At 34.0% G+C, this 65,722-nt stretch overlaps 1 long non-coding RNA gene across 2 annotated transcripts; it reads right to left on the bottom strand.

Moving 5' to 3' along the window:
- Positions 1-5,858: 5,858 nt before the first annotated feature.
- Positions 5,859-58,440, bottom strand: LOC143249808 (uncharacterized). Of its 2 annotated transcripts, none has more exons than XR_013027971.1 (3): positions 58,286-58,440; positions 7,416-7,551; positions 5,859-6,759 (listed from the first exon to the last, which is right to left on the bottom strand). It is a non-coding gene; the product is annotated as an uncharacterized LOC143249808 (long non-coding RNA). The 2 variants fall into 2 exon arrangements; XR_013027960.1 differs by lacking the exon at positions 58,286-58,440 and adding an exon at positions 54,744-56,053.
- Between the last annotated feature and the right edge of the window lie 7,282 nt (positions 58,441-65,722).

Raw genomic sequence — 65,722 nt, 5'->3', positions numbered from 1 at the left:
ACAACCAGACGGTAACGTTGTTACAAAGTTATATTGAAATCATAAGCAAAATTCAGTAAGTAAACAAAACAGAAAACGATCAACTCTGAAGCAGAAATACAGATATTGTGTTTTCTGGGTGGAAAGAACATGAAAAATGTGCAAACACAGCCCAGTACATACAATGTGATACACGAGAAAATAGCATATATATAATTTACCAGACCATCTTATTAAAATATTCAAATCAAGTTTTCACAATATTAGAAGTTTTTATTGATCACTTAATATATATAGATCTTATATGTTTTCAGATATTTTTTACTCTTTATCAAAAAAGAGAAAGAAAAGAAAAGAAATAATACTTTAAATTTTATTGGCACACTTTCTTTCACCTTGATGATGCCGCCGCAAGACACTGCTGTCTATTATATAAGAATTAAAACTAAATAGTTAATAAAATCAAAACATCATTTTGTGTTTTGTGCATTTAAAGATCGCTCGCACGCTTGTACAGCGGTATGTCTACCGATTTACAATGTTAAAATTAGGAGTTCGATTACCCTCAGTGGGCTCGGCAGATAGCTTAATGTGGCTGTGCTATAAGAAAACACACACGCATTTAAGTAATTCTATTAAGAACACGAGTAGTAAGGCATTAACTGTTTTCTCTTAACTGTTCTTTGAATGCTTACAATACAGTAACTAACTTAATCGCGGACGAAAAATCACAAATCATACCAATGTAATTAACAATATTTAATTACTTTTCGTTTACAATACAGAGAATATTATTGCTCTATAATGTAAGTTTACGACTTAAAGTATCAAAATCTAGAGTTCGATATCAGATAGCATACAGTATAACTTTGCGCTAAAACAAAAAACAAAGGCTACAAAATTCTTGATGACGAGAAACCCACTTGAAATAATAAGGTATCTCAGAACATCTGTTATGGGTATTAACACTGTTAATGATAAGGAGAAAACAACGTTTCAACCTTCTTCAGGTTAAGAAAGAGGTTATTCTCTCCTTATCAATAACAGTGTGAATGCCCATAACAGCAGTTCTGAGATTCAAACGCAATGAAAATTATTTAAATTCGTGTGGCGCCCTCTTTTGGTGTTTCTGGAGCTATTCTATATTACAAACGGATTGTGAAATGGTCACTTGTCTGTATAACAGTTTAAAATCTGAGGTGAAGTAGGCATCAATTTTTCGATTTAACATTTTTGTTTTTGCTTTGATGGTTTTAAGTCCTGTTTTTCATATGTATGCATGTGAATGAACGGTTCTTTTATTAGTGATTAGGCTCAGTATGGTCAGGTGGGTTAAGGTTTGACTCGTAATCTGAGGGTCGCGGGTTCGAATCCCCGTCGCACCAAATATGATCGCCCTTTCAGCCGTGGGGAGTTATAATGTGACGGTCAATCCAACTATTTGTTGGTAAAAGAGTAGCCCAAGAACTGTCGGTGGGTGGTGATGACTAGCTGCCTTCCCTCTAGCCTTACACTGCTAAACTAAGGACGGCTAGCGCAGATAGCTCTCGTGTAGCTTTGCGCGATATCCAAAAAACAATTAGTGATTAATTCCATATAGTTTTGAATGCACTGCAAAATAGAAAATATTAAGGAAAGATGTGAGAAGCAAAGTTATACACTGCTGGCCAAAATCTTAATGCCAATGAATATAAAGAAAAAATATGCATTTTGAGTTGTTAGACTCAACCACTTATTTGAGTAGAACTTAGAAAGATGAAAATAAGAAAAGGGAAAATAAAAATAAACAACTTTTTTAGCATTTAATAGGGAAAATGTGAATACTATGAAATTAGCCTAAATACTAGCTATTCAAAAGTTTAAGACCATATTGAAACGAAGCGTTAATCGGTAAACACGTAACGAAATTTAGTCATTTGTATTCAAGCATTAGCGTTGTCAACATCTCCCACTGACATCTCCTGTGTTACATTGGGTAGAAACATGGCAAAAGCTAAAAAGTTGACAGAGTTTGAACGTGGCAGAATTGCTGAGCTGCAAAAGCAAGGTCTCTCTCAACGTGCTATCACTGGTGAGATTGGGCGTAGTAAAACTGCTTTTGCAAATTTCTTAAAAGACCCTGAGGTATACGGAACGAGAATTTCAAGTGGTCGTTCCAAGAAAATTTCGCCAGCGTTGAGCAGGATGATTCGACGGGTTGTCCGGCAAGACACCAGCAGATCGTCGAACCAGATTAAGCCCATTATGGATGCAGAATGCAGCTCAAGAACAATAAGACGGCATCTACGAGAGAAATACTTTAAAAACCGTAAACGTTTTCAAAGGCCACGCCTCCTTTCACATCACTAAACATTCGGTTAAACTTTGCTGAGAAGCACCAAACATGGAACGTAGAAAATTGGATGAAGGTTTTGATGTGAACAAATTTAACTTGGATGGTCCAGATGACTTCCAACGTTACTGGCACGGATATCCCACCGTAGACATTTTCTACACGACACAGTGGAGGATGTTCCATCATGATCTGGGGTGCTTTCTTCATCCACGGAACAATGAAGCTTCGAGTTATACAGGGACGTCAAACAGAAGCTGGCTACACTGGCATGTTGGAGAGAGCATTCTTATTGACTGAAGGCTCTCGCTTGTATGGAAATGACTGGATCATTCAGCAGGACAACGCTGCAATCCACAATGCCCGCAGGACAAAGGACTTTTTCATGGCAAATAACGTGATTTTTTGGACCATCCAACGTGTTCGCTCATTGAAAATGTTTGGGGGTGGATAGCAAGGAAAGTCTGTTGAAATGGACGTCAATTCCAAACAGTGCATGATCTTCGTGGAGCCATCTTCACCACTTGGAATAACATTCCAGCCAGCCTTCTGCAAACTCTTATATCGACCATGCCAAAGCAAATGTTTGCAGTTATTCGCAATGACGGCCGTGCAGCTTACTACTGAGACCTTTTGTTGGGCATTTCCTACCCTGTCTAGGACTTCTTTTTAGTATGGTCTTAAACTTTTGACCAGCTAGTATTTAGGCTAATTTCATAGTGTTCACATTTTCCCTATTAAATGCTAAATTTTTTTTTTCTCTTTTCTTATTTTCATCTTTCAAAGCTCAACTCAAATAAATGGTTGAGTTTAACAACTCAAAATGCATATTTTTTCTTTATGTTCATTGGCCTTAAAATTTTGGCCAGAAGTGTATGTACATGTATTATTCCATAATGTCTTAAATATTATAAGATTTCAAAAAAACTTATCTCAACTGTTAAATTTTCAAAAAGATGCACATATTATATTTTTTCATTTTTTTCTCAAGCATATTGAGCTTCCATATTAAGAGTGAAAGATAAAACTGACGTTTTTTGGCAGCACAATGAGATACGGTAACATATTCATTATTACTTACAATCGACTTTTTTTCGGTAACACGTTTACCATTATCAGGGCTAATACCTACTGTGAGAGTTTAGAATTCACTTTCCACCCTTTGTTTTCTGACCTTAGTTTTGAAAATAACATCTGTTAACGGTTAGTAGCTGAATATATTGTAAGCTAACAGTGTATACATTAGCCCTGATTAGGTAACTGTTATTGAAACTAGTTGATTGTAAGTAACGATAAATATTTTACCTTAAATTGTGCCAAAAAAACCACCTATTTTGTGTTTTTTTACTCTTAATGTATTTTCATCCTAAACAGTTTGTTTCTTTGTTTGTCATGAAGGGCATAGCTACACAATGGGCTGGGTTTCTGTTCTGTGCCCTACGCATATATCGAAAACCGATATTTTAGCGTTATAAGCCCAAAGAATTATCGCTGAACAACCCAGGGCTATAACTTAATCAGATATTAAGGTTCAGTTGTTCAATAGTAAGAGATATTCACCACTGTTTGTTTGTTTCATTAAATCCAGTTCTTGATTCAGACGTTTCTAGAAATGTGTAATGTTATTTACTCGGAAAGAAGTTTGGTTTAACATACTGGTACTTAAAAATTTAAGAGAAAGAATTTGAGCTACATATATATGTATGTGTGTGTTTGTGTGTGTGTATGCACATACAAAACGAGTAAGGCTATAGAGTTATATCATAAGTTTGTTAAAGTTACTGAATTTACGAGTATCTTATTCACTTAATGAGTAATTAGTACCTGATTGAGTCAGTCAGTTCGTTCGTTCAGTGTTGTGGATATTGACTTTGTGTTTCGAAGAAGAAACAGGCAAAATTTAGCAGGTAAGTAAAATTTCTTTGAGCCATAGTTTATTTATAAAGTTAAACTTATCGGTTCGCGTTGGTTTTACTAAATGAATGAATTAAAGTTGAAGAAATCAGTTTTTGTTATCGTTAAGCCAACTGGACCTTTGCTTACTATTTTCATGAAATAATCCAAAGAAACCTACCTGACAATAAAAATCATTAAATCACTCTTTAATTTCAAATATTTCAGCGTGTAACTTTACTAAATATCTATTTGCACTGGTCGTCCCTATTTTGACTTGGGCCCCCCAGTGGCACAGTGGTATGTCTGCGGACTTACACACTAAAAACCGGGTTTCGATACCCGTGGTGGGCAGAGCACAGATAGCCCATTGAGTAACTTTGTGCTTAATTCTAAACAAACAAACAAAAAATTTTGACTTGGTGTGAAGAGGGGGAAGGTACTTACTGGTACTTATTTTTTTCATTTAAAAATATTAAAACAGTAAAGAAAATATTGACTGTGTTGTTATCATTTGCGAAAACTAATTTAATGTGAAGGGAAGATGCAACAGAAACTATACACAGTTAGGGGTGCGCCCCATTTAATATTTTACAAAACAGCGAGTCAGAATGTTGCTAATCAACAGTGCTTGAGCTGCTCCCACCATCATTCTTATAAGGCACCCACAGAGCCAAAGCTCGATTTTACGGCAGAAGGACGTGAACTTTAGACTCTTCTATTGACATTCCAAGCATTACTGATGGTCAAACCTCACATTAACAGTTGACTTAGTCGTGTAGTTGGCGTCGGGTGTTTTCTCTTCAGAATATCAGTTTAAAATTATGGTTGCGTAGCACCGACAACCCTTGTGTAAGTTTTTACGAACTTGAAAACAAACACTTAATTAATCACAAAGAACGTTCGATGCTCGTTCACATTTCATTTCATTCAACACTGTTTTATTTGAACTTGTGTAATTTGTAATATGAAAACATATATATATATCTTAGATATTTCTTTGCCCAAGGTACCTGAAAGCTCTAATCTGATTGATGAAAGCTGTGTCGGTTGGTTTAGTTTGTTTTGAATTTCGCGCATAGCTACTAGAGGGCTATCTGCGCTAGCCATCCCTAATTTAGTAGCGTAAGACTAAAGAGAAGACAGCTAGCCATCACCACCCATCGCCAACTCTTGGGCTACTCTTTTACCAACGAATAATGGGCCTGACAGTCACATTTTAACGTCCCCACGGCTGAAAGGGCGAGCATGTTTGGTGTGATGGGGATTCAAACCCCTACGAGTCGAGTACTTTAACCAACTGGCCGTGCCGGGCTATATGTTTGTTAAAGCACCAGCACTCATGTAGTTATTTTTTGGGTTTTATTCATAAATGTTAACAATAATATTTTGTATTAAAATATTAAACTACCTCTTGGTATTCAGGTAGATTTATAAGTAAATATAGATACAATAAAACTTGGTTAGTTATGTTTTTTGTATATTTCATATGGTATGGAGCCCAGCAGATTGTTAGGGCGCTCAACTTGCAGTCTAAAGGTTCGAATTCCTGTCAAATCAAACATGCTCATCCTTTCAGCCGTGGGAGCGTTATAATATGATGGTCAGGCCCATTATTTGTTGGTAAAAGAGTAGTCTAAGAGTTGGTGGTGGATTGTGATGAATGGCTGCCTTACGCTGCTATATTAGGAATGGTTAGCGCATATAGCCCTAGTGTAGCTTTGCGCGAAATTCAAACCAAACCAAACCATATAGTATGTGAATAAGATAAAAACATTATATCGTTATAACAATGTCAGTCTCTGCATCGAAAGTACATTAATACCGAAATGAAAAAGTTATTAACGTAAAAATCATACTTTATAAAAGGCTCCCAGTGGCATGCCTACTGACTCTTAGTTCTAGAAGTCGAGTTTCGATACGGGCAGACGGCAGATAGCCCTTTGTGTAGCTTTGAGCTCAATACCAAAACACACTTTGTTAACGGTTCAGCCTATTGCTTCACGCCACTTCACACATAATAGAAGTAATAATGTATACCTAATTGGTATGCTGAATAATCTAATTAAATAAGTGTTTTATAACCTGTTGTTTCTATTGTTTTAATCACTATAATCGTAAAAACTTTACTGTTATGTCGATATTTATAAATTACAAGTAGTCAAGTTGATTTCTTATAAAACCTGTGTATATTTTTGTAAATAATTTATAATTTAAACAAGTCAAAATTAACAGTTGGTGTCCTTTTCACTATTCGATTCGACTGTGAAGTAATACTTAATTAGCGGAAAGGCTAAGAACGCAGAACAGTTGAGATAGAATAGACTGCTTTACTCTTTGATTGTGTCTATTTGCCTATGGAAACAAGTGTTGTTCTTGTAGTTACGTTTGTTAAACTGATCAAGAGTGGGCCACATTTCACTGGTCTAATAATAACTATAAAGTGCCTTGGACAGTTACAGTTATGAAGTGTTCTGGATAGCAACAACTATGAAGTATTCTGGACAATAACAGCTATGAAGTTTTCTGGATAATGGCACAACTGTGAGAGCTCCCTACAAAGAAGAAAAACAAAGCAAAAGAATGATTTTGAAGTCGTAATGGGCAGTGGCATCAGATAAGTCGAAAAATTAATGGTATATTAATACGTCTTATATCAGTTTATATATATAATTTATTCTATATAAAAATATTATCTTGATAAGGTAAAAAGTTGAAAATACCAAACTTTTACTTAACATGAGCGTAACGTGTAAACTACTGTATTAAGCCAGCTTTAAATCTGCTTGTGTTAATTATTGCATGAATCTATAAGTAAAAAGATGAACTAACTAAATAAAATGCTTTATTTATTTTGCATTTGGAGTTTAAATCGATGAATAGATTTACATAACTTTTTGTGATTTTCAAGGTTTTTCTGTGTATAATATTTACAGTTTGTTATACTTTAAGAAAATTAATTTGGAACAGAAAAATATCTATTGTATACCATATGTTATATTTTCCCTTAGAAAACATGGTCATAAGAATAACTTATTTATAAATGGATAACTATGAATTTTCTCTCTGCTTTGTTTTAAATAAATCAATGTTGAACGTTAACGTTTTGATTCTAGTCGTTATGATAAATAAGTATAACATATGGTCTCAGAAAAGTGACTACTATCGCTGCTTATTGCTACTATTATAGTCTCTAATGGATGTGACTTACAGATTATTTCCTTTGGTCCACGTCTACTTCAGTAAGTTCCAAAGATTGAGTTTGTGGAAAAGCAATTACAGATGAAACTCCTACCCATGAAGATGTCGCACACGCATGGACAAAGACAATACATGCAGAGAGTTATCTGTAAGTACAGTATCAAGATATGTGCTTTTGCATAACTGGATAGAAGTAAATGCTGTATCTATATGTATAAGGTTTTATTTAAACTTATGATGTACGAACATTGCATCTATAAACAAACAAACTAATTGTATACAGCGATAACCACATGTATATAAGATAATTAGAAAAAAGTACTTACTTTACCGGTTGCGCCGCGTCATGTCCGTCATTTCTTGTCTCCTTCGTTGTTGTTTTATTTTTGTTTTTGAGTTCTTAAATGAAACAAGTGCCAAAAAGAAAAGACAAAATTTCAATTTCACTTTAAAGTACGTAGTTCTTGTTTACAGATTTGGGGTGTTTGTTGAATGTTTCTGTAGGTGTGTTTGTGTATTTATGATTGTTTAAACTGTAAGATACAGTAACACGGACGATGCCTTTACAGTATGTATAAGCGGCATTTTTTTCCTCAGTTGATGTATGGTAAAACAGTTATGTATTAAACGTTAATAAAAATTAGACTAGTATTAATTTACAGCTAATTATGCCAATTATTTTGTGATAATTAGTACTAAGCTTTGTTTGCATTGTTCAGTCATTAATACTTTTCAACGTGCTTATAGCAATGATGAACTGGTTGTATCTAAAACTGATGTAAATTATTTTTTACAGAAGCGTAGCTGATTTCTTCTCATTTTGAGCATAAGAACATATTTAAAGATGATGTACTTACTTTACAGTTATTGTAAGTGATATTTTTATATCCGCACATTATTATTGTCTTGTTTAAATTGGGAACACAAGTCAAACAGTTTATTGATATATCTTTGTTTACACTGTTAGCAAAGTACTATACAAATATATTTTTTGAAAAGAGTCTTTATAGTGTATTATTTGTTGTCAATAGTGTGTTCTGTACAGTTAGGACTAGGTAGGGAGGGCTCAGTGACTAGCGTGTCGGGCTGCGGATAGGAAGTCTAAGAGTCCAGTTGCGATATGCTGTTAATGCTCCACATTTTCAGTTGAGGATGAAAGCTATAAGTGTGACAGTTAATCCCAATAATCGGATTACAGTATTTGCATATGCAGTGTATGATGGTGACTAGTTTTCTTTCTATGTCTAAACCTTCGTGTCTCTTTACAATCGTTAACTGGTTTTAGAAATGGACCCACAAATAATCAGTAGTTGGTATTTATGCTCATTTCATTATGAATATATTATATATTAAATGCATTTAACATTGATATAGATTTTGTGTTTTTATTTACCTTACTAAATCCTACTAATCAGCTAGGACTCATTTCCTGAAATATCTTTGGAAGAGGATTAAACGAATTGCTCTAAATGCCTTTAACAGTAATCCGAAGACGGAATGAGTGCCAAAACATCCCAACCTTTTTACTTTCACACTTCCGAAATTAATCATTTCAAATTGTGTTCTCCAGCCGTGAGATTACGCGTTTTCTGAACTCCTAGCGAGGAACGTCTGGAATGCACACTGAGCACGCTAGTTTTCTGTATATAATTTAAGCGACGTTTTTGAAGGTTAGCTAGCTTGAAAGATTGAGATTTTTTTTTGAATGTCGACATAAATTGATACTAACCTGACTAGGTAAGTTATATGGAACGCAAATTCCTTCATACAAGTGGTGCACTCGTATATATTGTAGGGTAAACCTCAGTCATTTCAGCGGTGATGTTCTGTGGACCACAGGCTATTTATTGGTGTTTTGGAGAGCAAGACGTTAGTTGAAGCTGTATATTGATACCACTTCAACTCATGCAGAGAGAAAGAATGTTCCCATTATAGCGTTAGATATAATACAACCTAGCGGTTTAGAACAAATATTGACTGCAGATATAATAGGTCATGTATATTTAGTGTAAATCTCAGAAGTCTTAACTTTTAGATTTCAGGAGGAATTACATAACATACTAAAAGTGTAAAATACAATAATAGAACACCCAAAACAGAAAACAGATATTACCAAACACATCTAAAGTATAGAAAACAGAGCTTGTACAACACCCTAAGAATGTAGAAACCAGAGATTATAGAACACGATGAAGATGTAAAAAGAACAGATGTTACAGAATACACTTTAAGTACAGAAAACACAGGCTATAGAACATACCCAAAGGAGAGCACACACAGGTTATAGACCACACTTCACGTACAGAAAACAGATTTTATAGATCATAACTAAAGCATAACAAACACCCAAGGTATAGGACACCAAAGGCTTTATAACACACCTGAAGTATTGAAAACAAAAACGGTACAACATACTCAAAGTACAGGAAACAACGGATAGAGCAAACCAAAAGTATACAAAACAGAAATCGTATAACACAGACAAAGGAAAGTGCAGATTATGTAAACTGTATCTAAAACATAAAATAGAGACTCATGTACATACTGAAAGCATAGATGACAGATATAGTGTATATAGAAAGTAGAATAATATAGACACGTAAAAGTACCAAGATAAGGAATAGCACACACCAAGGTAAAAAGAAATAAAGTCTTATAGCATAGTAAGTTATATAAAATGTAATACTTACTACACATGCAGAGGAAAAAAAAGTTACCCATGGAAGTGGGTGGGGTGAGAAGAGATTAAAGTGTATGCCATAACTAAACATGATAATTCATAGCGTATGATAAGTAGGAAATGTAACATTTATAGACTTAAAATGAGGCATTTTCTAAACAATACGTGACAAAACGCAGAAATGTTATGTATGGTAGTTTAAAAGTTAGTAACTGTTGTTAACCTGTCTCCATAAAGCGTTGCAACTCCTTAGTTCCTCCGCCTATGGTGTTACGGGCACTTTAAAAAACAAACATCGAACACATAGATCTTTTGTACAACACTATTTAGAAACTTTCAGTAACACAACGCTTAAGCTAAGACGAACATGACAGGTAATCCAACACAACTAGAGTCTCGGAAAACTTTATGTTCTAAGATACAAGCAACATGTTAGTTGTGATAATATATCAAAGTAGATACGAGATATAAAGAAAGCGGGTTAACATCCTGAAATTTTAGTGTTTAAAAATACGTTTGAACGTGTTTTTGCTTAGAGTATTTCCCAGGTCACAACCTAACCGTATATTAACTCAATGTTTATTGTGAATAGATAATGTACAGATATTTTTTTTGTATAAAGACTAGCAAATTAGTATTTAGGGTAAAAATATTACAACCATGGAAATGTTATTGTAGCATAATTCACGTATTTCAACAACAACAAAAAATCAAATTTTATACAGACAGAGTTTGCACTCGGTACATTGAATTTTTTTCTTCCTTCACGCAAAGTTAGAATAGCCTGAAAATAAATACCTCCCCCTCATGTATATTTAAACAGTACACTTTAAATCAGGATCTCCCTAACTTTATCAGTAATATGTTTACCAGAGCATTCCACAACATGGCTAATAAAGCTTCCTCACCTGATGAACCTATAAATACTGAGTACATCAACAGTATTCAGTAGCACGTGTAGTGGGTACAGCCCATTTGACACTTCTCTTCGGCTCCAAGTACAGGAAAGGTAGTTCACGTAGGAAAGGTTTGTTTGTTTTGAGTATCGCAAAGTTACTCGAGGGCTATCTGCGCTAGCCGTCCCTAATTTAGCAGTGTAAGACTAGAGGGAAGGCAGCTAGTCATCACCACTCACCGCCAACTCTTGGGCTACTATTTTACCAACGAATAGTGGGATTGACCGTCACATTATAACGCCCCCACGGCTGAAATGGCGAGCATGTTTGGTGCGACCAGGATTCGAACCCGCGACCCTCGGATTGCAAGTCGAACGCCTTGACACGCTTGGCCATGCCGGGCCCACGTAGAAAAGGTCTTTCTTGTTGTAACAACCATTAATAGGGTTTCTAAGAACTTCCGTATTTCCGACTTTTAATATGCTCCACATTATTTATTTTGTGCATTTGGTGCAACGACTAGCACTGGTTTAACACAAGGTCTTCATGTATACTCACAGTATTTATTTGCACTTCCTCACTTGAAAGATCACAGACTTTAAACAAATTGTAGAAAATAAATTAATCGAAAAAGATATAAGATAATGAACTTGTAGAAGAACAATCAATACATGAAGAAGAAAGTAAAGAAAATAAAGAACAATTGTTAATAATAAAATAGATCAGCCAGCAGGTAATATTAGCATTTAATACTACTAGTGCATTTACATTACTTCTGTGCTGCCATCTATCGTTCTTCGACAAGAAGCTGATGTTATTTTATACGCATTGTGACTGCTCTGCTACATTCAGTCTTAACAGTAAAATAAATTTGACAGAAATATTACAACTGTGAAAGCGTGGAGAGAGTAATGTAGCAGAGGTCTTTTCTTGAGTACTCGTGGCTGAGCAGAGTGAAAGGTCTAGGTCTTTATAGCTTATTAAAGATCTACAAGGTACACTTTCTCGCCCTTGAGACACTTAGTGAAAGCAGGAGCCATCATTAAGTCATGGTTCTGAGCATAGAAAAAACACCAAACTGTGCTATTAACACTCGAACGGTTCGTTACCGCTTGCTAGGGGTTGAATAAAAAGCAAAGAAAAAACCAAAAGGAAAGGAATTTTTCAAGCCTTGTCTCTGTCACTAAAAGCATTCATTGTTCTTCATGATTTATTAGCAAGTGCCAGTCAAACTTTAGCTTGAAGACACCTCAAACAACAGCAGCAATTTCGGTGGCACTTTAATGATCGTTTTGTAATGAAGAGCGTTGTTAAATATCTAGCTGGCGGAAACTGTACATTCATAATTACTCGACAGGGGGCTTTATTTAATAAAGGCAGTAACTTCAATATTCTAGCTCAAATCGTGACACATTTTCCTCTTAGTTCAATCTCACAGCTAGTTAGTTAACTACTTTCACGAAGTTCTTAGCTTATCAGAATTTGCAACGCTGCCATTTTGATTCGCTAAGATTATCATAGCAACGAATTGTTTATTGTAGTTAACGCTCAAACGAATTCAATAAAATCATATATGAAACAATACTTAAGTATATTTCGATCTTGTTCATTTTTATTTATATTAAATGAAAATAAATGATTGTAATTTTTTATTTTTGTCTTTTTTTTACATATGCGTATTAATTTTAACAAAGCTTGGAAATCAGATTTCAAACATTGACCTTATTTCTGAAATAATCGCTGAATTATTAAATAAATGTCTAATAAAATTTAGATTTGACTATTACAAGAGAAAAAAGAAGGTACAACAGTACCTTATTAGTCTCTATTGGACTATGCACTTTTGAAAGAAAAAATAGAACACTTTGTTACAGTTTTGCAACACCTCAAATAACATAATCTGTGGGTAACACCTATTATACTTGGTCGATTAATGTCTGATGTTGAGGTACAGTAACATAGGAAAACGTGTTTAATTTTGATGCCATTAGTGCTATGTTTTAACTTTTGTTTGTTATTGAGCGCAAAGCGGCACAATGAGCTATATGAGTTCTAACCACCGCGGGTATTGAAGCCAGATTTGTTGTGTTATAAACCATCGAACTTGTCGCTGAGGTACCGAGGGGACCATGCTCTAACTGTGCCAAATATGTAGAAATTCAGGTGAGAAATTTAACTTTATAATAAAGATTTATTTATTGCACTATGGTTTGTGCTTACACAAATATACACAGTTTAAGCCCTAAATGCATGTTGAACGGTACTTCTATATAATTTATGTGTAAAATAGTGTATAATAGTTACAAACACATACATGGATGAATGCGAACCCTGAACCAAACAAGAATGTATAGTGTTATGATAAAAACTATCAATAATATTGTTATGTAACTGTACCATAAACAATATGAAATAATTCTGTGTGGGTCTTTTTATTGCATACACATACGCGTGCACACGCGCATATTTTAGAACTATATGTCCTAGCTGGACTGTACTGAGGTCATATTAAAACAATATATGATCTACTTGAAACGTTCTAAGTTGTACACGTATAGATAAATACGTTCTAGGTGTATCGATCTAAAGTATATATATATATATATATACGGTAAAATTTAAATATTATTTCTACTTTAATACTCTATTACTTCTCTAGATGAGAAAATCGAACAAACACATTCGTGCAATGGTTTGTTTGTTTGTTTTTTGAATTTCCTGCAAAGCTGCACGAGGGCTATCTGCGTTAGCCGTCTTTTATTTAGCAGCGAAAGATTAGAGGGAAGGAACTTGTCATCATCACCCACCGCATCATCTAAAGTTGGGAAAAAATGCAAACATATCGAAAGTACAAAGATATAACGAAAATTTTCTATAAAAGATGAATAATTATGTTGCCAACGTTTCAGCAAAGCAAATTTTGTACGTCAAGTCTCCCCAATAATCAGTTTTATCTTGTGTATCAGGAGTTGTTTAAATTGAAATAATTCCAAATTTACCTGTGGAAATAAGTAGTGTGATCGTTTACTGCTATATCAATATTGTATAAATTGAGACCAACTACTGGAACATGAATAACCCTATAAATGATCTTCTAAATATGACGTTATTACAAATACTTTCGGGCCTGGTATGGCCAGGTGGTTAGGGTGCTCAACTCGTAATCTGAAGGTCGCGGGTGCTAATTCTCTTCCATCAAACATGCTCCCTTTTTCCAGTCGTGAGAGCATTATAATATGACGATCAATCTCACTATTCGTTGGTAAAAGAGTAGTCGAACAGTTAGCTATGAGTGGTGATGATTAGCTCACTCTCCTGTAGTCTTTTACTACTAAATTAGGAACGGTTAAAGCAGGTAGACCTCGTGTAGCTTTTTCTTTTTTGGTCCTTTTGCTTTTATATTCTTTCTTTTATGACAATAAATAATAATTCTTTTACGACTTCGTTGTTTTTTGGATGAATACTTTTGTTGACCTTCCAACAAGTACGGAATCCATAATGAAACACCTTCCAACAAGTACGGAATCCATAATGAAACACCTTTAAACAAGTACAAAATCCATAATGAAACACCTTCCAACAAGTACAGAATCCATAATGAAACACTTTCCAACAAGTACAGAATCCATAATGAAACACCTTCCAACAAGTACAGAATCCATAATGAATGCCTTCCAACAAGTACGGAATCCATAATGAAACACCTTTAAACAAGTACAGAATCAGGTGCTTGCCTTTCTTCCTTGTTTTTCTGCTTGATTTGGTTGATTTTGCCTTTTGTTTTCTTTTCATCAGGGAACTCTTCGACAGGGTTTGCCTCCTTTATCATCTCTTATATTTCTTATAGAATATTGGTAGAATTTCAGAAGGTTCAGGAAGACCCTGGATTTAGCTCTGTTACGCTACGAGAAAATCAATAAAAAAACGTTTAGCCAATTATCTCTTTCTCCAGCGTAAATAGCCTCATTGGGCTGACGACAAATTTGAATCGCATTGCGGATTGATATGACTAAAAACGGTAGTGATTAGTATGTGAGGATGGACTGGGGAAAAAATGGCTTACGCATATTATGTATTGCTCATCATAGTCTCAAATCATTCTTATAACAACATAAGACGCTTTTATAAACATCTAATTTAGGTTTTAGAAGTTTTCAAAAACTATTAAGACCTTCTGTTTAGTTAAAAAAACATCGCTATTATGCAAATAGCATAATAGTCAAATGTTCTGTTGATCATTCTGATTCTGTCATCAGAAGAGTTAGTTCACCAATACTTAAAGGTGATGCAGTGACTTACACACAAAAACGTTGCATTTTAACTTGGGGAGTGCAAAAGCGGCGTAGTGTTTCATTAAATTTAACACATAATGTCCATCAAGGCAACTTATAATGTCAGGCTAAAACTGTGTCTCCCGCTAGTACAGCGGTATGTCTCCGGATTTACAACGCTAAAATCAGGGGTTCGATTCCCCTCGGTGGGCTGAGCAGATAGCTCTCTGTGGGTTTGCTATAAGAAATACACACACGCTAAAACTGTTGCCATTCATTATAAAATATTCATTGGTATTCTTAAAGAAAAAGAGAGGAAAAACAAGTAAACAAATATTTAAAAAAATAGTGACACCAGTGTTGAAAAATACAGAAACAAGTTGCGGATAAATACACAAAACCATACAGAATCCTTAACTAAGTGTCCATTCAGTGAATGTTATAAGGTTATGGGAATTAATAATTGTAAGAAGTTATGTCATTATTAAGTTTAAATATTCAAACTTGAATTCATACAAATGAAAGGAATTCAACATTCAATTGTATATAAATGCTATTCTTGAAAATATTTGACTACTTATGTAGGTTTGGTTTTGTGTATTCATTTCTATCTTTTTTCACTTTTTTGTATTGTCACCCCTATAATATCATTTTTTAAAAGTATTTTATAACTTGTTTACTATAAAATATTGTTCTTGTTTCTTTAAAGTGGAATCCATGAGTCCTCGAGTTCAGTTCTGTCAGGATCTTTATTTAGGCCTTGTTTAAGGTTATCTCCATATAACTCTCTTCAAATCGATCCCTTGATATCAATGTTTTAGTGTACTCATTGTCTTGTTCAAGTACTTGAATATCTGTCTCCCCACATTATAAGGTGACCTGTATCTAAGGACGGTTGTTGTTTTGTTGTTGTTTTGATTTAAGCACAAAGCTACACAATGGGCTATCTGTGCTCTGCCCACCACGGGTATCGAAACCTGGTTTTTAGCGTTGTAAATCTGCAGACATACCGCTGAGCCACTGAGGGGCTGTAAGGATGGACTGTGAAGAAAAATGACCTACGCATATTATGTATTCCTCATCATAGTCTCAATTGTACAAAAACACCTTGAAACACCTTGTATTACTCAGCAACAGTGAACATCTCAGTATTGAACAATTTTGTAAAACACTGATATTTTTCTTCTTTTCTTCCCATTGTACTCCAGTCATATACGAACATGATAGATGATATTATGAAACTGAATTTTTTTGATTATTACTTTTCACACGAATCAGTTGCTACCAAACGTTCGAACTATTGTGAAGTATGTTTTATTATTGTATCGTTTAAGCATTCCCATAAATCTTCACTTAAACCTAAAATACAAATCAGAGTAGTATACAATTCGTCTGTTTGTGGATTGTTAACCCAAAGAGAAGAAATCCTTCTCGTATATGGATGGTGTAAATGTTGGCATCTTTAGTATATCGTATGGTTCTTTTCATACTCCATCCAAAAATAATGATTTATGTCCACTTTCTATTTTTATTATGAACTGTATTGGTGGATGTTCGTTATGTAAATACCTATAAAACGTCTTCAGGCACTTAAAACCGTGGCACCAGGGCACAATCATTCCATCAAATCAACTCCAGATCTACTGGGTTCAGGAATGAAAAGGAAGCTTCCTCTTCAAGTTGTCCCATGAAGACCTGATATCAGTCGGTAAAGGAGAGTCCAACTGAGAGTACGAAGACCAGATTTGTTTGAATGGTTAAGCTGTTTATCATCAACTTATTTTAACACAGTATTAATGCACCAGTACCATCGGTAACTAACCATTATCTGTTCTCTGTTATCTTAGGCTTAAGGAGGAAATTATTTACCCAAAACAGCAGAATATAACGAATAAGAGCTTTAGTTAAGTTATAAGTTAGTAAACCAATCGCGGAGAGGGACGTGTATTTGTGGTACATTTCAGGTATCATGATGATAAGGTTAATTGAAATGCGGAAGATTTTCACTTTCTGATTTTTTCTTTGATCTGTTTAGCCTTTTGTAACTGTTCATTTCCCTCTCGTTTGTTTTAGATAAATCAAAGTCTAATATATTGGAAATGAAACATCAAGTAAAAGTCAGTTTTTCATCGTTTTCTACAGCACAATTTTGATATTTCAGAAAACATAATATATTTGTGAACTATATAGACATACTGGTTTAAAATAATACGTAAAAAACACATTTTAAACCGAAGGACTACCGTTTCATCAGCGACATCAAAGGAATACCGATGGTACTTGCAATTAAACTCAATAGCCGTAATGTCCTGGGGCTTAGAATGACATAACGAAGAGTGATATTTATGTGGTATTTCTATGATGAAACTTTATTTCGTGTAATTTATTACCCAATGAAACAACTTACAAGATCTTATAGATGAACGTTTGTGAATTTTTAAAAGTATTACAAGTTATTCCAACCAGGTGTGGTTAAGGCACTCGATTCGCAAATTGCGGATCGCTGGTTCGATTACCGTCAACAGATATATTCCCCAATTGCAGCCGTAGAGCGTTGTAACGTGACGGTCAGTCACAGTTTTCGTTGGTGAAGAATAGCACAAGAGTTGGCGGTGGATGTTGTTGGTGAGCTGTCGTTTCTCTACTATCTCACTCGTAAATTAAAGACAACTAGTGCAGATAGCAAATGTCAACAAATTAACAAGAGCCAGCTGTGCGGTTTTTACTTAAAATGTGTGTTTTCAGATGCGTATTTAATATAATATTTGTATTCCATTAATTTTGTAGGCCTGTCTCATTCTACCATAGTGTTTGTTTGAACAGTCTAAGCGTGACACATTCCCAACTGACCTTGCCTTGTTTTTGATCAGTTTTATTGCCTTTATCAGCTACAGTAATAACAAGATCGTCATTTATCATACTTTGTTTAATGTTGTTGTTTGTTTCGTTCTTCTTTTTGTCGCTCCAGCAACAATAGCTGTCGCGTGATTCATGTGATATTTCATTTGTTCCAAGAGTTTAAATGTGCAGCCGGCACTACTGTGGGCGCATTTAGCGTTCGTGAAATCTGTTCCTAATAACAACTATTGTGATCGTTGATTTCCGTTGTTGCTTCAACGTTTGGCAAAACACACTCAACGGCCCAAAGGAGGATTGAGATACCAAAATTAACTATGTCTGCTTTTTTTAGGGGAGTATTTAGAATAAAAACTGGCAGAACAATCTTTCTCTTTTAAAATTAAACCACTCTGTGTGTATGTTTTCTAGTAGCAAAGCCACACTGGGCTATCTGTTGAGTCCACCAAGGGGAATCAACCCTCTAATTTCAGGGGTGTAAGTCCGTTAAACCATTTCATGACATAACACTGAAACAGAAAACAGTTCGTTTTATCTGGCAAAGTTTTAAGTAAAAACTTATCCTCTGGGTTGAAACATCTCTAACAAAATATGTTTGTTTCTGTTTTAAACTTTATGTTTTACAGTAGCTACGGTTCATTACATTTATCTTCAAACGTTGGGCATATTTTAATTATCTTGAAAACTTCTTTTACCTTACGTCCATCTGGGAAAGGTCGACAAGGTCAATAAAGCGTTCCAGATTTATGATCAATGCTGAACTAATCTTGTCGTGATGGTAGCTCTAACTCTGACTAGTATAATTGAATTTTGGGATAAGCTCTCTGTGTGTAGTTATCTAGTGACATACGGTGTGATTTCACATCAGTGGCTGGACTTCTAGCAAACAATGTTAACAGTTACATTATGATGTGGCCTTCTAATGTACACTATAATTAATTATATCAGGGTTTGTTTTTGGTATCTGCGGTTAAATCAGTGTATGTATAAACTTGGATGAATTTATGTACTGTACTATTAAGTACTGGGCTTTCAGTTTATAGTTACATCAAGATGTGAGCTTTCAGTAAACACTGTTAAAAGTTACATCATGATATAGACTTCTAGTGAACTGGAAACAGTGAAAGCAGTTAGATTTATCTTTGTTATAGTTAGTAGCTTATACGATCACCCAAATGTGATTATGTTTTTGGTACTTTTTATTAATTTTCAAACCATATCATTTTTACTACAAATTAATTACAGATTAATAATTAGATTTAGGTGATCGTATAGACAACTAAGAACGACAACGATGGAAATCACCCTGTATTTGGTCAGGTAATTGAATAGACAAATTACAATGACAACGATGTAAATCCCCCTGTATTTGGTCAGGTAACTGTATAGACAAATTAGAATGACAACGATGGGAACCCTCTGTATTTTGTTAAGTGATTGTACAGACAACTAATGGCATGGTTAAATTGTTGTTTTTGAAAACTGTAGATGTGAAACCACTGTTTGGAATATGAATGTCAGTCCTGAAAATTCTATAGTGGAATAAGTATAATAACCGTCAAATTATTTGAACAAAATCCAGTTGATACACTATAGTTGTCCGGTGTATATTTCATCACGATGTCAGAGCATATGGCTTATGAATATACACCACAGTTTTAGTTACCAGTTATATCAACAACAAAAGTGGGCTTAATTTGTTTTACTTGCAAAATGTTTCCTTCTAACGTATTTCACTATGTTGTTTGGTGTTTGCTATGTACTTAATACACAAGCAACATTTCGAAACTTGAATGGATACTCTTTGAAGCTTTAACTGGCAATATTTACCCAAGTAACAGTACCGAATCTACCGATTACTCCTTTAAAGGTGCATTATTCCACATATGTCTAGAACCAGGAAAGTTTTGCAGTAACTGCTACCAGTAAAAATTGTTGTAAATTGTCATTAACAATGAAATGTAAAAACGCTTAGTTTATACAGTAAAGTCATTATTACCAGTGTCCGAAACATATAAAATTAAAATAAAAGATATTAGCATCAACAGTAACATGTGCTGGATGTTGCACAAATCGTAAAGTGCATAATATTTCTAAGGTTGTGTTACGATGAATCCAAATTTTATCATGCTGACATGAGACCCCAGTTAGTTTTCAGTTATTGTAGTTGCTTATGAGTTATAAATACGTCAGTATTGAGCCTTACATACCAGACTTGAGTTACGACCATGTACAATTGGTCGTAAGAATTGCCCCCTAGAGGAATAATACTGTTTCAATGCTGAAGGTTTTGTTGGCTCCTCTTAACACAAACTAACAGTGGGTCTCAGTGGGTAAAGCCACACAGTTGCATCAATATCGGTAAGACTTCCTGCCATCTAAATCAAAACATCAAAAAGCTTCTTTAATTTGACCCCAGGAGGCGCGAACATGTCCAGTTCTTTGCCCAGAAGGCGTTACTCCAGTAAGAAACGCCAACTATCACAATAATTACACCAGACACAGTGTACTTGCTTGGGGGCTTCCATTTCTGAAACATTAGACATATTAGCTGGCTCTATGATTTATAACAAAGCTTTGTCAAATGTGGCGTCTGAAAGAGGGCCCGTCCATGTTGGGCTTCTCCACTCCTTGCGGATCGCTTTGTTTTGGCCTTCCCAGCTAATCAACGATCGTAGGAACAATTACCGTAATAGATACCGCGCTTGCGTGCTCCTCCTCAGCATGGCGGAGCGTTCCACTGCCTCTGTCAAGTCGAATCACCCACTAGCCTCGCTCTGCCGTGAAAGTCTTCCACGTACATCACGTGCTGTTGTAATAACCCACCTAGTAAGAAAAATACTAACATGGCCGGTTTGTTTAAGTTTCTAGTAGTTTTTGGGTGAGAAAATTATTCCGTTTCGTGGCAAAGTGTGCACTGCTAACTCAGACATAAAGTTAGGCACACTTAGATTTACTATTATTGTTTTTGAAGTTCTTGTTTCTAAAGAGAAAAATAATAATGTCCCGTAAAGTTTCATTATTTCCCTACACTTTGTAAATTGAAGTTTCATTCTTAATCATTTGTATCATTATTGTTGTTTGATAGCAATCTTGGCGAACATTTTAACAATTTATAAAATATACAACAAGTCAAGTGCACGTGTTGATTTTGTTTTTTTCTTTTATTTGTACGATATACACGTAAAAAAAAATATCGGGTAAAAACCAGACCTTAATTTCACACAATGACAGTTCCTAATTCTTTAAAGGATCTAAGACTTTTCTCTATCTTTCTATCTCTACACTAGTGTTGTTGGTGTTTGTAAAAATCGAAGTCGGGAAGCTGAGAAAGATTAACTCATCAATGTCACAGAGAAACTTGTAGCTTTCATCCACCAGGAAACCGAGCACGAAATACTTTAAAACACAATGGGTAAAGAAAAAATTGCGGTGATTAATGTATCATCTAAAATTAGTATTCATCTATATAAAACTCAATAAATTATCTGAGACAACGGCGTTATTCGCACGGTTTTCTCTCTATGTATAGATTCGTAACTCCTTGTTTCTATATTATTTTAAAAAAAGTAACTTTTACATAATATCCATAGTTATTAGAGTGATATATTTTATCCTGCTATTGAAGGTGGAAATTAATATAATGTATTCGACGATCTTTTATATGTGTTTGTTGGAAATTCTGAATTGTCTCCTGCAACTTTTACATCTATTAAGGTTATCACTTGCTGTTTTTTTTTTATAATTAAGGTTTGGTTTGTTTCAAATTTCGCGCAAAACCACACCAAGGCTATCTGCGCTAGCAGCTCCTAATTTAGCAGTGTAAGACTGGAGGGTCATCATCACCCACCATCGAAACTTGGGCTACTCTTTTACCAACGAATAATGGGATTGACCGTCACTTTATAACGCCACCTAGGCTGAAATGGCGAGCATGTTTGGTGTGACGGGGATTCAAACCCGCGATCTTCGAATTACGAGTCGAGAGCTTTAACCACCTGGCCATGCCGGGCCTTAATAATTATGAAATCATAACTTGAAATAATTTAGTTTTAAGAATAATGCCATATTCTAAATAGACGTATTCTAGTCGTGGTGGTCGGATAGCATATTGTTTACAGAAATACAAAACTTGCAATCAAAATATAATATCTGTTTCATCCCAAAATACGCTAGAAAAAATACTTGGACTTCTTCATTATATTTTTCACATTTTACACCACTCCACAGTTGGTACTTGAACTTCATTATAATTTTTCACATTTCACAATACACCACAGTTAGATTCATTATTACAACTTCTTTAGATTTAATTTCCATATCAGTAAACAATTATAAAAATTGTCCCAGAAACGCGGGAATTTCGATATTTTAAAAACAAAGCCACACAATGGATTATCTATGCTCGGCCTGCTACGAATATCAAAATCTCATGTTCAGATTTGTAAGCTTTTAGAAATACCGTTAAACCACTGGATGACTGTAAAAATGCTATTCTTTTAACCAATCCATTAAGGAGTTCAAATATGAGATGCCCAAAAGCATAATTTTTTTTCTATGTTTTGTCTCACAAAGTTCACTGCTCAGGAGACACTTTATTCAATATCAGTACTCGTCAGCTAGAGTGAACACAACTGTCAATAAACTGTGTCATTTAAAAGGAAGCAGGAGGCCTGAAATGTCTGTAGAGCACGATGGACCTTAGTGTTATATGTTGAAGAGCAAAGACCAATATAGAGTGTGTTATAAAAACAAAAGCTGTATACGGATACTACTACAAATTATTACAAATTAAAGAAACTTCACGCATTTACTTTGATATCAAAATCGTTATTCAAGAATTGCAGATGATTTAGTGGGATCAATTTTTCCATCTCTCTACTGTACAGTACTGACTTGTTATATAAAAATATTATTTCAAAAAAAGGAAACATTATTACCTAATTTTATGTACACGCGCATAGCAACTGGCACCTTGAGGACCTTTTTCAGTTTTCAAACGTTATTCTCTTCACACACCTTCTCAGAGCTTCATCGTTGTATATGATTTAATCCATATTCTATTAGTCTGCTCCACAAATACATAACATGTTAATCACTTTCCTTCGATTCATTTTGGAATGATTCATTATAGCGTAGTTGTGGAGTATACATGCTTGAGCAAAAGGGCATCATGAATATTGTAATTGGCGATTAACAGTTTTAACAAAGTAAGGAGGTGATGCTATCCTTCCTGTTAGTATACTATATGTTATTATATGTTAGAGAAGCGGAGAGGCTCTATATCTGGATAACGTTTTAACGGATATGTTTATAACATTAGACTGTTGAAACTAAACACAACCAAACAAATTCGCGAGGTATTTAGTTTTATTAGCAAGATATGTATATACTAAGTTCACATAATAATTCATAATAATTAAGTAAAACCTGTTTAATCAGGAAATCAGATGAAATAACACTTCCTGTTAAAAGTTTTTTTTTTCGACGACCATTAAAGTGGTACAGAGTAGAAGTCTAGAGCAAACTTGGCAAGAAGTAGATTTCACATTATATACCATTTATCTGAAACCTTAGCGCAGACTCAATTCGTCTGAGATTGGATTGAAATATCTTTCCTCTTTACATCCCTCGTTACATTGGAGTTTTCTTAAAACTTTCTTTATATTTATTACATATCTTTGGAGACATGGCTCGAAATATCTGGCATGAAGTAATTCGTATTTGGAGAAAGAACAATTTTATAGTGTAAGAATACCTTTATCATGATACACAACTGGAATAACGGTTACTCCTAAAAGGTTACACAAGACCATAAGTTTATCTTCCTAGTTAACACTACCTTAGTAATACTGTTGGTTATAAATAGTACATATTGTTATATTTGAGTAAGTCGACCATATAATTCCGTTTTCTCAAGATTTTATGTATACAAGGAAGTGTTCACTGAAGGTTTCGAGCCTGAATGAGGATGAAAAATGCTTGATAATCATATATGTGTGTGTGTGTTTTTCTTTATAGCAAAGCAACATCGGGCTATCTGTTGAGTCCACCGAGGGGAATAGAACCCCTGATTTTAACATTATAAGTCCGTAGATTTACCGCTGTACCAGCGGGGCACATACATATATATTCTGGAGAGCAGTCGCCTTTCTACAACTGTCTGCAGGCAGTGACGAGTGATGTAACTGTGAGACATTGTGAGCTTAAGCACATACATTTGACATCACATAAAGTTATACAATAACATGCTCCATCATTCACTACCATTCAATTCATAAGAAATAGCTCCTCTCAAGTGAAAGTGCATAAAAAGAAATTAAGGGCTATTAATACTATAAATAAATGTATTGACTGTCTAATATTATAAAAACAATTTTGGTGTTATGAGGTTGTTTATTCTTAATATTAACATATCTTCTATACACCAATATGCACTATAAAAATGAAAAAAAGAGTTAGGCAGTGGGTTGTATGTCCCACTGTATCTCAAGCCTGTAAACATAACATGGAAACAGTGACACAGCGGCATGTCTGCAGACTAACACTGCTAGAGATCGAGTTTCGATATCTGTGGTGGGCAGAGCCCATTGAGTAGCTTTGTGCTTCGTTTCAAATAATTGATTAATCAATTAAACCACACGTACTCGCCCCACTTATTTAAAATTTCATTTTTGATTCAAGTGAAATACATTTTGAATTAGCTGAATGTGAAATATTACGATATAAAAATCCCTCATAATTTCTTCAAATGGTTTGATAAATAATTGTGATGATACATTTGAATTACGTTACTCCTGATTTTGAGATTATCACTCTTAGATTGTAATAATAAATAATAAACTAGTGACCAACCACTTAGACTTCTTATGCAAATGTTAAAAACAGTTTGTTTATTTGTTTGTTTTCGAATTTTGCACAAAGCTACTCGAGGGCTATCTGTGCTAGCCGTCCCTAATTTATCAGTGTAAGACTAGAGGGAAGGCAGCTAGTCATCACCACCCACCGCCAACTCTTGAACTACTCTTTTACCAACGAATAATGGGATTGACCGTCACATTATAACGCCTCCACGGCTGAAAGGGCGAGCATGTTTGGCGCGACGGGGATGTGAACCCGCGACCCTCAGATTACGGTTAAAGACAGTAAAAGTCTAATTAACTCGATGTTTATTAGTGCAATGAAATTAAAAAGTTTATAGTTCTTTTCATAGGTTTTGTTTGGTTATTTCTGATACTTGCGCAAAACTACACAAGTGGTACCTGCGCTCACTGTCCCTAATTTTGAATTAATTGCGTGGATAGAAAGCTAGTTAACAGCACATATTGCCAATGATTAGGCTTTTATAATCGAGTAGTGGTATTTCAACGTCGATCTTATAACGCTTCAACAATCCTAAAATGGAGTGTGATCTTGCAAGTCAACGAGACGCGATAAAGGGATCATTGCATTGCTATTCACGCTCTGGCACATGAATCACTTGGCCACTCATGGACCGTGTTTCATAGCTTTAAGAAGAAAGTTTTCATTTCAGTTTATATTATTTTAATGGCTAAGTTATGTTAATTGAAAGTTACAGAACTTCATGCACAACCGATCTAAAAGGTCGGGCGAATGACTCCAAAAGTTCATGTCTAGAAACCTCCTAGCGTAATGTTCTTCACTATAAAAAATATAGTCACCCCCTAATTTAAACTCCTAACCGATGAAACACCATCCAGCCAGTAGCACCCGTCGCTGAAAGGGCTATAACCTACTGTTACAATTAACAGGATTTATAGTCACTTTTATAACTAGCCCACAGCTGAAAATACGGAGCGTATGCATCGACAACATATTTCGAACTCCGGACCGTTCAATTCGTAGACTGACACATTGTATTAACGGCCATACCCGGTACTATTTAATATAGGGACTTGGGCTACTCTTCCACAATCGTACTTCGTTCATATTGAAAATTTAGGGTTTTTAGAACTTCAACTTTAACTAACTCTTAAATTATCTATAAATTCAAACGAAATTCCCAAATAGCTATTCAAGTACAGTTGGATCACAAAACAACACATAAAAAGTGGTATTCGTTTTACCAAGCTGAATTAAAATAATTAAATTAATTCTTTTTTTCTTTCTGTGAAAGATATTCCGTTTCCTTAACTGTGCTGCATACTCGTATCATAAAACCAGAAAGCAGTTCATGTGTCCAAACTGATTAACACGTTTCCCCCAGTAAAGTTAGCTGTCGTCTATTTTCATTAAATGTGATACGTATGCGTGTAATATATTGGTTTGTTACCAAATAAACAACATTTTAAAAGTGAAACTTGACATTAATTTTTGTAATTATCTTGCTCGCTTTAAGTTAAATGTTTTCATTGTGTTATGGGTGATGCGGTGAAAATTATATACAAAACGATGTTTTTCTTTATGACTCTGCATGTGAGTCAAACTCAGAGGCGAAGAAAAAATGGTCAATGATTATAGCTTCTAACCAAGTGTCTCTTTATCCCCCAAAACCATATTAGTTTGTGACATAAAGAGACGCAGATACGACTGTGTGTACTCGAGATATATGAGTTTCGCAGAACATAGTTACATCTTTATAACAGAACCTTATAAAGGTGAAACAAACTAGCTTAGAATTGTCTAAATAGTTCAAAAAACAAAATCAACATAAAAAAGCATTAGAAGTAGTTGTTATTAATTCTATTAGTTCCCGGTGGGACAATGCTAAAATCAAAGTTCGATTCCCTGCGGTGAACACAATAGATATCCCAATGTGTCTTTGCTAAAAATAACAAAGAAAACACATAATTGTTAATGTATTTGTGTTAAGATGCGAATATATTATCTCTGGTAGAATGTTTAGAATTAAATGCATCAGGTTATTGGACAAAGTGGTAGTTGAAGTTGGTATAATGAAACCTTCTTAAACTGTGTCATTAAGTTTATATTTACATATAGGTGTGTAGAGGCGCGATTGTATGTTTGACTTGGAGGTTTCTATCTTATTATTCACGTTTACCGACAATATAAACCAATGAATAAATCGAATTGATAATTCTATAGAATAAGGAAGACTGGATATAGGAAGTATTAAAGTTGTTAACTAATCAGATACATTTCTTTTCTGTATCCACACAAAAATCGCTGTAAAAATACTAAATAAACTAAGCTGTAATATTCTATTCGTTAACTCGACACATTTTTCATATAGAAGTAAGATCAACAACACGCCACATTTGACAAATCTAATACTTTATTTTTATCACAATTACATAGCATTGAAAAACACAGTACGGAGTTAATACGTTGCTATAATTGTAACACCAACCCTCAAATTAGTACATATGAGCTGATGTATAAGAATAATTATGTATGAGAAGTGACTTTAGTGAAAAATTACCACATAACGCTGAGAAAGTCTCATTTCATTGAACTGTGTGGGTTTGTTTATGTATCTGAACGTTCAGTTTCAAAGCCTACAACAGCGGCTTCATATGGTCATTCCCAGTAGTTAATGACTTTCACAATTTCTGACAAGCCCTGAGATACAATATTTCACGTTTGGACAAAAACGGTTGCCATAGAAACGTCACAGAAAAACTCTCGAGCGTTTCACGAGGTGTCTACAGAAACCATTAATGACCATTAGTTGTATGTCTATTGGTTTGCGTGCCAACAGATTTACACTGTAAGTACGTACGTCTGTGTGTATGTAAGACAGCGAAATAGTATTTTGGGAGAGAGAGGAACATGGAAACTTGCCACTTGAGGTGCCTTTTGACTTACGTTGACAAAACACACACCTCACCTTAAGTTTTAAATACGTTTCAATGCACATATTTAACACCAATAGTTTCTTTGTATTTTTGGATTTCGCGCAAAGCTACTCGAGGGCTATCTGCGCTAGCCGTCCCTAATGTAGTAGTGTAAGACTAGAGGGAAGGCAACTAGTCATCACCACCCACCGCCAACATTTGGGCTACTCTTTTAACAACGAATAGTGGGATTGATCGTAACATTATAACGCCCCCATGGCTAAAAGGGCGAGCATGTTTGGTGTGACCGGGATTCGAACCCGCGACCCTCAGATTACAAGTCGATCGCCTTAACACACTTGGCCATGCCGGGCCCATTTCTTATGGACAATTTTGTATGAACAAAGTGAGTGTCAATGAACTGTTAATTCAAAATCCCGTATGTTACCCATATATTTCTTCAAACAAATATAGTATAAATACACATATTTACTTTTCTGAATACGGGTGTGTACATTTCTTTTCTGCAAGTAATTAGCAGTAAGGAGAAACGATATTAATAAATAATTAACAAGAAAATTATATATCGGAGAAAAGATCATAGACTGAGAAAAATATATCTTTTTCTACCTAATAACTCAATCCTGTTATTTACCTGATACAAACTGTTACTTAAGTAGTAAAGTTAAATGTACAATTTTAACACAAATAAACACATAATAACGAAACTGTTGTCAGTAAACAGTACATAAGAAAATGACAAACATTCCACTACCACGAAATATAATGTTATTTAATGAATAACGTCACAACAGTGCGCAAGAAACAACATAATACTATTTTTAAAGTCACAAAAACAAAAGAATATGTAACAATGCAGTGGTCACAAAATTTACACAAAATACAAGAGAATATAATTTTTAGTAAACCACAAGGCAAAAATTAAGGTAGTTTAATTGTGAATTAAAATAAAGACGTTATATATAAAATATAAATTCTATAATACTGAAAAAGCTGTATATAATTTACAAGGCTTTCTACGCATTTTCGTCTTTTGATTCTGAACTGATAGACTAAATGGAAGGCAGCTAGTCAACACCACCCATCGTCAACTTTAGGACTGCACTTTGTCAGATGAATAATGGTATTTGGATCTTACTATATCGCATCAATAGCCCCAAAGTGCGGGACGTCATTTTGCAGCAACTGGCCAATGAACCAATAACTTCTAGACCATGTCCGACCAAATACAGAAATAAATAATTTTGAATTATCTTTATAAAGCTGCGAACAATAATGAGGTAATATAATGAAAGTAACATATATACAACAGACAAGAAAAGAGAATAAATAGTGTCATATAAAGGAACAAACAGAAGATAAAAACATTGTGTTGACCAGAAAAGACAAGACTAACATTGTGTTGTACAGTAAGCGCCATAAAATAAAGAATAAGCCACACGATTATTTTATCTTAGAAATTTGATAAGTGATCTTTGGTGTGTTGTAAGAAGAAGAAGAAAAACCTTAAGTGTAATATCTGTAACCATCATCCATATGAGCTTTTCAAAACCAACAACCACATAAAGGTGTCCAGTTGGAATAGTACATGGTTAAAGTGAGATATACATCTTGTTTTCTTTTAGAATAAAACCCTGAATATTTTTAGCTCCCTAAATCTAAAGGCTTAACGAAGAACCCACGAAATATTCGCTGAAAATGATCCTTTAAAATAAACTTCACATGAACGATTTATTGATTTATTGGCACCATTTCAAATAATATTGAACTTGAACACAGTTGTTACCTTTCTCTAGATCATTATACCATATACAAAGAGGTGGTAAATCACCTGATAGAAATTCTAATGTATGAAAACATATGTTCATGGAAAGTATCAATATATGTATGAAATGTGTGTGACACTCCATCTCTGTATCAACATATCGGTACTGCTGTGTTCCAGTTTTGTCATATCTATCTGTTCTTCACCCTCTCAACTTACTCTAAAGAAATTTTAAAGTTATTTGTATATATATATATATTATAGAATGCCGATGTACTTTCCATTAATTTGTCATCCACTCTGATAAAAACGTTCACATTAACGCAGTTTTCAGTTATATAATTTAATCTATATAGTTATCATACGTCTTTCATTTCACTTCTAATGAAATCTTCGTCTAGCTCTTTCGTCCTTCTATACAATCTCACCGTAGTATGTTCCATTCATTTCACTTCTAATTTGTACATATCACTTCTGTACAACCTCACCTAGTTGCATTTTTCTCTCATATGATACTTCTAATGAAACAAATAAAACATGATATATAATTATTTCCTTCTTTTGTACAATTTTGCCGTAGTTATTTCTGCTTATTTTATTTCAAGTAAAACTTCATAATCCCTTTACCGTACTTCTATACACCCTCACCTAACTGCTATAGTCTGCTACTGTCGGATCAAGTGACATGTCCACTTCAATCGTTCTATCTTGTTTGGATTATTTTTTTTAGTTTAGTAGCCAGCCCAAGTAGCTTTTATTTAGCAATAGTTTTTCTAACACTTATTTGTTTATTTTTTATAAGTGCGTTGCTATATTACAGAGTGTATTCTAAAGCTTCATACATTTTACTTAGAATAACAACAGAATAAATGGTCTAAGATAGTGAAGACTGTTATACTCTATCAAATTATCATATAAGCACAGTTACTTCTAGAACCAAGTAGACACTTAGCCTGTTGAAAAAAAGATGATGATGAACAAAAATATGATATCTTGGTTTTGGCTATTCGCCTATTTCTGACCTTGGGACGCTCTGGTTAGCTCAAAAGTGGCATATACATCGGAGATAGAGCGATATGCTAGGTAGCTTTCAATATCTGTATTTTGAGGGTATTTTCACTCCTTCACATCATACATAATACAAGAGTTTGCTCCCTAAAGATACTAATTATACAATGCATTGAGTATTTTATCTGTTATAGTAATCTAACGTCAACATATTATTGGCTGTATTTCTATTTCACCCTGTACTTAAGCTTTTCGGGGGAACTCCAGATTTCTATCAGAAAGCTAGCTGCAACTGGTAATGACATCGTTTACACTATAATTAAGAGTTAAATAAAACATTTGGCATAGACTTATAATTAAATAGGTACTCAAAGGTCGTGAAAAATATTTTGCTCGAACAAATGATGATAAAATTATAGTTACTTCTTGAACTAGGTAGGCTCTAGGCTTAATGAAGAGAAATGATAATGGATGAAAATAAGAAATCTCTGTTTTGGTTATTCGCCTATTTTCGAGTTTGAGACGCTCTGGATAACTGAAAAGCGGCACACAAACCGAAGATAGACCGTAAGATAGCTTTTCATATTTAGCTTATAATGATTTTGTAGAGAAAAACTCCAGATGACTTTTGTATTGCTTTAATACAGGCGTCAGTGCCATCCCTAAAAAGAGAGTATTATAGCACTTATAATGTATGTAACCAATAAGATTCTTAAAACAACTAAATTAGTGTTATAGTAGAGAAGACATGTTTAAAAAGTAAACGGTCAGGCCCAATAAGCAGCGAATAATGCCTACTTTATTCAAATACTTTCTTAATAACAAAAAAGGGCATAAAGTTGTTTTACTTACAACTCGAAAAAATAATCTGAATGACACAAAATTATATTTTTTTTACAGTGAATCAAGTAAGTTATTTTATTTAGCATCTAACATCATTGCTGAAGTTACTAACAGCACCGAAAATTAAATGAAATCTATAACAAAACTGACCAAAATGTGCAATGATTTTAGGCCTACTGGTTTCTGTCAGAACTCACGAGTCCTGACAGTGATAAAAAGCTTCGTGAGTGATAACGTGGGGGAGACAAAATATCTAATTTTGAATGCCCAATGAATAAATTAGAAAGAATATGAAAAAACTCTGCAGTTAAGTAGGTTTTTATCAAAAATGTAGGCCTGTTGGTTTCTGAAGCTTCGCCAGCTTTCGGTATTAAAACGTAACTTCTAAAAATAATAATACTGATAATTGTAATGGATTTATTTGACCAATGAAACGAATTCTGTAAATGCAACAACTAGCGCAAGGTAAACAGCACGTCTTTGCAAATAAGAAAAAACAAACTCTGAGAGCTATCATGTAAAAAAAATAAAAAAATAAATTCAACTTACATATTTTATTTTACGCACAAGATTTGAAAACCTTAATGTATACTTGAACTTTCAGAGTAATAATTGAATATTTTAATGTTGTTGTTTTAAGCAAAGAAGTTCCTTCGTAGCTCCTCACTAAAGTCCACACATTTTTTATTTTTTAAAAGTCAAAACATTTCTCGGAGTTCAGCAGTAAATGCCACATACATTTCTTAAACTAAAGAGATTCTTCTGGAACTCATGAATGAAGTCGACATATGTTTATTAAAATAAAGGGGTTTTGTTTTGTTTTGAATTTCGCGCAAAGCTACACGAGGGATATCTGTGCTAACTGTCCCTAATTTTTTACTGTAAGAGTAGAAGAAAGGCAGCTAGTTATCACCACCCTCAGCCAGCTCTTGGGCTACTCTTTTACTAATGAATAGTAGGATTAATTGTCACATTATAGCGCTCCCACGTCGAGTGCCTTAACCACCTGGCCATACCACACCGGTTTTTTTCAGAGCTCAGCAATGAAGTAAACGTATCTTTATCAAAGCTCAGCAGTCAAGTCAAGAATATTTGTTTTAGATTTTTGTTATAAATGGTTAAAATTTGAAAAAGAGAAGTTAAAATATATATACAATTTGTGTAGTAATTTATCACATGCCTGTTGCTATGGATAAGATAATTCCATATTCGTAGAGACTACAGTGTGAGGCTCAGCATGGCCAGGTGGTTAATGAACTTGACTCGTAATCCGAAGGTCGCAGGTTGGAATCCCCGTCACACCAAACATGCTCACCTTTTCAGCCGTGAGGGCGTTATAATGTGACGGTCAGTACCACTATTCATTGGTAAAACAGTTGGCGGTGGGTGGTAATGACTAGCTGCCTTTCCTCTACTCTTACACTGAAAAATTTGGGACCGTTAGCGCAGATATCCCTCGTGTAGTTTTGCGCGAAATTTCAAAACAAAACAAACTATAGTGTGTGTGTTTTCTTACAGCAAAGCCACATCAGATTACCTGCCATGTCCAAATAAGGAAAACAAAATCATGATTTTGACGTTGTGAACCCTAAGAATTACGCTGTCCCATCGGGAGATGAGGAACTACAGCATAATCTATTATTACAAAGTTGCTTCATCTTAATCAGGCACGTGTACAGTAATCCCACATTTTCTTCGACCTTTCTCATGTACTAACTCTAAAACAACTCTAGTAAGTATAAGATAATCTCTCATTTTACATTATTCTATGGTTTCATACTAAAATTTAAAATTATCTGATTAAAAATACATATAAGTCCGTGATCATTTCTATGTGTTTTAACGAGCAAATATATAACGTATAAATACTTAGCTTATAAAAATAAGTTTTTGTTTGTTTAGAGCAAAGTCATATTTGGTTATATGCTGTGCACTCCACGGGGAATCGAACCCTGAAATTTAGAATCGTATATCCGTAAACTTACTGCTGTCCTAATGAGAGATCCAAACAAGGTGTGTGATGTCTCTTTCGTAATACAGACGTAAAAGAAACGCAAGTATATATATCAAAATAAAATCTCAACTTAAAGAAACTGAAGAATTTTGAAACTAGAAAACTCATTGATTCCACAACAAAGCCAAAAAGGGAATTTGTGATATTTTGGGTTTTTTGTTCCACGTTTCTTCATATCTAAGTATCTTTACAATTTTGTAGTATAGAATTACAAAACATGCTGAGGAGTAAAAATTTACTTTTATCAGGCATTCACTAGGGCATTTTTAGGTTAGATTTGTTGAATTAATTCAGGTGGTTACATATAATGTTTATGTTATACATTTATGTGTTACTGGTTTTGTATAAAAGTTTCCCATTATTTTTCCAACACGTAAACTGAGGTGAGTGAATTCAATCAGAAATTCAATATGTAAGGCCTAGATAGTTAGTTAGCTGGTACATAATGTACGCTGTAAACGTAGAACAAGTTTTAGTAGGCGGGGAAAGAGGACCTCCCACTGCTGGTCTCCCCGCTGGGTCCCAGCCACTGTCGTTACGCTTTAGGCTCAGTCGAAACCTCACCTGAGATACAGTGTAACGCTACAACAGAACCGACATTTGCAATATGTTTAAACACATGCAAATACGAGAATCACATGGTGGGATATTATCTCGAGCTCCGCCTTAATCTACAGCATCACGATGGCAGAACTAAATGTCACGTATAATAAATCTGTAGGACTCAAAGCAGGGGCAAGGTAAATGAATTTCTAATTTATTTCACCGTAACTAACATAAGCGAAACGGCCCAACTTTCACGAGCCACAAATGCTAAGGGTAATCGTTCACGACGTTTCAGTTTTCTTGTACAACAAACGGTGTTTAGAAACATCGTTTCACTTTTAAGTGTCGTCAAGAAATTACGAAACGTTATACAGAAAAAAACGCAAACAAAAAGTACCGGCATATTTAATGTAGAATGTTTTAAAAAAAAACTTCATTGAAACATATTGAAATATAACATGCAGTCTGTCATATAAAGCTTCATTAAAACGAGAAAAAAATTTTTCTCTAGCCTTTATTAGACTTGATCTTAGAAACGTTCTTGCGAAAAAAGGTCCCTGTTTACGCTGAATACAACAACAAAAAAGTAATGTATTGATAAGCAATTCAATAAAAAATCTTCATTGTCAACTAATTGCCAAGAAAAACCACATTCAATATAGAAGTTTTCGCTAATGGTAATTAACTCTATAAATGACTTCGTTAATTAGACCATTCGTTTAATAAAATAAAAAAAAGTTAAAGGATGTGATTATTGATTTTTTCAAGAACGAAATCGTTTATGGTGGAACCGAAAGATAGAACTGATCAGAATACGGCCTTCTTTCTTTTATAATGTAGCACACACCTTTCAATGGGTTTGACGTCTTCGTGTAAAACACAGATGGCGCTAACATTGTTTTTGTTTGTTTGTTGAATTTCGCGCAAAGCTACTCGAGGGCTATCTGCGCTGGCCGTCCCTAATTTAGCAGTGTAAGACTGGAGGGAAGGCAGCTATTCATCATCACCCATCACCAACTATTGAGCTATTAATTTACCAACGAATAGTGGGATTGAACGTCACATTATAACGCCCCCACGGCTGAAAGGGCGAGCATGTTTGGTGCGACAGGGAATGGAACCCGCGACCCTCGGATTACAAATCAAACGCCTTAACCCACCTGGCCATGCCAGGCTCATTCTTAAAAATCGATATTAATTGCCGATAGGCTCACCTCTTGCAATTTACGTGATCTATGTATGAAACCTAGTCTTGAAGAAAAGAGAAAACTCTCATAGCTTTCAGTTTAATTATTCCAACAAATGATTGTAATTGAAATGTATTCTTTTTTTTTTATAACAAACTACGAGCTTCTTTAAAGTAACTTTTAAATAGCATGTAGCTTAAACACATTTTATATGGGACTTCTATATTTTTATATGATGGTACCTGCGTTTCTTAATATCACACACCAAAACACACACGTATACATTCATATATATAACTATGGCAAAACTTCGATTGTACATATGTATGTAATACGTAAAATATAAACTAATACGTGCATATATATAAATATCTAACTACAGTAAAGCATTTATCGTACATCCATGTGTAATGTGTAACATAAGATATCTCTACATATAAAATAATTAAGATATATTCTCTCTTCAATAAATTATTTCATTTAAAGATCAAACAAGTGAGATATCGGACCAGAGAGCTAACATGTTTAAAGACCAAACAAATAATCTCCCTGGTCCAGTATCTAATTCGTTTAATCTTTAACGATAACAGTTTATATAGGACTTATGTAGACAGACAAATAGATAGGGAATTTGAAGAAATCTTAAAAGAAGAATTGAGGTAACTAGTTTCTTTGTAAACCTCTTATACAACGCGGAATTATTTAAATCGGTATTAGTTTTCTTCCTGGAAAACTAGGTGAAACATTTACCGTATGAGTTAATACATATCCCTTAGGCTGCATTCTCTTCTCACACATTTCTTTACTTTTCATCAATGTATCGTTTACTCTATAACACTATAACTTGTCTGCATGTGCGGAGTGTTTACTGTGAATATATTGTTGATCCCACGGGAGTAACACACGGGCTCACCACAGGCGTCAACCATAATCCATTCGATTAGGGCCTGGGCTTGTGATTTTCCAGGAGACCGACCTGCAGTAGAGATTTTCGTCGTGCTAGCCATGAAGCAAGACTGCAGGCACAGACGACGGCTTTACTAGTTGTTACTCACTAAATGCTAAAGTATGGAGTCAACCGTACCACCTACTTTCCATCTACTACCATATGGCACCAGTTTGTCTGTTGAATCAATTATGTGCTTCGATGCTCTGAAGTAAAGAAACTTTGAATCACCATGAGCGAACTGTATCCCGAGTAGGAGAGACCAGATTGAATAAATTTGACTACTTATGCTCACATGCTTCCTTATGAGTGCTTTCAAATGTTCTATTAAGCATGCAAGAATAAATATACTTTTATATCCAATTTTGTGTTTTTTACAATATATCGATAGATACATTTTATGTAAAAAATGTAATAAAAATACACTGTATTCGTATTATCCAAATAATTATATTGATTTTAAACGCCACCCAGTGCCACAACTTGTTAGCGCGTAAGACTAGGTGAATATGACTCAGCAGGTGCCAGCTGAACTAAACTAGCTCAACATGAGGACCGTATAGGTGAAATAGAAAGCTTGCTTGTTTTGAATTTCGCGCAAAGCTACACGAGGGCTATCTGCGCTAGCCGTTCCTAATTTAGCAGTGTAAGACTAGAGGGAAGGCAGCTAGTCATCACCATCCACCGCCAACTCTTGGGCTACTCTATTACCAACGAATAGCGGGATTGACTGTCACATTATAACGCCTCCACGGCTGAAAGGGCGAGCATGTTTGGTGCGAGGAGGATTCGAACCCTCGACCCTCAGATTAGGAGTCGAACGCCTTAACGCACCTGGCCATGCTGGGCCGAAATAGAAAGTGGTGTCAAACATATAGAAAACACGAATTTTAGGGTTATATAGCGTTTTGCCAGTTTTTTTTTTAACAAATCAAGTTAGTGAATGTAATACTCGTTTAAACAAAAGAAAAGTTTTATTTAAGAGGATATTACATCATTACAATAGAAAATAATTTCTAACTGCCTCTTCAAGAAGTAGAAAGACGTGTGTTTAAGTTAACATGTAAAGTTGTAAAAAAAACCCAACAAATTTGCGTCCATACAAAATGAATGTTTCTGCGATAGATCAGGTGTGAATATCCATTAATCAGTTTTTAACACACATAAAATTCAGCATTTTGTAAGAAAAATGTTTATTCTTTTGTCATAACAAGGGGGACTCGTGAAAACAGTGCATATCTGTTTCGGGGTTATAAAAGCCCAATCCGATGAGACAGTGGTCAGTTTACGGGTTTAAAAGGCTACAATCCGCGGTTTGATTTCTTGTTGCGGACACACATTAAATAGCTCTTAAACAAACAAATTATAAAGGGTTTATTTTGCCACCATAATTTAAATTGATTGATAGCTAAATACAAGAATCAAACGTTTAATTATGTAGCATATAAACTTATCAAAAACTTGCTCTCTGAAAATGTTTCATTAGATTATCTTCTTTATCATATTTTCGTTAACTTAATGATCATTAAATCACGAGATATTTAAACTAAACTGGCATTTAAAATGACCAGTGACAATTGTCCCAGAGAGAGAGAGTCCAAAATTAATCTATTTTCTTCTATCATGGGTTTAGTGTCAATCGATACTAAGTTACAATTAATTTTGGATTTGTTTGTTTTTGAATTTCACGCAAACTTACACGAGGGCTACCTACACTAGCCGTCCCTAATTTAGCAGTGTAAGACCACAGGGAAGGCAGCTAGTCATCACCACCCGCCGCCAATTCTTGGGTTACTCTTTTTACCAACGAATAGTGGGATTGACCGTACATTATAACGTTCCAACGGATGAAAGAGCAAGTACGTTTGGTGTAATGGGGAGTGGAACCCGCAACTCTTGGATTATGAAGCGAGTGCTTTAACCATCTAGCCATGCTGGGGCAATCAACTTTGGAAACAAGAGACGATTAATGAAACTGTGTTTAAAAAAAAATCGTAAACCTGAAGGTGTTGCATACTGACTTGGATAAAATGAATGAAATTCACAATTCTCCACTTTAATCTATTCCACACAGAAACAGTTATACTTCAATTAATGGAAAATAGAGTGTGGTTTGACATATTATTATATTATTTTTACTATCACTTTTAAGTTGCTAAAATATACTTTAGAAATAAGCTTTAACTGTGACATGGATAATGATGCAATAGCAAATAAATACGCTGTAGAATTATCTGGTAAAAAAACATGTTGTATAAATATACGGTTGAAACGTTGTGAAATGGTCTGGTGGAAGTATGTGGTAGAATTGTACAATTGAAACGTATAAAATTACGTGGTAAAAGTATGTTAAAACACAATGATATGAAGCCCTTGGGTATAGTTATGTTTCCGGCTAACAAAGTTACTTTTTCTTTTACATTTTATTCTTAACTATTATTCAATTAAGCAAGAAGGTTTTTATTAAGTAACATTGTACACCTATTTAAAAATTAAAAACAAAAAGCTAGAAAGATCAGACTTCAAAAGTTAATGATAAACAAGGATAAGATAGAGATATTTAAAAAGAAAGAACTTTAAAAGAGTTATAATTTGAAACGAACATCTATTGTCACCATTCCTTTACAGAACAATGTGGTCTCAGGATGATTAAATTGATTTAATAGAAACTGTTTACTTGAGTTACAGCAAAGCCACAGTGTGTTACTATATGTCCACCGCATGGAATAGAACCTCAGATTTTAGCATGTAAAATAGGAGACTTGCTACTGTCCCAGTAGGAATAATATGACTCTGTTTTTTTATTTTTTTAATATAAATAGCATTCATGAAATGAATTTTTGGGTTGTACTCAGTCAGGGCGCCCTCTTTCTTACTTGAGATTAAACTTTGCGAAAAACAATATTATCAAAGACTTTTGCATAAGATCACACAACGATACTTTTTATTTTTAAAGAATACATTAATGACTAAAAATACGCTCTGAGGTCTTCAAATTCGTTATTTCAAATTACTATTAGAAACGTAGCAAGATAATGGGAAACTACATGAATCAAAGTGATAGTGTATAATTTTGTTACATTACAAGCCTTGTTCTCAAACCAAAAATACATATCATACCTCCCCCACAGTGGCACAGCGGTAAGTCCGCTGACATACCGCTGAAATCGAGGTTTAGATACCCGTGATGGGCAGAGCACAGATAGCCCATTGTGTAGCTTTGTGTTTTATTTTAAAACAAACAAATTAATAGACATATTGCATTTTAAAAACTAAAATAACAGCGGTTTATTACTCGTCTTTTGGGGTGATTTTTTAAAATTTCATGTGAGGCCTTCTAATATGTTATTTTATATTAACGGTGACATTATAACATTGTTGAATGCTCTCCATATATGTCATTCTACACCAGTTTGTTTGTTTTTGAATTTCGCGCAAAGCTACACGAGGACTATCTGCGTTAGCCGTCCCTAATTTAGCAGTGTAAGACTAGAGGGAAGGCAGCTAGTCATCACCACCCACCGCCAACTCTTGGACTACTCTTTTACCAACGAATACTGAGATTGACCGTAACTTTATAATGCCCCCCACGGCTGAAAGGGCGAGCATGTATGGTGCGACGGGGATTCGAACCCGCGACCCTCGAGTCGAACGCCTTAACCCACCTGGCCATGCCACGCCTTCTATACCAGAGATTCACATTAAATGCCATTCATTCAGTTTATACTTCGCCACTAGAAATAACAATGCCATTGAATTATCTGCATATGCATTATTGCGTAGCGATAAAAAGACTTGTTTTTATTAACTGAGTGCCTTGGAAAGATGGACCTTCTTTCAATATAAACTACAGTTAAAAAGCACTTCGGTTATACGTTTACAATGTGTTTTTTAACGTATGTGCTTTCCTGACATCATGAATGGCTTTCCAGAAGTGTTATTCTACATCATCTGAGAAAGCAGTGATCAGAAGTGCTCCCAGTATTTGTGATTTTATACCAGCAGAAGCAATTTCGTTATTGGATGCCCTTCGGTTAAGTAATCTTAAACAAACAAGGGCTATAGTGGTATTTTGTAACGCTCTCGTCACATGTTATTCTCTATTAACGAAACAGTATTTTTGCGTGTTCTTTAGACTTGTTATTCCACACCAATAAGAACCATAATATTTTAATATTCTCCGGGCATACTACTTTACTTTATTGAACATCGGATACATTGTGCTCAGTTGAATATACAGTGTCTTCAGAGCAGATAATCGAAATTATTTAAATATAAAACAACGTGTTCTGTTCTCATTATGCATCAGTTATATTATTGTACAACAATAAAAAACATACTTTATTTTAACAAGGACATGTTGAGCGTCGTAATCATCCTAATAAAAATAAGTGGAGTTTCCACAAGGTTCTACAGAAATAACTGAAAAAAAATTTGTTACACACAATACCTGCTTCAGATTTTATATTTCCTAAATGTTAAGTTATTAATATTATTGCTTAAATGTTTGATATATACAGTGACGAGTACGCTCTGTTAAAAAGATTTAAATCTCCTAAAAAGCAACGCATGTGACAATAACAGCCAATATAAAGTTGTTGTGTAACAGAATGAAACAAAACTACATTTTAATATTGTTTGGCTCTTCGATGATGCTGAAAACAGCCATTTCCGACACATAAACTGGGATCACAAAATGTATTCAGATCGGGTAATTAGGATTTTAAAGATGAGGGTATACTTTGTGCTGAATGGCTTTGGAAGACAAAAGAATATAGATCAACTTGGGACACCGGAACCATCCAGAAAAAGCAGTACAGTAACTCATACGCCAGTCTGAGAAAGAAATGCAGGACGTCTTATAACAGTATACATATCACTGGGTCCCCCGCCAATATAGCAGTGAGTCTACGGATTTACAACGCTAAAATCAGGGGTTCGATTCCCCTCGGTGCACTCAGCAGATAGCCCGAGGTGGCTTTGCTAAATGAAAACACACACACACAAACAATATCAGTGGCTAAAACTGTGCATGTGATCGCGACAACAATACGCAACATGATCAAGAAAGGGCTCTGCCTGAAAACAAGGGCAATAAGATATAGGTATCCTTAGATAAGACTTCTGTATAAACCTCCTATTCAACAGTGGGATATCTAAAATATCTGGGGAATTAAACGGATATTTATTCTATCATTATATTTCATACACAAAGAAAAGCTGGTCATGTCGCAAGGCCTATGGGTTTCTGTCAATCTAGAAAATCGCTTTGCTTGTACACTAGAAAAAATATGGAAAGCATACATGGAGGATTTGTGTGCTTTGACTATGACAGCCTTACAACGGAACCTCTTGCACTGAAAATTATGTTGCGATGTGGTGAAATGGGTGTAACGATGTGATGAGGTTCCAAAATCATTTAAGCACAATATAGTGATCATTCTGTAAATTAGAGTTATTCATGTTATTTTAATATATGTATTTAATTTATTATAAGGATTATTTTGCAATATTCGCTTAATAGAGAGTTTTAGGACTAATGTATTTCTCTCAAGCTGGATGAACCTAGTATACTCCAATTAGACAGGTATATCAAATTAGCTACATTATTCACTGTGTTAATTTCAAATTATCAGCTACATATGTATCTTGCTCTGATTAGAAGTTATCAATCATTTTCTTTTAGGACTTGCATGGCCAGGTGTTTAAGGCACTCGACTAGTAATCTGAGGGTCCCGGGTTCGAATCCATATCACACCAAACATGCTAGCCGTTTCAGCCGTGGGGCCGTTATAATGTGACGGTCAATCCCACTATTCGTTGGTAAAATAGTAGCTCAAAAGTTGGCGGTGTGTGTGGTGATAACTAGCTGTCTTCCCTTTAGTCTTACACTGCAAAATTAGGGACGGCTGGCGCATATAACCCTCGTGTTGTTTTGCGCGAAATTCAAAAAACAAACAAACTGGTGTAGAATGACATATATGGAGAGCATTCAACAATGTTATAATGTCACCGTTAATATAAAATAACATATTAGAAGGCCTCACATGAAATTTTAAAAAATCACCCCAAAAGACGAGTAATAAACCGCTGTTATTTTAGTTTTTAAAGTGTAATATGTCTATTTGTTTGTTTGTTTTAAAATAAAACACAAATCTACACAATGGGCTATCTGTGCTCTGCCCACCACGGGTATCGTAACCTCGATTTCAGCGGTATGTCAGCGGACTTACCGCTGTGCCACTGTGGGGGTGGTATGATATGTATTTTTGGTTTGAGAACAAGGCTTGTAATGTAACAAAATTATACACATTTTCTTTTTGTCTGCATAATAAAAATCATATTCGATGAACTTGCTTGTAATGGGTAAGTTACAAAACAAGGTCTCTATCCAAAACATTTTCGAACTCTAAACTTTTATTAAAAACGCTTGTAAAAAATAAGATTTTTCGTTACAACACTTCAATCAGCTCTGTTTTTTATCGTACAGCGCTCTTGAAGTGTTTTGCTTGCGTTTTAGGAGTACATGTACTGATTTCGTATACAGTTAAGTATTGTTACTTGTAACACAACTCTTAAAGTTCAGTGTTTAAAGTATAGCATCTGACGACATGCAATACGACTTACAAATTAATTGTTTAGTTTGTTATTAAATAATAAAAGTTTATGTCACCTTATAACGATATGAAATACCAATTGTAAATTAATACCTCATTTCCGTATCTAATGCTTAAAATGCTGAAAGTTCTGTCAATACCAATTATAAATCAATCTTATGATTAAAATACAAAAAGTTCAGTCACCGTACAACGATATGGAACATCACTTACAAAATAAATATTCAGTTCTGTGTCTTGTGCTTTAAGTATTAAAACGGTATGGAATACCATTTATATATTAATTATTTAGTTCCGAATCTAATGGTTCAAGTAAGCAGATAATCGCGCGTCTGTACAACGTCATACCGTGCCGTTTAGTTCTAAAACCATATAGCTAAATATGTCTATTTATGTGGAAGATTAATATATGTAGATATATTAAGATAATAGGGGGTAAAGGTTTTTTACATATTTATTATGAAGAGGGCGCTCTTGAAACAAATATTCGAAATAAGGATCTGACCTTTCATCACATCCATGTTTGCTTTGGTTTTTTTATTTTGCTCTGCCTGTATTTTATCGATTTTGTTTAAAAATAGCAAAATTTGTTAAACGGTATTACTTATTGTTGAAGTAATAAATAACATCTTAAACTATCATTCTTAATGTATTCTTTTCAGTCACAAAAAAGAATGAGATATTTCTCACTTTATGAGCACTTTAACACTAAGAACGAGTTCATTATATTTATGGATCAGTCAACTGAAGTTCTTTATTCAAAGTAAATGGATTTTCTAAGGCATGAGTATGACTATTCAGCTCCGAATTGTGAAAAGATTCAATACGACTGAAGACGAGCTTGGTCGACAGTTTCAGAGTTTTACTTTTAACTCGGACCTCTGTGAAACGACTTTTGCTCTTTAATTCTTAGCACTTTGATATAATCTGTAGTCCACCATACTCCTACACATGTTGTAAACCCACATGTTACAGTGACTATTAGTTTTATATTTTGAACATTGTTATAGCACGAGTTTTAAAGGTACGGGTATCAAGCTTTTGCTTTTTATATCCATAGCTAAAGTACGGTGTGACACCAAAAGAATGTTAGTCCTTATGCGCTCCATGTCTGTTGAAGGAATCGTATTGTAGAATGATTAACACAAAGCCTGAAGGAAACGTATCGTGGAATGATTAACATAAAAGCTAAAGGAAACGTATTATGGAATAATTAAATAGTAATTGACTGTAACCTACAACTATACACACATAAATATATATTTATATATATATATGGAAACGAAGGATAATACAGTGATTTGTGACACTTTATTGTTGTTAAATATACTTGGGGAAAAAACTCCAACACAGAAATATTTTTTGAGGACAGTGTTAAGCTAAATCACTTTCAAGTGGCGCCCAGGCAGTTCATATTCTGTATAACAAAATCCATTATAAGAGTACGGTATCAAGTTGCGTATCAGCTTCAGTCCACTGGGTCGAGATTTATATGGCTTTAAGTGGGGAAAAAGGGTTCCTTTATATGTCGATAATGCGCAAATAGTTGGAGATTCTAATATTAGTTCAAGGTGTTTTCTATTGCGTAAAGAGCAGTTTTTTATTCTAAGTAACACATGTAATATTAGTGAAGCAATCATTATTATAATTTAGAAAAGACGGGATATTTAGTTACAAATATAATGAAAATAATATGAAGTCAATGTACACTTAAATAAATATAGTCGAATAAATGATGAAAAGTAAGTAACTTGTGACTTTTCAATACTTCCCTGAAGGTAATGTAGTCTGTACATAAAAAGGGTCAATTAATATGTAATTTAACATATATTTAAAGAACATTACGATCGGAAATCAAACAAATAGAAGTACAACGTGAGAAACTCTGAAAATACATAGGAAATGTTAAAATTGCCATAAAAGAAAAATACCCATGTATTTGACCACGTAGTTATTTTAAAGCCATGTTAACAATTGCTTTATAACTATAGAAATATATAGAACAAAGTGTATACCTACGAAGTTAAAGAGCAGTTGAGAAACACGCGTTTCTCCACTAACACATTACTTTCAGATTTTCGACTTTGTATGTAACAACAGACCTGCTGATAAATATAGAAATACATTAACAAAATATTGAAACGTTCCAGACATTTCTAATACAATATTAAGGCGATGAAATGTTATAATTAATTAAGATATTTCAACTGATAATTAGAAATAATGGTTTGGACATTGTATTTCGTTCAGTTTGGATGATTAGTAAATACAAATACAGGGTAGACACAAAAATCAAACTGCTTAAACAGCTGAAGCGCTGCCATTTTGATATTTGCTGGATATCTTTCTTATTAGTTGCATGATTATAAAAATGATAAGTTTATAAATGAATAACTTTCTCACATTATATTAGCCTAATTAATATAGAAACGTGTTAATATGCATTATATAACGCAATTCCCGTAACATAAACGTGTGTTAAGTACACGTAAATATAAAGAAATCTGTGATATAAACGTACGCACTTTTCCACGTCGTTTGCGACGCACTACTACAATTATATGACCACATGTTTTAATTATATTAAATCGAGTCTGACAAATTTGTAAATGTAAAATTAATTGTAATATGTTAAACTATAGGTGTAAATATAGTTCTAAAGTTTTAAACTGATATGTATAAATAAAGTTCTAAAGTGTTAAACTGATATGTATAGATATAGTTCTAAAGTGTTAAACTGATATGTATAGATAAAGTTCTGAAGTGTTTAACTAATATATGTATAGACATAGTTCTAAAGTGTTAAACTGATATGTATAGACATAGTTCTAAAGTGTTAAACTGATATGTATAGATAAAGTTCTAAAGTGTTAACCTGATATGTATAGATATAGTTCTAAAGTGTTAAACTGATATGTACAGATAAAGTTCTAAAGTGTTAAACTGATATGTATAGACATAGTTCTAAAGTGTAAACTGATATGTATAGATAAAGTTCTAAAGTGTTAAACCGATATGTATAGATATAGTTCTAAAGTGTTAAACTGATATGTATAGATATAGTTCTAAAGTGTTAGCAGATGTTCATTTTTGGTAGTAAGTTCTTCACGTGAGAAACAGAAAAAAAAAGTCTTCTCTGCCGACAGTCTTGAAAAGTTGCCGATAATAATTTTGATCAGGATAATATCAAAGTGAACCTGTAAGCCGAGAACAAGCCTGTTAATTCCAGACTAAAGAACGAGTTTTTCCATCCCCGCAGCAGCGGCATCACCGTTGATATTTCCGATGAAAGAAATCGGTCCGACGACCCATAGCTCCGTTCTTTATTTAGAAGATTTGATTTAAGACAACTCGCTTCGCTGAGAATGAACGGATAGATACAAAGGTCTGGTCCATAGGACGTCAACCATATTGTTCCCACGAGTGTAAGAGCTCTTCAAAACAGATTAGGTTTACCTCAAATGTCTCTTGTGCAGCTTTCGGAAACAACAAGAAATGTATAACGTATTTAGTATTACACCAAAAATAACTATTTCCTTATCTATAAAGCAAAATATCAAAGTACAAACTTCCAAATTTAACTCACGAAACGTGTTTTACAACAGAAAACCGAATTGCTAAGAACCCTATACATATATATATATATATATATTTCGTATCCACAAACATTGAAAAGAAAGGTTTTTAGCCAATCAGAGAAAGATACGACAAACAAATAATAACAGTTGAGATAAAGTTTTAATCTGTAATGTACACCTTAAAAAAGTCTTCCTATCCTAACACAACTTCTGTACGTTACTAGCTGACCAAAATCTAAAAGGAAGTGTATGACACAATTATTTAATATTTATGTAAAAAATAGAGACGAAATACGATATATAGTGTTTGTGTATTAATCGTCTTGGTGATCGCAAAGTCTTAATTTAACCAATAGCTAATGTATTTGGTATGTTACACATATGCTTGTAACACATTATTGTTACGTTACTGAGCATTACGAACATAAATACATGTACGTAAGATGCATAATTTTATTCTTTTTTTATAATATATATTTGTGTATGTGTATAGAATATTGAATATATTTTTCTCAGTATCTCGTTATTAAAAAAAGAAATCTTTAAAAATGTAATATGATTTTTTATATACTAAATATCCAATGAAATATTAACTTTCAATAAAATCTCAAACTTTGAGATAACCTTTCGGCTACGGGGTTTTTAAGCAACAGGCCATAGCTGACAATACTAAACTTTACCTATTAATTTAAATTGTGTTTTGTAGATAAATACCTTTTAATTCTCGCGTTAGGTAAATATATGTTTGGCTAGAATAATCTTAAATAATAATAATATGTAAGCATAAGGAAAAAAGGAGTGTTTAGTACATTGCTGTGATAACAGAAACAAAAATTAAAAAGACTTGGTGTATCATGATGAGTTTATTTAAATAACACGCTACACAGTGTGTGTGCTACTTTTAGTTTATTTAAATAACACGCTACACAGTGTGTGTGCTACTTTTAGTTTATTTAAATAACACGCTACACAGTGTGTGTGCTACTTTTAGTTTATTTAAATAACACGCTACACAGTGTGTGTGCTACTTTAGTTTATTTAAATAACACGCTACACACTTTAGTTTATTTAAATAACACGTGTGTGCTACTACTTTTAGTTTATTTAAATAACACGCTACACAGTGTGTGTGCTTTTAGTTTATTTAAATAACACTTTTAGTTTATTTAAATAACACGCTACACAGTGTGTGTGCTACTTTTAGTTTATTTAAATAACACGCTACACAGTGTGTGTGCTACTTTTAGTTTATTTAAATAACACGCTACACAGTGTGTATGCTACTTTTAGCGTTCACATATTATTATTATTAGAGTATTTCATTACTTTAGGCATTGAAATGCATTCGTAATTATAATAATATAACAAAGGTTTTCTTCAACCATAGTAATTTTATTTGTAATAGACAGTATGTCACACCTTGAGTGATGCCTAAGAAATCTAACATTGTATTAGTTTTAATAAACCCGATAATACTGATTTATATATTTAGAAAAACAAACAACTAAAGCAGTAATCGATAGTTAGCTCAACTGCTATATAATTTTGTCAGTTAATATTTGCATCAAATCAAAACTAAATCAGTAACCGACAGGTAGCTCAACTGCTATATAATTTTGTCAGTTAATATTTGCATCAAACCAAAATTAAATCAGTAGCCGACAGTTAACTGAACTGCTATATAATTTTGTCAGTTAATATTTACATCAAATTCTATCTCTCAAAACAGCTAACACTGCCATACAACACGCAGTTTCCCGCTCCTCGTGCTTAAATTTCAACTTGTTTTAATAACTGTTAATCACTTTCAAACGTTGCTGTTAGTGTTCGGTTTCTACGTTTAAATGTTAAAAAAAGTTCCTTGTTCTCTGTAGCTTTTATATTATGGCATAAAACTTATGACTATACATATTTTTCAGTTATAGGTTCGACTCTTATCACATAAAACACTTAGCACAACAAGTTGGGCCCAACATGGCCAGGTAACTGGTTGGGGCCTTTGACTCGTAATCTGAGAGTCGCAGGTTTGAATCGCCGTCACACCAAACATGCTCTTTTATCAGCCATGGGGACGTTGTAATGTAACGTTCAATCCCACTATTCGTTTGTAAAAGAGTAGCCCAAGAATTGGCGGTGGGTGCTGATGACTAGCTGCTTTCCCTCTAGTCTTACACTGCTAACGTAAGGATGGCTAGCGCAGACAGCCCTCGTGTAGCTTTGTGCGAAATACAAAACAAAACGAAACACGAGTTACATGTTCGTTAAGCCTCGATACATAACCAATAACAAAAAGAAAAGAAATGTTGAAGTCAAGTAAAGGAATAAAAGTTTCGTTATTTAAATTTCTGAGGAGTTTGAAGAACACAATAAAATTTATAAGATTGATTTTCAAAACAAATTTAATACCATAAAAATCAAATATTATTATTTGGAACATTTGCAAGTAAACCGATTGTTGTCTTCAGATTGTTATAGGACTGAGTTGCTAGTTTAATGTTTCATATAAAAGCTTTATTGTGACATTGTTAAGTTTCTATAAAACCTTTTCCCTATAGAACCTGTAGATACACGCACCTGTCATGTCCCGAGACGTGCTAATATTTTCATAGACCTTTAACATGTCTATGAATAATATATACTGTTATGTTTATATGTTTAAACGCTTTGAAAATGTAAAGCAGAAAGCTTAGAAAAATGGAATTGAAATTTTGTTTTGTTTACAAAGTGCTCATTTCAACTTTCAATGTAAAGATGTATGTTAAAAAATCAACTAATGCTCGTAAACTTTACTAGCATGTGAATGGTTATTAAAGGCTACGTGTTTCCAATACTACATTGTAAGGTCATTTCCATCACAATTAATATATTACATATTATTAACATTTATATCAAACACAGCAGTAATTTGTAACCGGAATTTTTGTCTCCTATCTAATTACCTTGGAATAAGTGAAATAAAGTTATGCTTTAGTATAAACCAAATGAGATGCTTAACAATATTAACATATATCTAACTAACTGTTATTGATTGCATAATTCGAATTTTGGAAATATATGTTTTCATCTCATCTATACATCAATAGGTTTGTTTCGAACGATGCTATTCTGTTCCGTCTTACGGGAGAGATTCCGTTTGGCTTCGCTATAAATATAGCATATATTGATGGTGCAGAGAGTGAGTGATATAGACATCTCCCTCGCTATGATTCCGCACTTCAGCGCGGGAACCGAAGTTCTAACGAGCTCTAAAGATCAGTTAAGAGCTATAAATTAATTCTAAATCCACGCAGCAATTCCCTCTCACCGAGCAAATTAATCTAATGTCACTAGGAGTTCAGACCACAGGGGACTAGAATGGTGACTCAGTACCGGCGTACGACAGGAGCAACCAACGAGAGGGAAACCGGTGGCCGCGTTCCCGAAAGCCGTGCACGTGCTGTATCAGTAACACGCGGTTGACGATAACTGTATGATGAGAGGGTGAGGCGGAGGAGACAGGACATTCGGAAACGAGGCGGTGGTTTAGTCGGCGACAAATGATGGACTAAATGAGATTATGAATACATAAACTAGCCTTGTAGTCTTTCTACCACACCTTTGGATGTATCATATTAAGTATAGATACTTTATCATATAGCTTCCCGTGTTAGAACTACGTTAATCTATTTTAGAAAGTTCTAATGTGTTTGTTTCTAATGTGTATAAATAAACACGTAAAACTACACATCGTGTTTCTATTGTTACAGAATTGTTACAAGTGGAGGCTGAAAGTTATTCAATTCGACAAGTACGTGTTACTAGAGTCTACCTGCGATGGATAACAAGCTAAAAGCTTTAATTTTTTCTGTGTTTACTTGTTAATAGATATGAAGATATATGTAAAAGAGTTAATTACTGTCATTCGTTTACATACTTTACAGTTTACTGTGTTCAAAAACATGCAACAATACAACGATATTATGTTAATATTATTTATAAAAGCATAAGTCACGTATGTTCTTAAAAATAGGTTTCTGTATAAATGTTACATTCATGGTAAACAAAAGCCTAGATTTATAATTATGTTTTCATATTAGTAAAGGTGTTACAAAGGCGAATTTCACGTATCTCTGGACTGCATTGCGTGCGTTTTATAACTCACGTATTACAGGATAGCAGAACGGTTGACACGCATGAAAGTTTTACTCCTATCTTGTGAATATGTAAATGTGCACTGTTGTATCAGATTTTTAAAATGTTTGTTTAATTTTGTGCAAAGCTACTCGAGGGCTATTTGTGCTAGTTATCCATAATTTTGAAGTGGTGGACTACATGAAAAGCAGCGAGTCAACATCTCCCACCGCCAACTCTTGAGTTGATTTAATCGAATAATGCAATTGACTGTAACATTACAACCCTCACGGCTGAAATAGTTAGCATGTTTAGATGACGGGATTCGAGCCCACGATTCACCGGTTACAAGTCGAGCTGCCACCAGACAGACCAAGAAAGGTCCCTTCAGACGGATTTGGTATTCAAACAAAATAAGCGTTACTTCTTTTCAAAGTAGGTATATACAAATCCAATATATTGTATATATTCCTCACATATAAAACACATAGTAAATTGATGATAGTAAAAAAACCAATCACATTCGTCTTCTAGTCACTTCTGAGAAGAAACATACCAATAATCGATATTAGTAACAAAATAACAATAACTCAAGGACGATATTTGGCAAAAAATAGTCATTGATATCAAAAAATAGTATTCAAAGTGCGATGTACGACATAATCCTAATCGAACCAAAACCAAAATAAGAGGCTCTATGAGATTAGTATTCAAAGTGCGATGTACGACATAATCCTAATCGAACCAAAACCAAAATAAGAGGCTCTATGAGATTAACAATCACACGTGAGTAAATTGGTGAAAAACTTCTCACCGAAGAAAATTTCGCGTAAAATAATAGACATAAATGTCACTTCTTAAAAGATATAATTAGATCAGGGGAGTAAATATCAGTTTCGAAATGCCTTCTTACTGTCCGGCCGGCTGTTCATCTATAATTTTTCGTAAGTTAATGAGTCACTCTAAATAATAGCTTGACTTTGTATTTAGTAAGTCTCACTCTAAATGATAGCTTGGCTTTGTATTTAATAAGTCTCACTCTAAATGATAGCTTGACTTTGTATTTAGTAAGTCTCACTCTAAATGATAGCTTGACTTTGTATTTAGTAAGTCTCACTCTAAATAATAGCTTGACTTTGTATTTAGTAAGTCTCACTCTAAATGATAGCTTGGCCTTGTATTTAGTAAGTCTCACTCTAAATGATAGCTTGACTTTGTATTTAGTAAGTCTCACTCTAAATGATAGCTTGGCTTTGTATTTAATAAGTCTCACTCTAAATGATAGCTTGACTTTGTATTTAGTAAGTCTCACTCTAAATGATAGCTTGACTTTGTATTTAGTATGTCTCACTCTAAATGATAGCTTGACTTTGTATTTAGTAAGTCTCACTCTAAATGATAGCTTGACTTTGTATTTAGTAAGTCTCACTCTAAATGATAGCTTGACTTTGTATTTAATAAGTCTCACTCTAAATGATAGCTTGACTTTGTATTTAGTAAGTCTCACTCTAAATGATAGCTTGGCTTTGTATTTAATAAGTCTCACTCTAAATGATAGCTTGACTTTGTATTTAGTAAGTCTCACTCTAAATGATAGCTTGACTTTGTATTTAGTAAGTCTCACTCTAAATGATAGCTTGACTTTGTATTTAGTAAGTCTCACTCTTAATGATAGCTTGACTTTGTATTTAGTAAGTCTCACTCTAAATGATAGCTTGACTTTGTATTTAGTAAGTCTCTTGATTGTTTGCTTCATTGTTTAGTTGCCCTTACTTCTGTACGTATGAATGCATGTGTTTGTTATTCTACTAATAAGTGCACAAATATTTCATTTTCAAATATTTATTAATGTGATAGCACCTTCCTCTTTCATTCGTTATTATATATGCGTAATTTTATGCTATTTCTACAATTTAATTATTTATTAATAAAACATACAATACTATTTGTATTATCATATCAGCGATGAAACGAGTTTATTTCATTACACAACATTTCTCACAGTTTATATATGACAAAATCTGATTTTATAGCAGCTTTTAATTGGACACTGTGGTTAGAGCTAAAGAACAAAAATGGCATATATATATATACTAGAATATTAATAGTAACTACATAATATCAAAAATGACTAAGGTTAAAGTCTCGATTATTACTTTCGTAAGTTCATTAGTTTTAACGACTCGGAGGTGCTACCAAACCGTATTTATGTCCTTATATTTATGGTTGTCAAGGAGATCTGTTGCTGCCTCAATTTTGGATAACTGATCAGAGGAAAGCCTCCTAAAATAAGCCATCCGCCCTACCAAGTTGACTATTGCTTTATAACATATCTACAGACTACATTGCTGGGAAATTCGAACTCGGCTCGCTGACTACGATTGGTTTGGTTTGAAGTTCGCGCAAAGCTATACGAGGGCTGTCTGCGTCGTCCCTAAATTGATAATGAAAAACTAGGTAAGGCAGCTAGTCGTTTGTGCCACTCTTTTACCAACGAATAGTGGGATTCGTCGTACATTATAACGCCTCCACGGCTGAAAGAGCGAGCACGTGGTAGCTACGAAATTCATAATTTTAAATAGGGCTAACTTGTCCACTCTTAAAAATAGATTTATTGCGTAAGGTCAAAACTTATTGAGTTGGTCTAGTATTAGAAGTTTTCAATGGCTAGTAGATATTAAGCAGCAACAAAAGAAATGTATTATCAAATGTTAATGTTTGCTTAGGTGGTCCATCTACTTAATTAATTAATAGTTTTGGACATCATCTGATTATTACTTCAAACTGTTAAATGTTCTATTGTTTCTAGTCAATAATGATTCCTTTTCATAACGTCACTGGTTAATCCGTAGTGTTTTATTACGATTATAGAAAACCTGTGATAGCCAAAAGTTTTCTTCAATAAATAAATACAGTTTTAAAACTCGTATGATATTTTTTTAAAAGCTCCACGTTTATGAAATCAGTTTTCATTCTAAAAATATAGAGAGGACGTGCCAGTCTTCCTATAACCCATACACAAGTAATTTGTTTCATCTGACTGATATTTGGTGCCGTTATTCTAATTTTCTGAGCGTATTTTTGTTACCTTTCGATACTAAAAGCTAAAATCATAGTTTTACTAAGGCGAAACTCTACCATATAAAGTGATTATGAACAGAAATGTTGAAGGGGATTTATATCAGATAATGTGAGAGTGGACAGAAAATATACTGCTATATAAATATACCGAATATCGATAGTGAAACGAAACTCTAAACACATGTGATTTTAATAGGAAGATTCCTGAAATAGAAATATTCCTAGAGATATGTTTACGAGCAGAAAATCTTTGAAACGGAACTCTGCCAAGTAATGTGTTTAGGAAAATAAACTTTACTGAAATAGTAATATATCAGGCAATGTGATTGCAAACAGAAAACCTATTTAAGTAGAAATCTACCATGAAGGTAATGAGGCTGTGAAGAGAAACATCTGCAGAAACGAACTCTGACAAATATGTATCTGTGAATAGGAAAGCTAATGAAATAGAGATGCATATATGATAAGCAAACCTAACTAAAAAAACAAAACAGAAATACCTCATATAATAGAAGAATTGAAAGCAAAATAAAGGTTTATAGCGACTTTATGAAGAAAGTTTTATCCATACAGTTGTCTTACGCTGAAAAACTACTTTCTGTTTCTTTAAAAAAATACGTCATTTTAGCAACACATTATATACAGTTATGTCTCACATGACTTTATATCACGTATTCTCTTAAAAACATCGAGGCATATATTACGATTTTCTACTATGTGCTAACATGAAATTTTTGTTAAGTTTACTCTTTATATTTTTTCACTTTAAACTATTTTCAGATGTGTTCTGGCTGTAACGGTTTGAGTTGCTTTTTTCTCGTTTATCTGATTACCTAGTTTTATAAATACATTAACAAATATTACAAACACCTACACTCATACACAAATATACACATTCTTAATAATAGGAAATGGTATGATTTGGATGGAGCAGTAATTGTGTTAAATTTAAGAGAGTATATTTTAAAACACTATCACTATACGTAAGTACACACAGTCGTTGGCTATTTCTTATTTATATCTACTGCATATGGTACATATACGATATACTAATGAGAATAACTTTATAGTAACAAAACTTTACATGTATATATATATATACACATATATAAAGCTCTCTCATTCAATCTAATTCTATACTTTTCCTGCTGATTATCTTACCAGCTTCCTTAAACCACTTGCCATGTTGCATTCAATACGTGAGATAAGTCATTAAAACATCTATTGGCGAGATGCATTGTATCGTCGGCTGGTTTTTTGTAGGCCATTACTGATGTATCACCACAAGTTAAATAAGTTGGAGCACCACATAGTTTTTCAACCATCGTTTAATTGTCCTATGAAACGTATACACCTTATTTGCATGATACAAATCTCTGTATCAAACCCTCATGACCATTGGACAAAGTGTAAAACCGCTAATGTGTTCTGACTGGCTTGTGAGAGAAACTGATTTCTTATTGTGGTATTTTTTTTCTTTACTTCTGTGTTCCAAGAAACGGTTCTTCTGTAAGGGAAGACATTTTTTTTTTGCAGTATCTGCTTCTTATTAAGCTATGTAGCAAGAACGAAGGCGACTACCGTCTCTGCCATAGTGCTAGAAACACAGTACGTACAAACGTAGGACAGCTATAGATTTGATTAACAGTTTTTACGGACAACATAATACAATGTTACTGCAGTAGGCTCTAGGCCATAATTTCCAGTTACCCTGGTGCGCCAGGGTGCCTTTCATAGTTACACGTCCCACAATTCTTACAGACGAAACTGGGCATTCAAAAATATTTATGCCACATTCGCGATTATTTCAAGTGACACTCCAGTATAACTGATAAAAGTTAAACGCGAATTAATCACACAACCCCTTAGATAAACGGAGGTTCTACAAACAGACCTAATCACACAACTTGAGCTAATCATACAACATCTCAAACAGACGGATGTTCCACAACTTGAGTTAATGACATAACATCTCAAACAGCCGGATGTTCCACAATTCGAACTAATCACGTAATTTCTCAAACAGACAGATATTCTACAACTTTAACTAATCGCACAACCTGTTAAAGAGACGGATGTTCCACATCTTGAGCTAATGACACAACTTCACAGATCGACGGATATTCTACAAACTCAGCTAAGTTTGTTTGGTTCGGAGAGCCTCAGACCTGAATGAAGCCTTTCTAGCTACCTAAATGCTCTTATAATTACCAAGAACCCCGAAAAGCGGCCATTTTAGCCACCGAGATCACTCTCTTTATCCTCCTCGGTATTGAAAGCTCTCCCAATAACGACAGTGTACAATATTCGTTCCCAACGTACAATACGTTAACCATTTGTCGTTTCACGCCCTTTATCTAAGGTGAATAAAAACTTAGCCAGAACTCGACAGTTGTATGTTTCTTATTTATCTATAGTAGACAGAATTTCTTTCTGACACATTTTATATTATTAAAAAACATAACTACATATATCTGTAAGATAGCGATTTCAAAAATGGTTAATCTTTTATTGCACATACACAAGAGGCCACAGTTTATAAGAAAGGACTTCCCGTGCACGAGTGATGATTTAAAACTTTCACCAGAGAAAAGTTTCATTTATTCGCATGATAAGTCCGCTGATTCATCAAACCTAGTAAAATAATTTTTACTGTGGTTGCAATTTATCAGCTTATCTATCTATTTATCCACTCTACTCTATCAGTCTTTCAAAACTTTTTACTGTTACGGTAAAAATTTATATCCATGAATTTCAGTATTTAATTTACAAGACTTTTTAATCGTATATTTTATCACATATATTAAATGTGGTATACCAGTTCGTATACTGGTTTTAAAAGCTGATATTAATGAATTACTATTTAATGTAAAATAATTATCTTGTGAAATATAAGTGATACATATTTCCTCAATATCAGAGGCATTTTGCAATGATTCGTCTCGAGATCGATAATACCATTCTTGTATTATTTGGAAATAGTAAAGTTAAGGGAAGCTGCGTTATTTCTCTATAAAAAAATTATGAAATTTAAAAGTTTGAAATTACACTAACATGCCACTTAGAGACAATTCCATGTCACCCGAAGACAATTATATGTAAATACACTAACATGTCATTTAGAGACAATTCCAAGTAAATACACTAACATTTCACTTGTAGACAATTAGCGTAAATGTAAATACGCTAACATGTCACCCGAAGACAATTAGATTTAAATACAGTAAGATGCCGTTTGGAGAAAATTAGATGTAAATACACTAACATGTCACTTTGAGACATTTAGATATAAATACGCTAACATGTACCTGGAAACAATTAGATGTAAATACACTAACATGTTAGTTGGAGACAGATGTAAATATATAAAAATGTCACCTGGAAACAGTTAGATGTAAATACATTAAAATGTAACCTGGAGACAAATCTATCGGAAAAGCTTCCTTGTATGCCTTTCATATTTTGGATTTTTTTTAACATTCTGCTCTTAAAAATAGCTTTAAATTAGATCCAAAACAGTCACAGTGTTAAATTTTAAACTCAATATACTACTTTCATATTAAACAAATGTTAAACGAGGGCCGTGTTTGGATTAATGGTCTATGCGTAGGACTGGAAATCGCTAGGTCCAAGATTCGAGCTTGTCATATGCCGCTGAACCAGCTCCGCACTTTCAACTGTAGTTGCATTATAAAAGTAAAAGTCATTCCCAATATTCGTTTAAGGGTAGCCGTGTAGTCTGAGGGTGTTGCTGATTTCTTGCCCTTCGTCTGGTAATCAGTTTAAAATTAGGGACAGTTATCTATGGTTGAAACATGGTGTCTCTGACTTGGTCGTTGTGGTTGAACATGATAAATACAATATACCAAGAAATCAAATTGCAGAAATACATTTTGATACACGTTAGATATAAATATCTATATCTAAATAAAATTATACAGTATACACTAATATTTGTGCATAAATAAGGATCTACGTTTTCAGTTAAATATTCATTTAAATTGGGCAATCATGTATAACTGAAACGATCTAATATATAAATATGTAGTTTAAACTACAGATATATCAGCTGATACCTACCACTGTCCCGAAAAATAAGCATTGTTCACCCATACTTTAGAATTCAGAATAAATAATCATAAATTACATTAATGGGATACGAATGTGTATATATATATATATATGTATGTATGTATAAACTGTTATTGTCCTACTATAGATAACAATTATAGACTATAGTTCAGAAGCATTGAACACAAACTCTTACTCATAACGTGGCTCGACATGGACACGTGAGAGCCACGTATTCGAATCCCCGTGCCACCAAACACGCTCGCCCTTTCATTCTTAGGAGTGTTATAATTTGACGGTTAAATCCAATAATTGTTGGTAAAAGAGTAGCCCAGAAGTTGGCGGTGGGTGGTGATAACAAGCTGCCTTCCCTCTAGTCTTTCACTGCTAAATCAGATACGTCTAATGCAGATATCCCCTTAACGATGTGACGATAAACCTATGGACATATCAAGGTTGTAAGTTAATGTGATTGTTTTTTACATATACATCTCTTCACACGATTTCTTGTACATACCTTTAAACGTTTCACCTTCAACATTTATAAAAACTGTAGCATGAAGAATACAATGATTTGGATTTAACATTCACACAAACACGTTTCTGTATAAGCACTTATTCATCTTGCATACCTGTTTCATGCAGAGCTTCTGGGATACTCAATAACAATTATTAATTAACAGGGTAATCGATACATAAGTACACACAAGAACGACTAGCTCTTAGGGGTATTCTTAACTGAAAGCAATGAGTTATATGGTTAGCTTTCTACGTTCGCGCAATCCTTTTCAACTGCAGCAGCAAAATGTATAGTAGCTATATAAAGTGTTGTTCTTTCATATGACAGTAGAAACGTTTTTATGTATTATAGTGATTGTTTTTTGTATCACTTCAAAAAATAAAGTTTGTGTTGAACATGAGAAAAAGGAGTCCACTTGAACCAGTAACTACAAGTTCGAATCTAGATAATACGATTTCGCGAAAATAAAGTTAATTGTTCTTGAGAAAAAAGTGGAGGAGTATCTGTGGAACAGATTGTTGGAGAGCAAAACAAAGCGATTCACTTATCGCTGGGGTAGCAGAGCGCAGCCGTGGAAACTGTTCGTACAAAACGTAGCCTCCAGTCGACATCTGAATAGCAATTCATCATTCTATACGGTTGGACTTAACAAAAGCGAGCTCCGCCTATACATGGCCCCACCGGCTTTAAGTGGTCGATAACGACCGCTATACCGTCACAGTTTTGATGGAAGACGTTGAGAAAAAAATGACAAATCACGTTACAAATTTCTTTAGGTTTCATAAATATTACATTGAAATACATACATACATACATATATATATATATATATATATATATAGGAAAGAGGAAATACAAAGGCACGTGCTAACACTTAGACATGCAAATCCTAAAGCAAAAACAGTAAACACACATTTCAGCATCCATGATTATAAAATCACGTTTGTAACGACTCCTGACCATGCCGGCCATTTTTATTAAGTACGCCCTTCTCTTAGGGTTATTTGCATTCTACATGGAATTATGGATAACTTTAGAACAAAATAACACGTTCGTGACTGTAGATACGAAAGGTTCCACCACTGATTTACGCGAGAGTGGATAGATATTAGATGAATGGTTCTCACATTCAGAGTATATTTTTGAAGTTTTCAGTGATTGTCGTCCAAGGCTAACTACACAGCTGCAGCACATAAAGATGTGCTATTAATCTTTACTCTCAACGTCTCATTTGAAGACGGCGTAAACAAAATTGATAATAATTACGGTTCGCTTGCTTAATATAGTTCACACTGTAACGATCGTTCTTGGTGAACACTTACGAAACAAATAGCGCTAAACCACTTCCACGCGTGTTGTGTTCTTTTCATCAGTTCAAATTCTGTACAGATAATGACAATAAATCGAATGATAAAACAATATATCTTAAAAAAATGAAGAAACCCAATTAAGAAGAACTGTCCAAAACCGTAAAATGGAAAGTAAATGACACGATGTTCAGTAAACATATGATGTTAGAGATTATAACCGGCTAGTACATATTTATTATGTCACAAGATACGTTTTTATGTTATGTCACAAGATACATCACACGTTTTTCTTTAATTATCATAATTTGATATAATTAAAAACCACATATAATAAACGACGAAAAACAGCTCGAAATAATACATTTCTGATCGTTTAAAGAGTACTTTGCTAAAAAAAAACTCATTTTTTATTCAATCAAACAAAATGTTTCAGTTTGATAGTTGTAAGTATGAGCAGAAATAAACTACACAAAACAGCAAAATCAAAATATTGAAACGTTTTTCAGATGTTAGGACAATAATATAATAAAATATCGTGTATAATGTCACCATAATTATATTATTGTTACGCATAGCAATAACATCTATGGCATTGCATCGAAGAGAAAACAATCATAAGTTAACTCCATAGATCAAAACTAAAAAAGTAGTTTTTTCCATGAAAAAAAACTAATTCCATATAACTAACTGACAAAAAATATGTACCGTCATAACTCGCTCTACAAGAAAGATATCAAAACGCATTGAATGAACAGTCGGACACCGTTGCTTTTAAAGATATTTTCATCCGAAAACACAATAATATCCCGCGAAGTTCAGACATCTTAGGATATTTAGGTTTGTCCTAAATAGATGTATTAAGTCAACAATGTAAACTAATACTAATAATATTCAATATTTAAATACAGTTCAACTTTGTTGATCATGCGAAGCGATTAAGTACAAGCAATAGAACGTTTGCGAGTGTATTAAAAGAAATAGACTTCAAATAAAATTTTACTCTACATTTACAATAAGAAAGTTCTCTATTTGGTTGATATTTCATATTATTTAAACATTATAGCCAAAAGTATATTAGTTTTTACAGCATTTAAACGCAATAAAGGATAATATTATGAGAGAGGGAAAGAAGGCATTAAGACGAATTTTGTCGTTGAATTAAGAACAACATTAGAATGAATTAATGGTCGAGTAAAAAATACTATTAAGACGAATATTAAGAAAATTTTGAGTTTACTATATCATTAACACAGAGGTTAAAATAAATCGGATTTGAAGAGAGAACTGTATAATATCGATGGTTAGTCGGCATTAAGCGAAAGAACTGAAGCAAATGTTAGAATAACATTATGAAGAAAGTTAGGGCAAAGTCAACACTAAGGATAGTACAATGTTAGAACACAGAGAGAGTTATTGTATGTGGTGTAAAAAGGGGCAGTTACTCTCTCTGTGTTCTAACATTTAGGACTATAACAAGATCTACGATGAATAGGACATTATTAGGTTAACAGTATATTTTTTTTAGATTTGTAATGACGAGGACTGTTTATTCAAATGAGTAAGCTAATACGTTAATATTTTCTGTCATCATAAGGTCCATTTTTTGCTAAAACTATACTAAAGACAACGTGTGTATGTGTTTCTTATAGCAAAACCATATCGAGCGATCTGCTGAGTACATCGAGGGAAATCGAGCCCCCTGATTTTAGCGCTGTAAATCAGTAGACTTACCGCTGTACCAGCGGGGCACTAAAGACAACGTCACACGCACACAACGAAAATCGTAGTTGATTTCTATGTGTAAAAATATAGGATTAATTAAGCATGCTGTAAGAAATAATGTAGGATTAAATCTTAATAATAGTCGCTCGTGTCCTGAACAACAATATATCTATATATAAACATATACGCTGAAAAGACGAGAGAAAATAAAAATAAATCACGTGATCTATATCTTAGATTCTTACGAAAAGTATGCACGAAATAGGAAATATTTTTTTTTTAAATGCACGTTCATTTGCCGGACACAAAAACAAGTTAAAGCGTATTAGCTTGATATTGTTTATACAAAATTTAATGTAATGAAAAAACATTGAGAGATTATACCAAGTCTTTCAGGTCTTTTTTAATAATATACATCCTTGTTTGAAGAATTATTTCAAATATGTTCAGAATTTTGTAATTTATTAACAAAAACAACTAGTTTCAGTTAGGTATATCCTAAGGAAAAAGCGTAAACTGTTACATGTTAAATATTGTCGAATGGGAGACTGTAATAGAAATGAAGAATTGGTACGAGTATCTTCGGAGCTTTCAAATAAGGAAGAACACAACTATCCGGGTATTTTGGAACGTTAAAAATAAGAAAAGAAGAATTAGTTCGTGTCTGCTAAGTAATTTACACTGAAAGAGTATAATATTTTACATCACATCTGTTTGTATCATGTTAATAAAAAGTTGTAAAATGTGTGAAACTATATCGAATTTCGGATATTACAGAATCTGTAGAATACATTTTAATTGAGAATGTCTATATACGTATATATACTTAAAAACTAAGCCTGCGCGTTGTATTTCTTCGAAAATAAGGAAGTATAAAACACAGAGTTGGTCGATTTTTTTTTCCGTGGTCAATTGCAACCATACAATCTACCAGCTGACACTTCGAAGCACATATTGAGGCACAATTTGGTAGCAGTGTGGTGAATAATGTGAGTGAGTGCCAATACAATAGTGACAACAACCAGCACAGAGATGGCCTTACAACGGATATAGATATGCTACAGCTGGACACATTGAATACAAGAGACTTATAGCACCAGTTGGCTTGAGAAGGCACGTGGACAATAGTTGTGATCTAATCTCTTGTATTGCGGAAGAGGCACACCTGTTCTAACTTAGAAGATGAACATATAGATGCCTTTCTAAGGACGAATTGCGTTAACTTCAAACGTAATTACATGCTCCAACATAACGGAAATTGACCTTTTGTGATAGGCGCACATAACGTTTCTGCTGTTTCTATTTTCCCTATAACCAGAAAACCTACTTCGTCATACACTCCAAAATAGATTTAATTTGCACTTCTTGTTACTAACTGTGCGTAGTGTGCACAACCAAGAATTTCTCAATAGTTATCGAATTTACATAACAATAGTAAAAATGTCACAACTGCTGGATTTATTTCCAATCTAAAATCGAATAAAGGCAGACTATATACAGTATTAAGTGTAGTAAATTATGTAGAGTGAGATAGCAGAAAAGTTAATTGCCTTGACTTCTTTCTTCAGATACAAAAAAAAAGCAAAAAGTAATGATATGTTGTACACCTATTATAATTCAACCATAAACGTAACCTGGAAGTGCATCCATTTACTTCAAGGTTTTATTTGCCTTTTAAAACACATATCAGTGTGATGTTATAAGATATTGTACTTCCCTGAAAAGAGGCCAAAGGCTGCCTAGAGAGGTCACCGGTTCTAATTACTCGCAACACTATACAGTAGTGTGTTGTGTAACGGATTTACTATTATAGTTTTATTTCAGTTTAATGTATATTTATATATGCATGCAACTTATATTGTTAATTGTGTAATGCGAAATTCCCGCCTATTCTCTAAATTTGTAGAAGATTCTCGAACGTAACAATCAACAATGTGCAATGTGTGTAAGTAAAATACTAGTGATTATCAGTGGTAATGCCAGTTGAAATTTCAAGAATCACGCTTAATGATTGTAAAAGGTAGCCATCACAACGTGAGGAGAAACAGTATAATATTGTTGCTTGGTACAATTAGTATAATATAAATATCGGAAGCTATGACTGTGATTAACGCTTATTAATCGGAATAAGACAGGTATTTGAATTGGAATATTAAATATCTGTAGCTTTGTAGGTTTGTTTTGTTTTGAATTCTGCGCAAAACTACTAGAGAACTGTCTCCACTATATGTCCCTAATTTAGTAGAGATAGGCCTGGGAAAGGCCAGCTAGGCTATACCAGCCATCACTAACTCTTGAGCTACTCTTTTATCAACGAATAGTGGGATTAATTGTCACATTATAACGCTACCATGACTGAAAGGGTGAACATGTTCGTTTACTGGAATGTGAACCCACGACACTCAGATTACGAGTGGCAACCATCAGGCCACGCCAAGCCTATTTGAAAGTATAGTTGGTTTTATTAGTTTGAAAATATTAAATATATTATGATTCTGAGTGCAAAAGTAGGCATGGTTTCATAATTCAACAACCAATCAAATGAAAGTTTTGGTTTCCAGTATGCCCCTCAAACACTTCATTGTTTTGGTTTTCAAAATTGTGGAACTGCTATACTCCACACAAAAAGTAGGCCCGGCATAGCCAGGTGGTTAAGACACTCAACTCGTAATCCGAGGGTCGCAGGTCCGAATCCCCTTCGCAACAAACATGTTCGCCCCTTCAGCTGGGGAAGCGTTATAATGTGACGGTCATTCCCACTATTGGCTGGTAAAAGTAGAACCCAAGAGTTGGTGGTGGGTGGTGATGATTAACTGTTTTCCCTCTAGTCTTACACTGCAAAATTAGGGATGGCTAGCGCAGCTAGCCCTCGTGTAGCTTTGCGTGAAATTCAAAACAAACCAAACTAAACTACACAAAGTAACCCAGTTGTCTATCATAAGATTACGTGAATGTCAGTGCATTAACATTTTAGCAAAAAATTAAAGTTTAAATTCTTGAGTTGTCAGCTATCGTCACGTCGTCTTTCAACTTTATCTAATAGCAGTACAGTTTCAGTAATAGCATTCCAAATTCCAAATGGTGTTTATCATTTATTCACATTTCTACCCAATAACTTCTCTTCAAGGCCTGTACGTTTGTTTCAGGATATTCTTACAAAAGTCATCGTTCTTATTTTGCAATAAGAAGTCGATTATTTGATTGCTTGTTTTAGAACAATCCCACTTAGTGCTATTTGCCATGTCCACCGCGGGAAATCAAACCGTGGATTTTAGCGTTGCAAGTCGATAGACTTACCGCTGTCCCATCGGGGACAAAGTCGATTATCTGGCAGAACTATGTAACCAAACAAGTAAACTCTTCGTAAAAATACATTAGGATGTTAACATTAATACACAAGTTCTGACTCGCTTCTTTGTTCTAATCTACTTTTTATGTTTTTCCTTGTATCTGTCGATCCCCCATCCACGCTACACACACACACGTAAATGTTTCATAACACGTTGATTCGGGGATTTTTGCAGATTTTCTGACCAGTGCATGTAATGTAATAAATCTTCAAAGTCGATTCTAGCATCAATATCTTGGAAGATAACACATGTTACTGGTAACTGAGTGTATATATGTAGTGTCCAGCCAAGCTAACAGGATATGGTACAGAGGAAGAAGGATGAATGCTGAGATGGAGGGACGTTGTCTGGAACGGAAGTGATAATGGAGTCAGGCAAGACGCTTTAAGAGCAGTAAATATATGTATAAGTAACTATGTATCTGTTCGAGTCTGTCTTTGACCACCATTCTTTACTCCTGCTTTCGACTGTAAATCCCACTTTATGTAATGTATGTTTTTATCTTCCTAGACTCGATGATTTTGTGCATTGCACATTCGTCTTCATCACCCTCATACGATGGCAGTATACATTATATGACCAACAAAATGGGTTCTTTATAGTATGGATAGATAAACAGCAGAATATATCGGATAATCAAAACACAAAGAGACAGAGAAACAGATATGGGAGTAGGGGTAACATAGATGTCCGGTCTGGTTATTTTTTTTTCTTTATGTACTTATAGCCCTATATTGATTGATGTATCTATTAATATCCAACAAATTAGCTGTGATTTCGTGATGAAATAGATAATACATGGATCGAATGTGTAAAGATAGAAAATTAATAAACACGCTCCTGAACAAGGTTACACATAGTTATTTACACATTCTAAGAACTTATCACTGAAAGTGAGGAAGAATATATAAGAATATATCAAACACACTAAATCTGCGTCATCCATTGACGAAGAAGTCTTTCGTATAGCACCAGTGCTCATCAAGTTGGCTGGGATGCGGTACTCATAGTACTGTTGTTATAAATTAAACCTTGATAAAGGGAAACTCGTGTTTTTTTGAAAAATAAAAGTTTTGTAAATTACCTGAAAATAACAAACACTTGTCGTACATTGGCAATAAAGATTTTTTCATTGTTCAGTGAAGTAGTTTTAGTATTTTGATATAA

This window comes from Tachypleus tridentatus, chromosome 1 (genome assembly GCF_004210375.1).
Source record: "Tachypleus tridentatus isolate NWPU-2018 chromosome 1, ASM421037v1, whole genome shotgun sequence".
In the NCBI taxonomy this organism is placed as follows: domain Eukaryota; kingdom Metazoa; phylum Arthropoda; class Merostomata; order Xiphosura; family Limulidae; genus Tachypleus; species Tachypleus tridentatus.
This window is presented reverse-complemented; position numbering and strand designations above follow the sequence as displayed.